Genomic DNA, 68,679 nt, shown 5'->3' with positions numbered 1-68,679 from the left:
CACATGCATACATCACTCCTACAGTGGGAGGCACAAACAATCCACTTGCATACATCACTACTACAGTGGGAGACACAACAATCCACATGCATACATCACTCCTACAGTGGGAGACACAACAATCCACTTGCATACATCACTCCTACAGTGGGAGACAGAACCATCCACTTGCATACATCACTCCTACAATGGGAGACACAAACAATCCCCTTGCATGCAGCAATATTACAGTGGGAGACACAAACAATCCACTTGCATACATCACTCCTACAGTGGGAGACACAAACAATCCACATGCATACATCACTCCTACAGTGGGAGACACAAGCAATCCCCTTGCATGCAGCAATATTACAGTGGGAGACACCAACAATCCCCTTGCATACATCACTCCTACAGTGGGAGAAACAAACAATCCACTTGCATACATCACTCCTACAGTGGGAGAAACAACAATCCACGTGCATACATCACTCCTACAATGGGAGATACCAACAATCCCCTTGCATACATCACTCCTACAGTGGGAGAAACAACAATCCACGTGCATACATCACTCCTACAGTGGGAGACACAAACCATCCCCTTGCATGCAGCAATATTACAGTGGGAGATACAACAATCCCCTTGCATGCAGCAATATTACAGTGGGAGATACAACAATCCCCTTGCAAGCAGCAATATTACAGTGGGAGACACCAACAATCCCCTTGCATACATCACTCCTACAGTGGGAGAAACAACAATCCACGTGCATACATCACTCCTACAATGGGATACACAACAATCCCCTTGCATACATCACTCCTACAGTGGGAGACACAACAATCCCCTTGCATACATCACTCCTACAGTGGGATACACAACAATCCACTTGCATACATCACTCCTACAGTGGGAGACACAAACAATCCCCTTGCATACATCACTCCTACAGTGGGAGACACAACAATCCACGTGCATACATCACTCCTACAGTGGGAGACACAACAATCCCCTTGCATACATCACTCCTACAGTGGGAGACACAACAATCCACTTGCATACATCACTACTACAGTGGGAGACACAACAATCCCCTTGCATACATCACTCCTACAGTGGGAGACACAACAATCCACTTGCATACATCACTCCTACAGTGGGAGACACAACAATCCCCTTGCATACATCACTCCTACAGTGGGAGACACAACAATCCCCTTGCATACATCACTCCTACAATGGGATACACAACAATCCACTTGCATACATCACTCCTACAGTGGGAGACACAAACAATCCACTTGCATACATCACTCCTACAGTGGGAGACACAACATTCCACCTGCATACATCACTCCTACAGTGGGAGACACAACAATCCACTTGCATACATCACTCCTACAGTGGGAGACACAAACAATCCCCTTGCATGCAGCAATATTACAGTGGGAGACACAACAATCCCCTTGCATACATCACTCCTACAATGGGATACACAACAATCCCCTTGCATACATCACTCCTACAGTGGGAGACACAACAATCCCCTTGCATACATCACTCCTACAATTGGATACACAACAATCCACTTGCATACATCACTCCTACAGTGGGAGACACAAACAATCCCCTTGCATACATCACTCCTACAGTGGGAGACACAACAATCCACGTGCATACATCACTCCTACAGTGGGAGACACAACAATCCACTTGCATACATCACTCCTACAGTGGGAGACACAAACAATCCCCTTGCATGCAGCAATATTACAGTGGGAGATACAACAATCCCCTTGCATACATCACTCCTACAATGGGATACACAACAATCCACTTGCATACATCACTCCTACAGTGGGAGACACAAACAATCCCCTTGCATACATCACTCCTACAGTGGGAGACACAAACAATCCACATGCATACATCACTACTACAGTGGGAGACACAACAATCCACTTGCATACATCACTCCTACAATGGGATACACAACAATCCCCTTGCATACATCACTCCTACAATGGGATACACAACAATCCACTTGCATACATCACTCCTACAGCGGGAGACACAACAATCCACATGCATACATCACTCCTACAGTGGGAGACACAACCATCCACTTGCATACATCACTCCTACAGTGGGAGACACAAACAATCAACTTGCATACATCACTCCTACAGTGGGAGACACAACCATCCACTTGCATACATCACTCCTACAGTGGGAGACACAAACAATCCCCTTGCATACATCACTACTACAGTGGGAGACAGAACAATCCACCTGCATACATCACTCCTACAGTGGGAGACAGAACAATCCACATGCATACATCACTACTACAGTGGGAGACACAAACAATCCACTTGCATACATCACTCCTACAGTGGGAGACACAACCATTCACTTGCATACATCACTCCTACAGTGGGAGACACAACAATCCACTTGCATACATCACTCCTACAGTGGGAGACACAACAATCCCCTTGCATACATCACTCCTACAGTGGGAGACACAACAATCGACTTGCATACATCACTCCTACAGTGGGAGACACAAACAATCCCCTTGCATACATCACTCCTACAGTGGGAGACACAACAATCCACTTGCATACATCACTCCTACAGCGGGAGACAGAACAATCCACTTGCATACATCACTCCTACAGTGGGAGACACAAACAATCCACTTGAATACATCACTCCTACAGTGGGAGACACAAACAATCCACTTGCATACATCACTCCTACAGTGGGAGACACAAACAATCCACCTGCATACATCACTCCTACAGCGGGAGACACAACAATCCACTTGCATACATCACTACTACAGTGAGAGACACAAACAATCCACCTGCATACATCACTCCTACAGTGGGAGACACAAACAATCCACCTGCATACATCACTCCTACAGTGGGAGACACAAACAATCCACCTGCATACATCACTCCTACAGCGGGAGACACAACAATCCACTTGCATACATCACTCCTACAGTGGGAGACACAAACAATCCCCTTGCATGCAGCAATATTACAGTGGGAGACACAACTATCCACTTGCATGCAGCAATATTACAGTGGGAGACACAAACAATCCACTTGCATACATCACTACTACAGTGGGAGACAGAACAATCCACCTGCATACATCACTACTACAGCGGGAGACAGAACAATCCACCTGCATACATCACTCCTACAGTGGGAGAAACAACCATCCACTTGCATACATCACTCCTACAGCGGGAGACAGAACAATCCACTTGCATACATCACTACTACAGTGGGAGACACAAACAGTCCCCTTGCATACAGCAATATTACAGTGGGAGACACAGAATCCACTTGCACACATCAATATTACAATGGAAGACACACAGAATCCACTTGCATGCAGCAATATCACAGTGGAAGACACTACGATCCCCTTGCATGCAGCAATATTACAGTGGGATACACAAACAATCCCCTTGCATGCAGCAATATTACAGTGGAAGACTCACAGAATCTGCATGCAGCAATATTACAGTGGGAGACACAAGAAAATCCACTTGCATGCAGCAATATTACAGTGGAAGACTCACAGAATCTGCATGCAGCATTTTTACAGTGAAATGCCCACCGCTGGTAATATGCCGACGGCCGCTCAGCCAAGGACGACACTGACGGATACAGAGATGGTTGGCAGATCTACCCACATTCACGCTACCCTACCCCCAAACTAAAACTATTTTATGATAAAATAAATATCCGCGCCCGCAAGGTTAAATAAATCGTTATAATGACGTTAAACAATACACCATATGAAAAAGGCTCTGTTCTACTTGGTTAACATGACCAGGTGTCACCAACGAACGTCATCAATTAACATACTCATATTCATCCAGCGTCTCTGTATCAGATATACAGAGGATCTGTCGTAAACGGTATCTGTCTCATTCTCAGAAAAACTCACGCACGACTATTCATATGTTAAATAGCGACATCTGGACGCACGAAGTGTGAAGGATTCTTTTGGAAATGAGGGACATTTCATTGCCAGCACTAGAATTCACATATTTCCTCATTCATATTGGTCACATTGTCCATTAGTATGTTGGTCCAAATGGAGATTTCATATAGATTGCACACGTGTAGTGTTGACCATAAATGGGTGATTCCTTTCGCTGTGTTCTGTTCAGTGAGTCTGTGATCAGCATTCAGAAGTAACGCATCAATATCACATCGACATGAAGATTGGGCTTCACCGTTGTGACCCCGTGGGGAGTGGAACCTGGGTATTCTACCATGAGGATTCCTTTCCCCGCAGGGAATGAGGTCCATTATTGGTGTCTCTGACTATAAAACTGCTGCATTCAAGGGGATTGTTTGTGTCTCTGACTATAAAACTGCTGCATGCAAGGGGATTATTTGTGTCTCTGACTATAAAACTGCTGGGTGCAAGGGGATTGTTTGTGTCTCTGACTATAAAACTGCTGGGTGCAAGGGGATTGTTTGTGTCTCTGACTATAAAACTGCTGTGTGCAAGGGGATTGTTTGTGTCTCTGACTATAAAACTGCTGTGTGCAAGGGGATTGTTGTCTCCCCCACTGTAATATTGCTGCATGCAAGTGGATTGTTTGCGTCTCCCACTGTAATATTGCTGCATTCAAGTGGATTGTTTGTGCTTCCCACTGTAATATTGCTGCATGCAAGTGGATTGTTTGCGTCTCCCACTGTAATATTGCTGCATTCAAGTGGATTGTTTGTGCTTCCCACTGTAATATTGCTGCATGCAAGTGGATTGTTTGTGTCCCCCACTGTAATATTGCTGCATGCAAGTGGATTGTTTGTGTCACCCACTGTAATATTGCTGCATGCAAGTGGATTGTTGTGTCTCCCACAGTAATAGTGTTGCATACAAGGGGATTGTTTGCGTCTCCCACTGTAATATTGCTGCATTCAAGTGGATTGTTTGTGCTTCCCACTGTAATATTGCTGCATGCAAGGGGATTGTTGTGTCACCCACTGTAACATTGCTGTATTTCTTGGTTGGCAGGTTACTTTCACCGCTGTATCCATACATACATAATGCATGCGGCTATACGTGCATTACAGCACATGTTTATTCATTAGTGTATGTATTTTATATACATCGCGCATATATACAGGATGCCGACTAGTTTAACAACATGTCACCATGGAACGTTTCAGCATTCCAAGAATCCAACATACATTATATACTATTCCTTAGACAACAGATCCAGAAGTAGCCAAGATAATGTCAACCGGAACATGAACTACTTCTGACATCCCTTAGCACTCATAAATGTAGAAGGTTCGCATGTGAAGCAGATGTAATTACTCAGATGTATTGCACTTGTGTGTAAAAAACAATTTGATTGTAGATATTCTAGACGATTTCATACACAGTTGAGTACATTGTCAGTGAGTGAGTGGATGGGTGGGTGGAGAGAGAGAGAGGATGGGGGGGGGGGGGGGGATCTTTCCAATTTGATATTGATATTGAAGAATATGTCCTCTCAGAATCGTAAACATGTCCTGATACACTTTGTTTCGTGCACAATCGTTGTTAATATGATCAATGAGGACAATATCAGCTCAGAGGCGAGTAGGATGGAACATACACCTGTATTTATCTACAGTGCCACGACTCCTAGCCAAGGAGGGTGTACAGTGTCACGACTTCTAGTCACGGAGGGTGTACAGTGTCACGACTCCTAGCCACGGAGGGTGTCAGTATTGTGTTGTTGAGGAGCTGCTTCCAGTTCTGTAACGCCGCTGTGATGGCGGGTATCTCTGTTCCTAGATGGAGAGAGTGAGTGGGTGAATGAATGACTATTGATTGCCTGTCATCGTATTTAAACCGACTGCTTGGGACTTTGCTCTCATACCAGTGACGATCCGGATTGGAATTTGCCTACAGCAACACATGCATGTCGTACTGTGTTTGTCGAATGAGGCCACTAACGGGATCGGGTGGTCAGGCTGGCTGACTTGGTTGATGCATGTCATTCCATCCCAATTCCATGGATCGATGCTCATGATGTCAATCACTGGATTGTCTGGTCCAGATTCGATTATTTACAGACCGCCGTCAAATAGCTGGAATATTGCAGAGTGCGGCGTTAAACAACAACAGACAAATCTTACACCAGTCAAGAATGGTTGGAATTGGTCTACAGCAACCCATGCTTGTCGTAAGAAGGCGACTAACGGAATCGATGATCATGCGTGCAATTGATGTCAATCATTGGATTGTCCGGTCTAGACTGATATATATAGTATAGCTGCAGTATAGCTGACTGCCGAGGTCAACCAATAACAAACAACAAATTTCGGCGCCTTAGAATAGCGGACGCCCGGTTCCCTCGCAAAGGTATACGTTATCTTTCACGAGCATATTTCACATCAATGTTCCTACTATTAGTTTCACCCGCAAATCTGAAACACGTCATGTTTGTCGAAATCTTAAAATATAAAAGTGATCCGTAATTTCTCTCTCGTTTCTTGTTTAACGCCACACTCGGCAATATTCCAACACTATGAAGATTCACTCGTAGTTGTGAAACGTCCGAAAACAGTTCCGACATCCAGTCCCATTTTATTTTTAAATTGTATATGAAGAAAAACAACACAGCTCAGACGTTTTCTTAAATGAAAAAAACTCAGTCTCCAACTGCTTGCAAAATAAATAACATCCCCAATAAAACGTCTCGGCCGCAATATGGTCATCCCCATCAATACAGAGTATCTCGTGAGCAAAGCCATAATCTTTGACAGGAGCATGATGTACAGTGTGTCTGTAACGCTTATTTATATGAATCATTTCAAATCAAGATGCCATATCATGCAAGACACAGTGTCGTATCCTTGGACAAGGTCATATTGATTCCTCTTGTCCCGCTGTGATTTGACTGTTCAAAACAGATGTTAGCTGTAAATCCCCATTAAGCAACATTTACCCTTTGGAACAAAATTACAACATAAACTCACTTGAATTGATAGACAGGACATGAATCATATATAACATCATTACAAGTTATGCTGTGAATGAGAACATAAAAGAAGGTAATGTGTCCACAGTTTGGAGGATGGTATCAGTTGTTCAGTATTCGATCAACCTTCAAGACTGAAATCAGCACATCAAACTCCCTTCATGTCGCAATTGTCTGTCAGTATTGTGTATGCCCACCATGGTAATCAACACACGCCCAAAACTCGACGACGAGAAGAAGATGTGACTGAGGGCTTGTGCTATAAATTGATCTTTGCTCTAATTTGACGGTGAGGTGAAATGGGGTTTAACGTTTAACGTCGCGTCCAAGATTATTGCACTTATATAGCGACGTGCATGCACGTGTGTGTGTGTGTGTGTGTGTATGTGTATGTGTGTTTGTGTGTGGCTGCTTGTACTAGTCCGGACTGATGCCGATTTATAGTGCTAGCTCACTGAGATACCATGCGCAGTTTAACATGAATACCCCACTCAGACACAGTATACTGACTCCGAGCCGACCTGTCCTTGTTTTAGCCTCTTAATGCCGAGCGCCAGACAGGGTAACAACATCTTTTAACGTCGTCTTATTACCTTAATCAGGTTATTCATTTCTTATTCGTTAACTTTCACAAGGAAAAATTATTTCTATAAAAAATCCAGGGGGGGGGGGGGGGGGGGGGGGCAACTGCCTCCCTATAAATGGTGTTGTAAAAAATGGTCATTAGCATACTGCTAATTTCATTGATCTGTTTTACAATCACCTGTACTGTTTTCGTGAACAGTGACAATTTTTTAAGATTCTTTCCATAAGTTGAATTTGAAAGTGACACGTACACACACCTTTCATCAGTACTACCAACATCAGTATCAGAAACAACACAGTTCTAAATAGCCACCAGGCCAGGTGCCCGTTCGACACAATTTATTATAACCATGATAACGGCATTGTGACTATCTGCTCCAGAATATGAATAAACAACTTATATTAAACATCAATATATAATCTGCATCTTAAGTATTAAAAGTACTATAATACAGATTTGCTGGGTTCCTTGGAGTTGTCCTCCCTGCAATCAACATAGATGGCACTATACTTTGTGTACGCGTCACGGGGTCATGTGATCTCTGAAAGCGGAAGCCATGTTGGATGAGACTGTCGACTTTATCGCCGATGCATCCTAATCAGGGATGGATACTTATAAATCAGTGACATTCTTGAGCAAAATGAGGATTTTGTCACATCAAATCTAATTCAAGATGGCGCTCAAAAAAGTGAAAGGGACCCTAGAACGGGTCCTGGACAAGAATTTGCAAGATCTTGTACGAGGCATAAGAAATCACAAGGAAAATGAGGTGGGCAGGTTTCGCTTGCCACAATATGTCATGTCACCTGATGTGTCCTATGTCATAATTACCTATTGAATCTTAGATCTAAATCAGGATAAATGTATTGATAATTTTAGTTAGTTATCTGAGAGACGTTAGTTCCGTCTTCGCTTGATCTGCGCAGAAGCCGGTAGCCGGTAAACTGCCGATGTGGAACCCGTCATTATCAGTGTAATTTAGACCTAAAAGTGGGAGGGACGAACGATATACTGTTTACGGATAAGCACTGTAAGTCCGTATTTTCAGCTTAAAGGATGCATTTGTTTTGGAAAGTTATTGTATTTTGGTTATCATAAATTATTTGTTGCATGATGTCATTTATGAATTATACATCAATTTTGAAATAATCATCCAACTTAACAGTTTGAGACGATAAGGCAGGGTAGGCTGTCACATGAACGGTGTTGCAATAAGATAGTTGATCACATGCCTTTTCATAACCAGCGAAGCATGTTTTGTTTTTACATTTTTGAATAGCCTGCTTATATGACAGGTCAAGGAATACTCTTGCATGTCACATAACAAAACAACTTGGAGATAACCTGCTCAGTACAGTACTTGAGCATAATATTGACGTTCGTCATTGTGAGTTATCTTTGAGTTCAGATAAGGTGTATAAAGGTCTGTTTGATTTACATGATTTAGTCTGATCTGCTATTGTCTCCCTGATCATTGTTTACATCAGTTGTACTTGTTAACAATACACTAGTACCATAGTTATTGATTGGAAACGAAAAAAGAATTTATTTTTACCATAATCCTTGGCATGGTACCTTGTTATTTTTTTATATTAAGGGTCATATAAGCCTCATGTTTTCATGCTGTTACATTTAGTATGTTTGACTTATGCTGGTGATGAATTAGACATAATACATTTGATAGGTGAAGGAATATTAAGCCCTTATGAACAAGTCTTGATATGATCTTCCATTTATGCTACAGCATGAGAGAAAATACCTTTCTCGGGTATAAGCATTAGGGGAAAAGATCTGATTTTAATTGTGTTACTTATATCTTTCATCCATTTTATTTGCTGTAAAACCTATCATGGCTTTCATCACAATTGCCAAAACAGTTTTAGTCCATTTGTAAAAAATTCTTCTATCTGTCACAAATCTTATTTTCACTGTAACAATAATCAATAAAAAACAGAATTATCATGATCAGAGTCGAGATAACTGAACTGCTTGGCCTTGGTCAGTTAAAATTACAAAAGACATGTTGAAATGTAAGGTAGATGGCCTGTCTGCCTAGTCAAAATTTCAACCCTTCTCCATCATTTGTCCATGTAGCTTTAATTTTATTAATTGGACACTATTCTTGAATCATGTAATTTTGATGAGAAAGTATTTAGGGGGATAGGGTCTTGTAAATGATTAACTCAAAGAAAGATATATGTCCATCATTTCGGTAGAATGACAACCGTCTGCCATTTTGCAAAGTGTACAACAACATCTTTATTTGCTCATATATATCATCAGAAAATGAGGCAGCTGGAGGCCAAGATTTATTCTCAGAGTGCAGAAAAAGGAGAAAGCCCAGTAGCTTTTAAAAGGATCAAGCCCTCCTGGCTAGATACAAATTTGTTGTTAAGTCTACCCCTGACATTTCTGTAAAACTTCCACAAGTTCAAGATGCCTGTCTGTTATATGTTCAAAGCTTGTTTATGAGACTAATGTAGATGTTGAATTGATTTTATGACAAGAGTGATGTGTGGGTGAGTTTATGACATAAAGAAATCACTTGTTTTCCGTGCTGCATTACAAGTTAGCAAGATCAATATATGACACTGTGAAGGTGGAAGGACAGTGTAGGGAGTTGTAGCAATATTAATTAGCAATTGTATGGTCACCCTGTTTATTATAATGTGTGGTACATTTGGAGCAGTTTTTATTCATTTTATGGCCAGTAAATCAACCAGTTTGATATGCTATTGACAATTGGCATGAAACTGCCTTTTGATAAATATTGTAAACAAATGTCCACGTGAGTACTACATTCTGACTTACGCCATTTTTGCCAGTGTCTACTGATCATTGGTTTATATATCAGAATTGCTTTGTCGTGATTATGGGAGTCTGTGATGTGAGCCTGATGCTTGTAAAATACCTCCCCGGTGACATTTCGTTAAACAATAGTAAAGAGCTATGAGTGGGAAATTTATGCAGTCCTTGTATTGTTTTAAGTCTAATCAGTCAATACCTTTTGTATTATGTTAAAATAGGTTGCAGTCTGAAGCGTTAGAAATTGTCACTAGTCCTGTAGTCATGGTAGTCCCTGCCAAACTCCTCAATAGTTAAGGTATCATAAGTAGAAATTTGCTATTTTAAGGGGTTTTGCTATATGTTATCATTATAATGACTAGTAGACTAAAAGTGTTAGTTTCCAATGCTGAGTCGGTGTCTAAATTCATTTAGTTTCTTTTTTAGAAATAAAATCTCAGTCAATTTTCTGATTGCTTGTGTCACTCAGTTTTTGACTTCTTTGACAGATCGACAGATTCTGCTACAAAGTACGACACTGTCACAAACTGCGATTAAATGCTCTTTATTTGATTCCTGTACTTGTACTTCCTGTAGTTGACCCAAATATGTTGTAAATAGGGTAACGCTAGTAAGTACCTGTACGTTCAAAGATAGCACAACGTAAAAGCTTTCATCAGCCAGTCAATAAAATAAATCAATAAAGTTATCGGATTGTATTGTGACCTAGTTATGCTTTCAGTCATTAAGATTTTTCTCCAATTTCTCTAACTCTAATATAGACATTGACTAACATGCTCATAATAGCAAATCAGGTGGTGTAATAAGAGTAATAATGCATAAAATAAAATTTGTCTCCGTTTATGAGTATATTGAAGGAATATTGAACAGTTTCAAAATGTCAGTGATTTATGTCATGCAAGTGTGTATGATTGTTTTCATACGATAACAATGATTAATTTCTTAAGTCTGATAACATCTGAGTGCTGATAACATCAGAGTGCTGATAACATCTGAGTGCTCATTACATCAGAGTGCTAAGTAATGTTCTTAATTTGTTTGATTGCCTTGTCATTATATGGCTGAAATAATGCTGATGCAAAAAATTCAGTTTTAGCTCAAACACTCATGTTTGATTGCATATTTTAGAATTATTGTCAGCTGGGTTTTAATACTGATGAGATGTTGATTAATTTGTTGTGCTGTAGGCCAAGTACATAGCAGAATGCATCGACGAGATCAAACAGGAATTGAAGCAGGAGAATCTGGCCATCAAGTCCAATGCTGTCAACAAGCTCACATATGTAAGTCATCACCTTGTCAGGCTAATTACCATAGCCTTATCATCATTGGGATGTGGTAACACATGTTTATTGGCAGCTGTTGGCGGTATGAGAAAGTAACAGTTACTGTAGCCAATGATGTAACATGGTTGATGGTTAGGGTCAAGTGGAAGGTACGATGTCAGTCAGTTTTACTAGTAACACCATTAGTGTGGCCAAGCCTTTATATTGTCAATAAAATGCTAATTTTAGCCATATAAGCAGGTATTTTGTTTTAAGGTTTTTGAAAGAAATGGGTTTTACCTTGTATATTAATTATTTACTTTAATATAATATCTGATGTAAACCTCACTGTTTCTTACTTTCTTTGAGATGTCTTTTACTCCCATTGCTATGTGGCTCCAGCATATTTAATTTACCCCGCCATGAAGTGGAAGGGGTACAGTATATACAAATGGGTGTACTCTGTCCGTCCGTCATGTTTCGTTGCTGGAGCAGAACTCGAAAACCATGAGAGCTATCTTAACCAAACTTGGCACATAGATAGGTCTAGTGGTAAACTGGTGCCTTTTGATAGTTTTGGATTTTTGAAAAATTAATTTTTTTGAGTTGCCATAGCAACGACTTTGACTTTGACTGAAAATGGCGATAGTGCTCGTTTCCGGAGGGTTAATTCCTTGCACACAACTTGACATATCATATTGCCTCGGGATGTGAGTATTTCGTGCTTATTTTTCTTCTGTTTTTGCTGCTAGTGTTAGTCCACTTTTTAAAAATCAGTGTGAAAACTTTATGGCCCAGTAGTATTATACCAAAGTGTACATGGTGTAGTTATGTTACACAACAACACAACAAGATTATTGGTTGACAAGATGGATTTAACACATGTAGGTACCACATGGATTTATCTCCTCTGAGACTGACAATGTAATATCTTGGGTTGTGTTTTGTCTTCAGCTCCAGATGCTGGGCTACGACATCAGTTGGGCAGCTTTCAACATCATCGAGGTCATGAGCTCCACCAAGTTCACTATAAAAGTCAGTATAATAAATGATCTACTTTCACAATAAAGACTGTCCTAAATATGTGAACTGAGATGTGTACTTAATATATGTACATTCTTTCTAACATGTCTAAGTTTGAGGGAGAAATTGACAGGATCTTGTCACAAGTCTAATAAATGTTTGCAAATTTAAGTACTTTTGCAGAGGACACACTGTTAACTTTGTACATTGAATAGCACATGGTGGTATGCGGTCCTGTGTTCAGCGCACACGTCACAAATCAGGTGAAGTGAGGCTATGTTGGTCATTGTGGATAGTTGGATGTGTGACTGCAATAGCCAGCTTAACTCTTGAGAGTGTCTTGGGCTTTGGTCCTGCCCCTCACTGAAGCACATGTAGCACATGTGGTGTCTCCTTCAGCAAGTGACTTTGTCCGAATGTGCCTCTGTTCACCCAGCAGTGAATGGATACCTGGTAGGATGAGATGATAATGTGGCTGATAACCTTCTAGCACCGCACAGGCAACTTGGGTTGCATACTCCCCGGGGAGCTGAGAATGAAAATCGAGTGCACACTGATCCCATTGATTAGGGTATTAATGCTGCATTTTGAGAATGGTTTAGGGTTTGGATTTGGTGCATTAAGAATATGCACAATGTATAATATGACATAAAATACATTTTGAATATGGACACTATGATGTGAAATTTAACCACATGTTTGTTTTTTCAGCGGATTGGATATTTGTCGGCTTCGCAGTGTTTTCATGATGAAACAGATGTCCTGATGTTAACAACCAACATGATCAGAAAGGTAAATACAACCTCTTACCACTGAATGCTTATTGGAGAATACTCCATTATCATACAATGTTACGTGGTCAGTTTTCTATCTGCTTGTCCTTTCATTATCATTTATTTGTGAAATATAGATACATTCAGAACCGTACGGTCATCACAAACTGCATGTTGACACATGATATTGACTTGTGCCTGTAGGATCTCAGCAGTCAGCACATCTATGATGCTGGTGTGGCTCTCAGCGGGCTGTCATGCTTCATCACTGCAGACTTGGCCAGGGATCTCGCTAATGACATCATGACACTGGTGAGTTGTAGTTGTACATGTAGCAGCAGTACTTCATGATGCTAGAGGCCTGGGTCATTGAACATTAGAAGAAAAGACTGTCCATTCGTGAACAATCTTGAACACTGCAAAGATTCGGGTAAGGAATGCATCCCCAGTATCCAACTCTTGTTATGTTGGCAGAGGATTGGTTTGTCAGACTTGTGGACTTGTTATCCCCCTGGTTTGAAGAACGGGGGGATACAGAGATCACTTTGTCCGTCTGTCCTTTTTCTGTTTCGTGAGCAGAATTCCAAAACCGTTAAATAGTTCTTGTTGAAACTTTCTATGTTGATCAGTCTAGTGGGGAACTGGTGTCTTTTGATGACAAGTTGGACTTATGCAAAACTCCAAACCGTTGAATATTTTTAGACGAAACTTGCTATACAGATCAGTCTCGTGGTGAACTAGTGCTTCTTGATGATTTTGGATGTTTATTTATTATATTTTTAATGTTTTCATGACACTAAGACTTTCCAAAAGATGAGGGTAGTGCTTGTTTCTGGAGCAGAATTCCTAAACCGTTAAATATTTCCGGATGAAGCTTGCCATACGGATTAAACTATTGGTGAACTGGTGCCTTGGGATTTTGAAAAATATTGAACAGCATTATATTTCTCTTCACCGAACTGAAGGTATCCAGTGGCAATGAACCAAAAGTAGGATATAAGTCACCAAGCTCCATATCCGAATTGCACGAGACCGGATGACTCTTGTCTAATTGTGCATCATTATGCCTTGGTGCCACGGATTACTACTCTTGTTGTCTGTCACCGGATTGTTTGGTTGATTACATACAGGCTGCCATGATTTGTCGGGACTATTTTTGATTGCAGCTCAAAACAAGTCAGTCACACACTCTAGGTCTTATATTGCCACAACAAAGCAGCATGTTTTAATGGGTAATGAGTCGTGTGACCCAAGTATTCACATCAGTCTTAGCTCTGTGTCAGTGTAACAAATTAAAGTGTACATGTTGACCTATTGTCAAATAAGGAGGTACTGTTCACATTTGGCGTTCAACTCTGTTAACAAGCAAGTATTGTATGCAGATGACCTCATCTCGGCCATATCTGCGGAAGAAGGCGGTGTTGATCATGTACAAGGTTTTCCTCCAGTTCCCCGAGGCACTCCGCCCTGCCTTCCCCAGGCTGAAGGAGAAACTAGAAGATGCTGACCCTGGTGAGTAGTGGTAGTGTTGGTTGTTGGTCATAGTCAGTGTGTTACATCTGATGTCTCGTTTTGTCTCTATATACCGGACATGTTCGTTTGAAATTTTAGAAAATCTTTCCATTAGTGAAACTGCTTGAAAGGTTGTGTATTGATGATGAATGTGTTTATGTGTAATTAGTTACAAATTAAGGAATTTTTGAAAATTTTGAATGTCACTAAGCTATCAGATTTCAGTTCTCTCTAAGTTCTTCAGTTCTCTTTTATTGGTCAATCAATGATAATAATATGTCCCTGAAATATTTAAATCACTACTCGTCAGAGCCAGCTGATCTCACTGATGGATTGCTATAGCTCAGATTGCAGACAGAGAGAAGCTCTTTATCAAATGATTGAAAGATGTTTTTAAAATGCCACAGCATCTTTGATGCAGAACACAACATTGCAACTCAACACAGAACACTACTGAAGGTTATGGTACATTTCTATGGCACTATGACCTTATATGGGCATGCCACTTGGCTCAAAAAATGGATAACTAGATATATTTGTGACGGCCCCCATTATGAGCTGATGTGGTTTTACTGTATATATACTACTCAAAGTTTGCTAAGGATCAGTTTTGATGATATTAAAAAAATCATCCTATAAATAAAGATTGAAATATCCTGGTAGCTCTAGCACCTCAATTTCATGATGAACGGACAGAGACATGCCGTCAAAGGACAAGATGTGCACAATGTACTTGGGAATCAGTGTTTTGTCTTGGATGTATTGTTTCAGAATCATTGCACATCAACAATGCTTCTGAGGATTGCAACAACTGAATGCACTTATATCTCCTCGGCATCAAAGACATCTTGTTTGACATGCTTGAAACTGGCTTAACTCTTTCATCACTGGCTGCCCCAGAGTTATGTCCCTTGAAACCCTGCAGTCCCTGACACTGACAAGGCCTGTACACTGGCCTCCCTGGCAGTATTATTAGAAAATCACACCATCATTTTTGATGCACTTTTTCTACCAGAAACTTGCTTTTAATATACATTGATCATATACCATTGTAAAGAGGATTAAGTATACTTTAATATTCTTTGTTGTTATTGTCTCTAACCTTTGTCATTATCTAATTACAGGTGTTTACAAGTGAAATAAAACTTGAAAACACTGAAAAAATGAAAACAGACAATGAATTTTGGCTCAAATTGTATTAAAAATCACAAAACTAAATCACAGATACAAGGTAAACATAACACAGTGGTCTTGTCATCTTGGACGGCACAGGTAATCGCAGGTGTTACAGGTAAATTCTCTTCATGCACATCTGTAAACAAATAAACAAGTTTACAACTCTTGGTACTGACTTTGTTTTCTATACTGATGTCACATATTACTTATGATACACCTACAGCCTCTTAGGTAAACTCGTTAACACAGGTAAACTTGTTAACGCAGGTAAACTCGTTAACACAGGTAAAAACAAATATTTGATTTATTTTGTTCTTTTTCAGGATTTGAAACAAAAATTAAGTATTTAAGTTTTTAAAAAGTAATTTATCACATTACATGAACATTGAACCACAGCTACTATAAGAATGACATCACAGGGAAGATATCACAGATTGATCTGAAGAGGGAAAGATTGTAAAAGGACAGAAAGATCGTAAATTCAAGTTCTGCAAATATAAAAGTTGTGATAACATATTTACAATACACTGCTATTTACAACTGCATAATAAATTAAATCAGTACTTTATTAAATCAATTAATAAATAAATAATTTATACAGTTACTAAAATTTAAATTAAGATGTAAAAAACAAGAGAACAAACATGATTATAGAAATAAATTTTATTCAAATTGAGCGAAATATAAGGACATACGACAAACCGGCAAACTACAATTCGGATTGCGATCAGAAAAATAATTTAAAAAAAAAAGAAACAAATACGTCATGCCACTCACCTTTGTTGTTGTTGTGATCGCTCGTTCACGTGTAGGCTGCATTCTCATTCGTCGCACTGATAATCCGTTCAAACACAGAATCGTTGTAAAACAGTTGGAAAAAATCAATAGCATGACTCTTCACTCACCGTAGGTGTCAATATATATATATTCTTGAGTCCTGTCGCCTCTTCAAAATCCCTCATGTCTCCACTGTTGTGGTCCCTCTGCCACTCCCATTCTTGAAAGTTGGCGGGGGGGACACCTCGTCGAAACCGTCAAAATCTTCACCAAAATATTCGCGAAATTCCCTCTCCCCTTCGCTTGAATTATTCAATTCAAACACATTATTATTCCCGATAGAGTCGTTGTTAATCATCTGATCGCTATCCGAATCGTAGTTGGCCGCCATTACGCTTGATTTACGATTCAAGCGAGAAAAATACCTGTCGCGAAAACAGGTGACATCCGCGATTTTCGCGCCAAAAAGACGGGGAAATTCCATAGAATGACGTGTCAATCACGTGTATATCTCGTTTCCATATTTAGAACGAGATTACACACGAGAAAGGAAGTAGAAAGAGCGATTTTGTAAACACGCTCGCGCCGCCCGATTTATCGGGCAGCCGGGTGTGGGGCTTGGACAGTTCTCGCCCGATTTTTCGGGCAGCCGGGTTCTGGGACACGGTTTATGCTGCCCGATAAATCGGGCAGTCGGGGCGAAAGGGTTAACACAATGTAACGTTACAATCGTCTTTGGCGTCAGACAAAGTGGAATAGGCATGGCATGGAGTAGATACAGGTGTTTGGATCAGCGACATGCAGGTGGTTGACAGCGTTCCACCACACAGCGGGAAAGTATGGGGTTTTGCCTGATTGCAGCGAGACGTCATCTAGTGGTGTAACAATATGGTGATACAGTATTGTAGGTCCACGATGCAATACATCGAATTATGACCCCTAATGTAAGTTATTTTGGTGTAAAAACATGTGAATAAAAACAGAAACTGTCTAACCACCAGGTAATACAGATTTTCTAGTATTTCATGGTTGAACTTTCATAGCATAACATTCACAGTGCCCTCTACCATGTTTTTGCCCTTCCCTATCCCGTCTTTGATCTCTGAAATTTCATAAAAAAAAATAATCACAGGGTTGTGGTTCACCTGCAAAATGAAAGATTATCAACTTGTGAAATAAAAGTACTGTATCAGGATATGAATCACTTCGCACATAGTATCCGGATACGTATCATATCGTGACCCCACCGTATTGTTACACCTCTAATGTCATCTAATGACTGCCACAAGACTCAGAAATGACCTGCTGAACGCCAGTTCTGGCAGGTGTCAGGTAACGTGGGCATTTGCATCCCACTGACAGACAGGCCCAGTTAGATTTGGCTGAAGATCATATCGATTGGACTGATTTATCTAGATACTGTCTAGACTTCACAGATCGTCGTGCAGGATCGTTGCATTAGACAAGGAGAAAGTTTTCAGGTTTCTGAAAATCAATCATGATTTGGGATGGGGTCAGTAGATCTGGAAGAACTGAGCTCCATGTCCTACAGCTCGTTGACTGGTTTGTGCGCTACAGGGATGATATTCTGAATATGTACATGAGTCCATATGCTGGTGCAATCAGACTGGACTTGATCCTCTTGGACGATAACACATGACCTCATTGTGCTAGGGTTGCTGATGCCTACTGAAAGCATTAGACCATTGTCCACATGGAGAGGCCGGCCTGGTCACCAGACCACAGCCCTATCCAACACATGCAGAACGAGCTCAGATTGCCCTCTCACGACACCCTGTCCTTCCGGGGACTCTACTGGAACCGTGCAACACTCTTTCTGAAGAGGGGAACAATGTTCGCTTTGCAACCACCCAGACACCTATTTGGAGCACGAGAAGACAGTGCCAGGATATGATCACATCCAGAGATTGCTTACACTTTACTGGAGTTGTTTATTTTGCAATAAATTTGTTTTCATGATTTTTGTTTCAGTTTTGATCAGATACACTCATTTTGACGGGTGATCTGACTGGTCATTGGTCACATGTTTGTAAGCGTTGTGTTGCACATGACAAGAGACTTTTGCTCGGTGAACATGTTTACATGCAATATGTTCTTTGGCTATTTAAACAGAGGCACATAATTTGACATATTACGTTTATGGTGGTGATGTTTAGCAAACTTTGAGTAGTATTTTTCAAGAATCGTGTAGAAGTGCTGTATCAGCTGTTGACCGACCACTTTGTCCTGCAGGGGTCCAGTCTGCAGCCGTCAATGTCATCTGTGAGCTGGCCAGGAAGAACCCCAAGAACTATTTGTCTCTAGCCCCACTCTTCTTCAAACTGATGACCAGCTCCACCAACAACTGGGTCCTCATCAAGATCATCAAACTGGTATGTCTGCCTGCAGCATGCTGTAGCTGTGACATCCAAACCTATACACACAACCCTGCCCGACACATTATGTTCTTTCCACTGCTGACCTATTGAAGTATTGTACATGGTTGTGTGATCTTATCATTCATGATAACTCTCTTGAAAAAATTGGACTGTTACTGAGAAATAACCCATTACACAGTGGTTATCACACGACTACTCCACTTTTGTCACGGCTATTGAGATGTCACAGCCTCACTGTGGCTTTAACTTCGAAATTAGGATTGTTTCATGAAACAATAGGATTATCCTTATCAAATCATGTGTTGTATATCATGGTTGTTTTTCCTTTCCAGTTCAGTGCTCTAACACCTCTTGAACCTCGACTTGGGAAGAAGCTGATTGAGCCTCTCACCAACTTGATTCATAGGTATTTAACAGTTACTTGGAACTTGGCTATGACTAGTATGAGTAGATTCAGTACTAGTAGAAACTAGTTTCAGTCAAAACTAGTCCACAGTTCACATCTAGAAAGTGACTAAACGCCAACTTCTCACTATAAACATGATAAAGGCTATATGTCTCAGAATAGCGGACAAGTTTCTTTTGTCAAATTTTCATTGAAGGTATTCAGCATTATTTGTTTCGTATTGATGAACATTTTTTGCTGGTATTATGTTTTTGTTTTTACAAAAATATATTCATTAAGTAATCATAATTACAGAGCTACAGATAAGCTGCGTATTTATGTAAAATACCCTCCCAAAAAATATATTCAAAACCCAATTACATTCAATTAACTTGCGTACAGAAATGCATGCATTAAATGAAAAACTCAATTGTATAAAAACAGCTTGTGTAAATACCCAATGAAGCTTTTTACCATGTGTACAATGGACACATGATGGAGGTAATTTCCGAAACACAATTATGAGCTAATTTACTTTCTGGGTCAAGCCTATAGTTAGAACCCTTATATATACACATCTAAAACATTAATTTTTTTTCAAATCTCAAAATGTTTACTGATTTGGGGAAAAACCCAATAGAGTGATGAATAGATGAGTGAAAAAATATTGTTTACCCAATGAAAAATGTAATAACCCGATTAAAATAGAAACCTGTGAGTAGAAACTCAATTGCTCAAAAGTTATCTGGGGCTCTGTAATTAGTCATTGGAATAAGGTAGATTTTCAGAAAATATACTAGTCCTCTGACTCTTACCTGGGTTATTGAACTGGAGATGTGGTGCAATTTCTGACAGTGATTCTGCCTCTATTAAATTCCCTGCATGATAGGAATAGTCCGATCTTATTGTATGTTCAGTTATTGTAGTAGTATTCATGTTACTTTCAGCACATCGGCCATGTCGCTGTTATACGAATGTATTAACACGGTGATAGCTGGTGAGTAAGACCTACATCCTTTACTTAGTTCACGAGACAATGACTGAAGTCCTGCCCTTGCCAGTTTGTAGCTAGTTGCTATTATTATTGGAATTGTATCGGAAGTTCCAGTACTTGGTTTCAGACATATTCGGAAGATTTAGTTCTAATTTGGTAATGATATCAAAGAATGTACTATCAAAAGTTGATAAAATTCTGAAAATGTTCGCTCGTCCCGACATGGGTACAATGTGTGAAGCCCATTTCTGGTGTCCCCCGCCATGATATTGCTGGAATATTGCTAAAAGCGGCGTAAATCCATACTCATTCATTCATTCATTCATTCATTCTGAAAATGTCCTTACCGGTATGTTATTTGTCTACAACAAACACACTGGTATACCTTAGGCCCTCTCGGTCATTTACCCAGTGTGAAATAATCACTTCCTGGTTGTAACATCTGACACACTTTATTTGTGCGACATGGATGCACCATTACCTATTAATGGACATGATTGTGATTTCTATTAGATTGTTGATCTTTCTGGTTTGGTTGGAAATAATCAAAGTTTTAGGTGACTGCATTTAGGTACTAAACATAATTGCTAAGGCCCAGAGAGTTGAAACTGGCAAGATGGCTTCTATCATTCTACTGACATTTTCCTGAGATCTTGTCTGACATGGAACTGCTATGGTGGCGATCACATCTTGAGGTACACAGATGTGCTTGTGAAATTGTAAAAATATATTTAGGAATGAAATCAATGACTGTATCTCAAATGAATATATATCAACAGTCTTTGTATGTGAACATCAAGTGTTTAGCACCATGCACACTGTAAGGGTTCCATGTCTTTGCTGTGCGATCTGTGTACTAACATCACAGTGAATAGTTTAAGACAAAATGACACTTTTATCAGAAGGGAGTGGAGAAACAGTGAATCAGTGGTCCAAAGCCTGTATCTTGTAAACTTGCTTTCATTCTCGGAAGCTGGTCTACGACATTCCACTGAAGTATGTTAAGAAAATCAAAAAAATCTGCACTTTATGCTTCCAGTCTTCAACTTTAAAACATTAGGTCAACTTAAAGATGAATTAATCGTGTCACTCAAGCGGGAATTGGGATAGGCCTGACTGGCGTTAAACAACATTCATTCATTCAGTATATGTTTATTTTAATTTTGTCAGTCGTGATAAGGTACTGTTTCAAGTAACTGTCTGTTGATATAAATTTCTGTTTAAAAGATTGTGTGAAAAATAATGTTGACATTGAAACATTTGAAATAAGTTAGACATGTTAGACATACATATTGTCAATTGTCATTTGACAAACTAATGATGAATTCTCCTTCTGTTTGATTGTTAATATTATGTGACCTGCTGGTTTTACTTGTGTCATTCTGCTTATCTGCAGGAGGAACATGCTTGATATTTGCGATGTTAGATAGTGACACGTTTCATGGTCAAAACGCCATGTTATTGTTTGCATATTGCTAAAAGTGACGTAAAACCAGTGGCGTCACTCACTGACTCACTATTGAAAGTGACAGATGGGGTCCATTGGATTTTCTGAAAAAATAAATTGGGTTAGAAAAGCAGAAGTTTGACAGCAAATCTGTCAAACATGTTAACTGTTCTAGTTCTAAATGATTCCTGCAGATGACCAGAGTGAAATGTTTAAAGTAATTATTATCTTTGTCTTTACATTGTTGAGAGTGTTTACCTGCATAGAAGTTGGTATAATTATGATATGGAATATACAACATCTTTATTATACATACACATTCAGGGCTGAAGGGGCAAGGAGTAGCCCCTGAAATGTGTATTTATAATAATTAATAAAGACTTTGTTATCCATAATATTCCTTGTCATAACTTTGCGTTGTTATTTTGATGTCAATTGAAATTTGATTGTTGATGAAATAATGAATGATATTTTGATTGTGCACAAAACAAATAATTCTATGTCTTATTTTCCATTATGTTTTGTGTCTGCAGTGACGATTTGTGCAAAACATTCCAGAGTCTATTAATTATTATTTCCAAATTTTTAATCAGTAAAATAATTTCTCATTTTTATCTTGCAAATTGTTATCAGATTCATTAGCACGGACTTGTTTTCTTATTAGTAAAAAATACAAAATGTATGATATAGACGCTGGTACTTGAGTCTAGTATTCAACAACTGTATATTTTTGATGCACTGACATTTTGGTTTGCCATTTCTAACGCCAATTCTCCCTATCAATGCTGCTTGTTTCTTTCTCCATCCTGTCGTTCTGTTTCCCACTTTGTTTACATTTACATTTTGCATTCTCCTTCTTGCATTATATGACCTTCATTACTGATATAATTATGTAATTGACATTGACCCAACCCTCATTACCTCCTCTGCTGGGTGTACACCCACACAGTCTCACTGAATATCAGCAGTACAGTAACACTGTTGTAACACGCCGTACTGGGACTATAGTCACCAGTTGGTATTGCTAGATAGCCTTGCTCAATGTTAACCTCTCTTATATTTGATACGATATTGATGGATACGAATCCAATCACAAACTTCGGAAGGGGTATGGTATTAATCGTAAAGAAATGAGAATTTGTTCTGTTGATGTTTCAGCGCTAGAAATTGGCACTAGTCCTGTAGTCCTTACCAAACTGCCCAATAGTAAAGGTATCCTAAGGACTAGTAGAAATTGGCCCATTTTAAGGCTTTTGCTATATGTTATCACTATAAGGACTAGAGGACAAAAACTGTTAGTTTCTAACCCTGTGTTTTAATTTCAACATGAAGCATGATGGGATAATATTCCCAGTGATTCTGCTGCAATTTGGAAAGAGAAGAATTTGAATTAAGAATTATAAGACTTGTTAGTATTCTATCGTTACCTGGTACTATGTGAGCTAAGACGCTCACAAATCTATGAATCTCGAACAATAGATAATAATATTTATCTAGGTTTTTTTTTTCATTCAAGAATATATAAACATGATCATTGTCTCCATGCATTGCATGCAATCTGTCTCTCTCTATATATATATCTGTGTATACAGTGTTAGAAATTTGAAGTCAAGGGGTCTTTATCTTTTATGTTAAGATTTAGGTGTTTCACACCAGCTGTTTCAAACACACAGCAGAAAATCTGAAGGACTCCATGAGCCCCCTACTTTCTGACTCGGATATGGTGTCCACATTATGTGTCGGGGCACCTGTGCATGCTAGCTAGATGTCTGTCTGTCTTGTGGAACTATCAATCATCATGTCAGTGTTGATACCATCATTGTATAACTATCACTCACTTGTTGTCATGGAGATGTTAAACACTTATATTGAGTGTGTTCTTGCACACCAATTCCCTTCAGTGTCTTCACATATGCAGTCATATGAATGATTTTTTCAGTTGGAAATGAATATGAATAACAATTTTACTCAAAAAATTACTTTTTTTTTACACAGTATATCATCTCTGATTATCAGTGCATAGTGTTTCCAGGCGGCTAATCACTGAAGTTTGAAGTTTTTCGAACAATTGTGATTTGATCTTCAAACATGTCAGAAAGAACTAAACGTCAACAGTATTCTCCTTTGGGGTCTGATGACGGGTTTTGTTGAATTACAGCCCTTTTGGGAAAAGCAATTTATGAATTTTGACCGGATAAATGGCCTGTTATGAATGATCCATAATGCAGCTATGAAAGGAGTTTATGCAGTAGATGTGCCTCAGCTTTTGTAACTATGCCTACTGTCACAGACACTGACAGTGATAACTGCATAGAGAATAGAATACCTGTGTAATAGGAGACACATAGTGTCGGGAATATTTGGTTGAATTGATGAGACATTAAAGCTCGGTATATGTTATTAACATCTCCATGAAAGTGAAGCTGTGTATGTAGTAACAGATGTTGTAAGGTTGACCAAGGGGTCAACTCTGTGACGTGCTGGAAGCACAAGTAACCATGGTAACTGACGTTGCCCCAGACAGTAGCCTGGGCTATAGGTTCACTGCGGACACATACTGACGATGTTCTCTCTCCTCTTACAGTCCTCCTTTCTATATCTTCAGGCATCCCCAACCACACCGCCTCAATTCAGGTACATTTACTACCTCATGTCCTTCCTACTGCCCCTCCGTCCATCTACCTGCCGACTGACCACCTCGCGCACCACCAGATAGATCTCACCTAGTGACGATCATTACGTGCATGATCTAAGTTCATCTTTCTGTCTACAAATTCTGATAATATTTCTGTGATTGATTTCTAAATAATTTTTCTGTCGTATGTTAATTATAAAATATAATGAAAATACTCAGACAACTTTTCATTGGAAAACAAGAAGAAAATAAACAAACAAACAAGTAATAAGTACAAACATACATATTAACCATCATTAAGCATACTAGAGTAAGGCAAATAGATTTTGTAAAGGTGATCGATCTGGTGTCCGAAACAAGCCATTCTTGCTGAGTTGGGTTGTCTCCCTTTGACTACAGCTGCATGGGTAATTAAAAAGGTTCTTTTAAAACATACTGTTACAAATTTTGCTGGTCTGCAATTTGATATTCTTCTCTTGTTAATGTGGGAACATGGAATAAATTGTAATACAGTGTGGTCCATGGACTAACATCACCTGATCTGTTGACAAATGTGTAAGCAATGCATGTGGGTTGTGGGTGGAGAAGATACATTGATACTTTACACACATAAGTATCTTCATGAGCACAGCCAAGTATTCAGTCATTACACTTACCCGAACTGCACTTTAATTAACAATTTCTGAAGTTTGGCAGCGTTGCCTCAATGGTGATATCGGTTGAAGCTCTTTGCAGGAATGGCTTGAGGTGTTCACCAGTGACTGGTTGTCATGGTAACCTGATGGCCAAATGGTGTGTTGGTAGTTTTAGTTGGTGGGAGTGTGGTATGTTTATTTTGTTCTCTGTATCAAGTGACATGTGTATATTTGCTTTAAATGGTGTTGTTGATATGAGTTTATAAGAACCTATAAATGAAACACCATCAGAATATTAACTGTAATGTTCTTAAACATATTTGTTTTTTCAGAAATTGGAAATTAACATTTTTAAAGATTTTCGTAAAATTGTAAAAAAAATGTGATTTATTACTAGTATGTGTATATTTCATTTGTAATTAAATGTATGGTTTAACTGTAACTGTATAGTAAATGAGAGTTTCCAATTATGGTTAGGGTAGGATGTGGTAGGAGTTTGGTATTGCACCAGTGCTGCCATGTTTCTGTCTACAGAATGGTAATTGTTGTCTTCACCTATGTGGCTAGACTGTTGCTAGGGTAACTTAGCCTTAATGGTTTGTTTCTTTCACCCTCAGCTTTGTGTTCAGAAACTTCGCATCTTAATTGAGGATTCCGATCAAAACTGTAAGTATATTATTTCAGTGCTGCTACTCAGGTCCAGGGCTAACTTGCACAAAGTGATGTTAGTGCTACAACTATTGTAAGCCTATGTTAAAGTATGGGAGTTACGATCATCTTAGTGCTAAGATCGCATTGTGCAAGTGGGCCCAGGTTTTTAATGAAATTTGAAGTGTATTTAATTACATATTGTGCCCAAAGAATTTGATTGAAAAATACTAAATTGTGAGCGTGATGAATGAAATGTTGAAATTGCGTGTCAATGTTGAAATATTTGTGTCTTAGATTTGGTAATAAGGTATGGTGAAGGTAATATTATTTGGAGACTGGTATGTCATGGTGTTTGAGATATGGAATAAGCCAATGTAATAAACTCAACATAAAGAATAAGTCAGTCCTTGACACTGTTAAAAAATCCGGGGTAGACTAGGTCTTCGGCAAACCGTGCTTGCCGTAAAAGGCGACTATGCTTGTCGTAGGCGGTGACTAACGGGATTGGGTTGTCAGGCTCGCTGACTTGGTTGATGCATGTCATTGTATCCCAATTGCGTGGATCGATGCTCATGATGTCAATCACTGGATTGTCTGGTCCGGACTTGATTACCTACTGACAGCTGTCATATAGCTGAAATATTGCTGAGTGGGATGTTAAACAACAAACAAACCATTCAGATAAGTAATATGCAGGGGTTTGTTAAGGCCCGCTCAGAGGACGATAATCGACCCCAGGTCTTCAGCAAAGCTCAGGAAATGTCTCCATATTAGAATTACAAATATCCAATTTAATGTTATATGGTAATAACTGATTCATGTTATTGTTTTGTAGAAGGGCTTGTACTTAATTGACCTATATGAGCAATTTGACAATTTCCCCAAATGTCCCGACAAGGCCACTTAGTTTGGAATCCTGGGTAAATCACTTATGTGTGTGCTGTAGCAAGCAATGTCTATGACGGGTATGTTGTGTGTGACAGTGAAGTACCTTGGCCTGCTTGCGATGTCCCGGATCTTGGCCACACACCCCAAGAGTGTTCAGATGCACAAGGACCTCATCTTGCAGTGTCTGGATGACAAGGATGAGTCAATACGGCTGCGGGCACTGGACCTCCTCTACGGCATGGTGAGACACTGAAACTCTATACTGTGATAACCACTATATTGAAATGTCTACTAAGACTTGATAACAATGGGACAACACATGCTGGTCATAAGAGGCCACTAACAGGATCGGGTGGTCAGACTCGCAGACTTGGTGAATGTCATTATATCCCAAGGGGCGGTCGGGTAGCCTAGTGGTTAAAGCGTCTGCTCATCACGCCGAAGACCCGGGTTCGATTCCCGACATGGGTACAATGTGTGAAGCCCATTTTTGGTGTCCCCCGCCGTGATATTGCTGGAATATTGCTAAAAGCGGCATAAAACCATCCTTACCCGCTCACTCCCATTATATCCCAATTATGTAGATCGATGCTTCATTCACTGGATTTTCTGGTCCATACTTGCTTATTTACTGATCAATATCATAAAGCTGGAATATTGCTGAGTGTCATGTTAAACAATAAACATCAAACTGAAACAGAAACTTAATTCTACAATATTTCAAGACGTTGATTCCCTGTATAGAATAGAGGTGTCATTTTGTAAATGTGTTCAAATATTTTCTGTTTATATTTGTTCTGCTTACATTATGTGAAGCTTTGGTATGTTGCTGACAAATATGTTACCTATTCAGGTGTCGAAAAAGAACTTGATGGAGATCGTGAAGAAGCTGATGATCCACATGGACAAGGCGGAGGGGTCACACTATCGGGATGAACTCCTGTCTAAGATCATCCTCATCAGCAGCCAGTCCAACTACCAGTTTGTCACCAACTTTGAGTGGTAAGTAGAACTGTCTCATTACAATAATCTGTAAAAGCCAGTCTGTCCATGGCTAATATAGCAGAGCTCCAGATAAGCTTTTGGTGTTGTGGGTATTTTACCCATGCATTTTAAAATCATTGGGTATCAGTAATTCTGTCTGCGTATTCAAATTTCTGTTACCCACTAGTTTTTACACATGTGGGTATTTAAGTTAAATATTTTAAAACACTATTCATCTAGTCCCTGCAAACTGGTGTCGTGTGGGTTCGAGAGCTTTATAGGACTCAAAAATACCAGGATACTTCCACAAGAAAGTGTGATGGCAAATGATCATGATGTAACTGTCATCGTGGAGTTTGGCAAGGTTGAGGGAATGCCCGTTTTTTTCAAAATAGGTTGCTGATTTGCTAATCGAATACGCAGGGTTACTTCACAATATTTTGATGATACGCACAAGTTTTATTTTTGTAGCGTATCTGTAATGTTCGTTGCGTATTTGATACGCTTGGATTATATTTTACTGTGTATTTCTGCATTTCTGATGCGTATTTTACGCAGTTACGCAGCTTATCTGGAGCTCTGTAATATAGTCATGATAGTATGGTTGAAAAGTATGTCATGGGCGTCTTCTGAAACAGTATGGCTGCTGTATATTTCTGAAGATTTGAAACTGTCCTCAGTCTCCAGGGGTGAGAATCTTTGCGGATCAGCAAATTTCCACAAATTTTAGTGACCACAAATTTGTTAAAATCTGATGGCTTCAGGGGGGCCAAGCCACCCCCCCCCCCCCCCCCCCCCCATAAACAATAAACAGCCAAAAATTATGGACCTCGCTCTATTGAAAAGAAGTTTCAGCTGAAATGAAAATATCCATTCTCATCCCTGAGTCACTGAGACTGCCATTCAGCTGAGGCATCAAGGATTGCTGAGATTGCCCTCTTATGACACTTGGTCTCTCGCCACCATACCAGTGTTCAAAGGTTTAACCTTGTGTGTTAACATCCACTGTCATGCTTGATGCTCTGATGAAAGCGAAACGGCGTTAATACCAAGTCGTGAATAGCTGCAAGATTGCTGATGCAGCATTAAGCAATAATTACACTCAATTCAGAGTGAGAAATTTATCAATGTATGATAATGTCTTGTAGGTATGTGAGTATCTTGGTGGAGCTTACACGGATGGAGGGTACGCGACACGGCAAGATGATCGCTAGTCAAATGCTGGATGTGGCCATCAGAGTGCAGGCCATCAGGCAGTTTGCTGTGGATCAGATGGTAAGACACCTTGAAGGTCTCACTGTTTTGTAAACAAATTTTTGTCAACAGCTCAGTAAAATGTGAAAGTTATGAAGTTCTAACTTATTGGCAGGTGAATGTAAATGCTTTCAGTCTTAGTCTGTCGCTGTACATGCCTGACTTGATGTAACTTTGTGTGTAGAGAAGATTGTGTGTATTTATTCTCCGTCTGTGACACTTAATGTCTTTCCCTCCAGGCGATCCTGCTGGAGAACTCCCACGTGCTGGCCAACAACTCCCAGCGTAACGGCATCTGTGAGGTCCTGTATGCAGCAGCATGGATATGTGGAGAATTTTCAGAGTGAGTAGGATGTTTCTAAAAATGTGATATCAGTGGAAGTAGTACCAAAATCTTTTACCAAATCAATGTTCGGAAGTAATGATACTGCGATCGTAAGTATCACTACTAATGCTATATCACCATCTCGTTTGTTTGGATCAGACTCTATTATTTGCTAGTGGACATGAAATAGTTGTAATTTTGCTGACAGTGGTGAAAAGGAATAAACAATTACTCGCTCATTTTATGAAATGAAAATATTTCTTGGAACATGATATGAATTTCAGAATATTTGTTGGGGCCAATGCCAACATTAGTCCTCACTCTCCATCGCGAGCACAAGTTATCATGTACACTGTGTTCTTGTTAAGATGTCTGAAGGACCCTAAGTCCACGCTGGAGGCCATGCTTCGTCCCAAGATCACCATCCTGCCGGGCCACATACAGAGTGTGTATGTTCAGAACATCCTGAAGCTGTACGGGAAGGTGGTGCGGCAGGCGGAGGAGGACGGAGAGGAGGACCTGCTCCGGGAGGTCAACCAGCTCATGTCCGAGAAGCTGCCCATCTTTGTCTCCAGCGCTGACCTGGAGGTGCAAGAGAGAGTGAGTACTCTGCAGCCTTGGAATATCGGTTTTTTCCAGGGGCCTTGTTTAAAACTTCTCACTTGTCCACCGAATTTGTAGCTACTCCAGCGTTGAGAACTGGTGAAGTGTTACATCCATCAAAGGTTACTGGTCATTTATTTAAAGGACTACCATCATGAGATTTTTACTTGTCCTCAGCATAATTGAGCAGTCTCGGGCAAGAGGACCAGAATGAAAATCAAAGGCTGATAATAACCATGATAATGAACACAATATAATGAGCATGATATGAGTACGATATATGAACACGGTATATGAACATGGTATATGAATACAATATGTGAACACGGTATATGAACACGATATGTGACCACGATATATGAACATGGTATATGAACACGGTATATGAACATGGTATATGAATACAATATGTGACCACGGTATATGAACACGACATATGAACACAGTATATGAACACGATATGTGACCACGATATATGAACATGGTATATGAATACAATATGTGAACACCATATATGACCACGGTATATGAACACGATATATGAATACAATATGTGACCACGATATATGAACATGGTATATGATGTGCTGTTATGTTGAGTGTATGTCTTCTTGCAGGCTTGCTGTATCTTACAACTGGTGAAGTATGTCGGCAAGCTATTAGACAAAGGTGCTAAAATTGGAGATGACATAGAGCTGTTATATGCAGGAGAGCTCAACCCCGTCGCTCCTAAGGCTCAGAGAAAAGTGCCAGTGCCAGAGGGGTAAGTTGGAGGTGGTTACATTGCTTGGGTATCTGTGTATCAGAAGCCTCCCCCCAGGTTCATGGTATCTTTGCACTTGTGTGATGTCATTTGCACTTGTGTGATATCATTTGCACTTGTGTGATATCATTTGTACCTACAGTTCACTACACTCAAGACCCGTGAAGATATGCGTAGAGATTTGGTCTTTAGGACCATGCTTGCCGTAACAGGCAACTATGCTTGTCGTAAGAGGCGACTAACAGGATCAGGTGACATGGTTGATGCATGTCATCGTATCCCAATTGCGTAAATTGATGATCATGATATCAATCACTGGATTGTCTAGTCCAGACTCGATTACTTACAGACCGCCGTCATCATATAGGTGGAATATTGCTGAGTGTGGTGTTACACAACGAACAAATAAACAGATCACTGCACTCAAAATAGTAGTGAATGGTATAGCTATTGTACAAATTGACATCTATTTTCATACTTATCAGCTTATGGAGAGTGAGTGAGTTGGGTTTAGTGCTGCTTTTAACAATATTCCAGTTATGCCACAGCATGTCAGCTTAATGTGGGAGGCAAGCCAAAAGTGATGCAGGTCTCTGATGTTTGGTAGCAGGTAATATTGATGCAATGTTACTTTTTAGATTGGATCTAGACAAGTGGATAAATCATCCGCCTCCTGAAAGTTCAGATGAGGAAATTGGAGGCCCAGCCTTCTTCACTTCAGGTTCAGAACACAGGTGAGTGCTGGATGTATACAGGAGAGAACTCACATTAATCAAGTTGTAGTTGAAACACGGGGTAAAACCTGCATAAATCAAGATGAAGGTGAAACACGGGGTAGAACCTGCATAAATCAAGATGGAGGTGAAACACGGGGTAGAACCTGCATAAATCAAGATGAAGGTGAAACACGGGGTAGAACCTGCATAAATCAAGTTGAAGGTGAAACACAGGGTAAAACCTGCATAAATCAAGTTGAAGGTGAAACACAGGGTAAAACCTGCATAAATTAAGTTGAAGGTGAAACACAGGGTAGAACCTGCATAAATCAAGTTGAAGGTGAAACACAGGGTAGAACCTGCATAAATCAAGTTGAAGGTGAAACACAGGGTAAAACCTGCATTAATCAAGTTGAAGGTGAAACACAGGGTAAAACCACAATAATTCATGTAGGTGAAACTCAGGGTAAAACCTGCATAAATCAAGTTGAAGATGAAACACAGGGTAAAACCTGCAGAAATCAAGTTGAAGTTGAAACACAGGGTAAAACCTGCATAAATCAAGTTGAAGATGAAACACAGGGTAAAACCTGCATAAATCAAGTTGAAGATGAAACACAGGGTAAAACCTGCATAAATCAAGTTGAAGGTGAAACACAGGGTAAAACCTGCATAAATCAAGTTGAAGATGAAACACAGGGTAGAACCTGCATAAATCAAGTTGAAGGTGAGACACAGGGTAGAACCACAATAATACAAGTAGGTGAAACACAGGATAACGCCTGCATAAATCAAGTTGAAGGTGAGACACAGGGTAGAACCTGCATTGAGTCATTGCCAGCTGTTCTCATTATCCATGGTGTGTTACTTTCAGGGATACCTACCAGTATGAAAGTGAAAGGAAAGCCTATGAGCCTACAGCAGAAGAGTTAGAGAAGGTGAGGTGTTATTTACAACATTCAGAAGCCTGTGCCCCCATGAAGATCCCAGTTAGAATTGGTCTCCAGCAACCCAGCATGTTGTAAGAGGCTACTAACGGGTTCAGATGGTCAAGATCATATCCCAAGTGCTTAGATCGATTCTCATTGTGCCAACCTATGGATTGTCTGATCCAGACTTGATTATTTACAGACCTCCATCATATAGCTGGAATATTGCTGAGAGCAGCATTTAACAACAAATAAACAAGAAACTTCTTATGTTTTCTTTTAAGTCTGAACCTTAAACGTTACTTGTATTTGGAAGATTAAGAAGGACTAATATTTGTACACATACACAATATTGATTCTATATTTCTCTTTAGATTATATTTTTTTTAAGGTTTATGTGGATATATTGTACAGATAGTGTTTTAAGTCTACGTAGACAAACAACTCAAAACAAAGGGTATCAAAAACCGACACAATATATTTTAAGTTACACCATCTACAAATATTTAGCTTGCTGATATTACTGGGATATTGCTTGTCGTAAGAGGCGACTAACGGGATCAGACTCGCTGACTTGGTTGATGCATGTCATCGTATCCTAATTGCATAGATCGATGCTCATGATGTTAGTCACTGGATTGTCTTGTCCAGACTTGATTATTTACAGACCGCTGTCATATAGGTGGAATATTGCTGAGTGTGGCGTTAAACAACAAACAAACAAAATTCATTAGTTTTGTGATGGAGTAATCTCATAGGTGTATATATTACAGAGGCGGGAGGCCAGGAAGGTCGAGATGGAACACAATCCCCACTACCTGAAAGGAGATATCAAAAAGAAGGTTGGTTGTAAAATACATTGATGAACAGAAGTAGATCAGGCTGAAGTAGGAGGGCAGACAAATGGTTCAGGATTGATCCAGACACACGGGAATAGAAGATAACCTTATCATGATGGCGTTGAACTAAAAAATAATAAATGACAGGAGTAATAACAATAACTGTTACCGTATTCGACCCAATAAGCGCCCATTTCCCAATAAGCACACACACCCGGTTCCGGAAATTTATATAGTAATTATTTCGTTTTAAATTAAAATTGTCCGGGAACCGAGGTTTCCGGATATTGGAAGTCTGTAAAAGCGGGGCATGACTGTATTCTGTTTATTTTAGATATTTGTGACTTAAGGCTTACTGATGAATTTACACCAATTTGACTCTGAATTGGTCCCAATAAGCGCCCACCCCTTCTGTCTTTGGATCAAATACGGTACAGAGGACTAAGTTGTACGGTGCTTATGTATTCTTCATAATCAATGTCTGTCCTGTAATCATAATCACAAGCCCAATTGGGTGTGGAGGGGTAGCCTAGTGGTTAAAGCGTTGGCTCGCCATGCCGAAGACCGGTTCGATTCCCCACATGGGTACAATGTGTGAAGCCCATTTTCCGGTGTCCCCCGCCGTGATATTGCTGGAATATTGCTAAAATCGGCGTGAAACCATACTCACTCAAACGCCCAATTGAGACTTTGTCCATCAAAGCAAACAAAGATATTGATAAAGGAAGCTATTTGTGTGTTGTTTTTTTCCTCCAGAGCAAGAAGTATGATACCAGCCACATTGATGACATCCCAGTTGCCACATTAGACTTGTCTGTGCCACTCCATGTGCCAGGTGTGTACACTTCTCTACCTGCATGCCCTGACTATGTATAACTGACTCTCTGGTGATTTGGTTTCCTCATTTACTATTAACTATGCATGTTTGTAAATACAGAGAGAATTTGCCTGCAGATGGTATTATGTTGCCACATTAGATATGAGACATATTGACCTATTTGATATTGGAAATATTTCTATTAGGTACATCATCTTTTGATGATTTTTGGGCTGTCATTTAACTGATTGAGACTTGTCTGTGTAAATCAAGATGAAGACAAGCTTGGAAAGCTTTGCCAGAAGTGACATTTGAATAAATTAATATTAACTTGATTTGAAAAATTCACAAAATGTTTAAATTGGACAGCTGGACTTGAAATGTAAATTGGTTACGTGTAACAGTAATTGAAACTAACGTCCACAAAGTCCTCTGCTGTAGTGCATGATATGTCTTACTGGGATAGCGGCAACTGCTGTATCTCTGGGCTTTTTTCTCTCTGCAGGTCTGTCTGCCTCAGATAAATATTTAAATATGTATTCAAATGTAGACACGCGGGACAAGTCCAGAAAAGGGAAGAAAGGCAAGAAGAAGAAGAGGAGGAAGGGAAAAGAATCGGATTCGGAGGAGGACCTCCCTGCAATGCACGCTGTCAGCACTGTAGAGGAAATGCCTGAGGTATTGACTCATTCAGAACGATTTGATAAGTCTTGAGATGGTAGCAGTTTCAGATGAAGCTATTAAAGATGTTTTAACCTGCACTAACATTTGTTTTGAAGGTGTTATAGATCATTTTGTTTCAAATCCGATTAGTTGTCATTCTGTAAGGTTTGTGTTCTGTTTCAGGGTGCTCACCTCTCGGACAATGAAAATGTTGATGAATTTTCATCAGATCCTTTCAAGAAGTTGGATGTTAATCTGGATGAGTGAGTTTTTTTAGAGAAATGATGAAAGTACTTGTGGTAAATGTAAAAGCTAGAAGCATGTATTTCACACAGACTCTGACTTTCAAATTATGTACATGAAGAATATACAACTCGTAGCTAAGCTTTGTACTTGGACAACGATAATTATTTTGTGATGCTGTAACATAGACTGACCAAAGTTCTTATGATGGGAAATATTTTGAAGCCATTCATTGCGTACCCCGCGCGGTCGTAGCCTTGTGGTTAAAGCGTTCGCTCGTCACGCTGAAGACCCGAGTTTGATTCCTGACATGGGTACAATGTGTGAAGCCCATTTCTGGTGTCCCCCCGCCATGATATTGCTAGAATATTGCCAAAAGCGGCGTAAAACCATACTCACTCACTCATTGCGAACCCCAGTTGTGTTCAAGAAAGTATTGCCCCCCCTGATTCCATGCTTGTCTGTGTGTTGTAGACCACTGCGGGATGACGAGAAGCTGCCTGTGAGGCAACACAGACTGGTGCTGGAGGCGTCGCTGGACAAGGAGCTGGACGGAGACACGGAAAAGACCAAGAGAAAACACAGGAAGGAGAAAGAAAAGAAGAAAGACAAGAAGGAAAAGGTAAGAAAGTTACATCAAGATGTGTCAAATAGCTTACATTTACTGTAACAGTGTGCCCTGATCTCTATTAAAGCCACATTGCTTACATTCTTGGTGACTGGTAGATCTATCTAAGCAGTAAGTGTACAGTAAGCATCGACATGTGCTTATCATGGATAGAAATGTAGTTTACAGGGCCTCATAGTGTATTCTTTATTATCCGTCCGTCCGTCCGTCACGTTTCGTTTTGTTTCCGGAGCATAACTCATAAACCGTTCAATATTTTTTCATCAAACTCTGAAAGTCTGTCAGGTACATGCTGAACTGGTGCCTTTTGCTATTTAGAAATTTTTATTTTTTACGTTTCCATGGCAACAAGATGGATTTAGGTTCTGTGAGGGTAGGGTTCGTTTCCAGAGCATAACTCATAAACCGTTCAATATTTTTTCATGAACCTTTGCAGGTTTGTCAGGTACATGCTAAACTGGTGCCTTTTGCTATTTAGAAATTTTAGAAATTTTTATTTTTTTACGTTTCCATGGCAGCAAGATGGACTTAGGTTCCAAACTTTTCCACCTCGGTTAAAAAAGGTTAAGGTTTGTTTAGATTTAATTATGTCATAAATTCTGCAACAGGGGCGGGGGATATAGCCACGTTAGTGGCAAACTCTTGTTTAGGTGATGTTTTGGATTAGATCCTCATGCCATAGTTCAGCACACAGTAAAATATAGGAGTTATCGTTCCATTGTGTCCGCGTTGTTATTTGACCCACAAGTATTAATTTAACTGTCATTGGCACGCAAATTTCAACTAAGGTTCTTGTAACAGTGGAAGTATGATGTGTCATGTCATGTCAACAAAGTGTGTTTTAAGGTTTTTGCACAATGCAAATAGCAATAGAGCCTTCCTTTTCAATGTTTTATCTGTGTTATAGAAGGAGAAGAAAGAGAAGAGAGACAAGAAGAAATCAAAGTCAGAGCATAAGGACAAGGATGGCCCAACTTTGCTTCTAACGGCAGCTGAGGAGGAAACGGCATCAGAAGCCAACATCGTCAACAACGTGGACAATACAGCCACCAGCATTAGTCCCCCTGAAGAACAGTCAGATAAGGTCAGCGTCTTGCAGGGACTGAAACATGGCACTCGTTGTCCCCACCACTGTGAATGTCTTTGATCTCCGGCATCCAAACCAACCCATCGTGACATCATTCTCAGGGCGACTTTGCTGGTTGTCATAAGCGACTAATGGGATCCGGTGGTCAGGCTCGCTGACCTGGTTGATACAGGTCATCGTATCCCATTTGCATTGATCGATGCTCATGATGTCAATCACTGGATTGTCTGGTTCAGACTTGATTATTTACAGACCGCCGTCATATAGCTGGAATATTGCTGAGTGCGGCGTTAAACAACAAACAAACATTCTCAGGGATGGAAGTTAGGACTTGCCCCATTGTAGATCTGGGGCGGTCGGGTAGCCTAGTGGTTAAAGCGTTCGCTTGTCACGCCGAAGACCCAGGTTCGATTCCCGACATGGGTACAATGTGTGAAGCCCATTTCTGGTGTCCCCCGCCATGATATTGCTGGGATATTGCTAAAAGCTGCCAGCACTATTTCATACCTGCTTCAAAGCGAGCTGTTGTATCCAACAGAACATATTTCTTTTGACATACTCGTAAAATATACAAGTGCATTGGACATGATCGTCTAGGATCTTTTTGGAATTTCTGTTTTTCATTGTTAAAATATTTTTGGTTAATGAGTGACTTTGATAATGAAAGCAACTCTGTTCATGACAGACCAACGACATAGAGTTCTGGCTGTCAGGGAGTGATGCTGCCACAACCCCCTCCCCAGTTAAAGATTCAAGGCCAGTGGTGAACAATGTAGATCGAACAAAGTCACCCAAACTCACGGTCAATGATGTTCTGTCATCCGAGGAAGAAGATAGCGCTAAAGTGAACGAGGAGGTGGGTACTCTGGCCTGCAGTTGGTGGAGATACACGTTTGAAGTGTGTTTTCTTTTATGTTCGGTTATTTCTTCCCTTTATTGAATGTTTGAAAGTGGGGGTGATCCTGTCATGGTGATGCAGTGTGAATGTGTGGTACAGTGTGAATGTGTGGTACAGTGTGAATGTGTGGTACAGTGTGAATGTGTGGTACAGGTAGATCTCACAGGGACACTGGGATCTTCCCGAGGCAAGAGATTTAACTGACTTTAAAAGTCCAGTTTCCACCCTTCCCGAACTAGGCTGGAATTCCTGGGCTCGGTCGTAGAGCCACCAGTGGTTATTACAAGTTATGTCCCTTCTATGTCCCTCCTATCGACCAATCAGATTCCACTTCTCGTATCAGTTGCATTGGCTTCAAACAAAATGGTGGCGCCTGGTCAAGACGATCTGACCGATAATCAAGATCAATATTGTGATAAAACGGGTCTTACATCGCGAAGTGCATCAAATCACATGAGCACCTTCATTAAAAACCGTTAAAAGATTTGGAAAATATCTGTTGACGTGTTGGCGGTGCACATGTTTTGCAAATTGGACCATGCATAGACTCGTAAGTCCAGCCAAAATGTAACTCTATAATACCAGCCTAGTTCGGCAAGTGTGGAAACTGGAATTTTATAATCAGTTAACTCCCTTACCTCAGGAAGATGGGACATGTTGCTCAGTTTTCTGGGTGCAGGGCTTGGTATGCAGAGTTGATCTCGGGCTCAGAGCCCACATTCTCCCTGTGCTTTGGGGTTTCACCCAATTAGTATGAAATTAGGTCATGCACAACTTGAGTCTTTCCTCCAGCATGAATGTGACATGCAGTGATATAACTGAAATAAACACTCCCTCAGACAGTAGGACAGAAGTTGCAGTGGTAAGGTGTGATTGTGATCAGTTGCCTGGACTGGACTGATGTGAGTTTTGCTTTTAGGCAGACTATTGACATGTAGATCATTGCCTACTCCATAAGGCTCCACCAAGAGTAATAACTTTCCATGGCAACGGTGCCAAATGTTTTCTGCCTCAAATTACGGCATTTGTAGCCCTTAAAAATGACTGTTTCTCAAGTTATTACAGTTGATGGCCATTGCTTAAGAGAGAACTGTACTTCATCCCAAAACAAATTTTGAGACATATTTAAATATTTCCAGAAACCAAAGAAGAAGAAAGAGAAACGTGGGAGTAAGAAGGAGAAGAAAGAGAAGAAAGACAAGAAGAAGAAAGACAAGCTGCGGCGGCATGAGTACGAGGAGGCTGAGGGGATAACCACCCCGTCGAAGGAGAACATCTCCATGTCCCAGCAAGGCACCCCCATGGAGATACAGCTGCCGGTATGTGCTGACCACTCTCTGTGCATAGACTAGTGGCCAATACATGGTTATAATCATTTATCTTCAGTATGTCTGTCATCAAGATGTGACTGTAGTGAGTTATTCTCTTTCAGATTAAATCCTCCTTGGGGCACTTATTGCATTTTCCTTGCTCAAGAAAATCTACATGACATAGTTGTAACCATTTTTCCTTAATAAAAAATGTTACCACACAAAAAACTTCGTTTTTGTATGATATACGACCACCTTTACAGTGCCTCACCCTCCACGTGATTTGGATGAGAGTTACTCCCCCTGGCGCGGGGTTAGGAGGGTGAGGCACTGTAAAGGTGGTCGTATATATATATCATACAAAAACAAAGTTTTTTGTGTGGTAACATTTTTTATTAAAGAAAAATGGTTACAACTATGTCATGTAGATTTTCTTGAGCAAGGAAAATGCAATAAGTGCCCCAAGGAGGATTTCATCAGAGAATTCATAACCTCTACAGGTTTGTAAAAATTTTGTGCATGGGAATTTGGAGTACACATTGATTGATTAGTTGATGTAATAACAGTTTACTATGCTAATACTGACTTCTTCTCTCTTTTTGTAGCCAATGTCCAGTTATAAACTCCTTGCTGAAAATGCCACTTTGAGGATGGTAAGTAATTCTTCTATCATCATGATAATACTGTGTAGGTATTGGTGAAGCAATGATAGCTTGTACATTAGGGCCAATATGAAATGATGTCGTGACATGTTCATTGGAAAAAGTCTGTGGCCCAGTTGTCTAAGGCATGGCAATTAGCTCTGCAGAGTTGCATCCCTTGGGAACGCCAGAAGCTGATGATCATGGGTTTGAATCCTGGTTTGCCCGAATTGTTTTTCGAAGTTTGTCAGAACCAGACAAGTGCCTCAAGGGTTTCACAAAAGTGGTATACATCTAAGACCTTAATCAATTCAGGCTTCCATTACACAGTTGACATGACGATTATGTTCAAAGTGCCATCTAACCCAACTTACTCACTGATGTGAATGTCTCTTTACAGACATACGAGACACGAGTATCACCACAGCGTAGTGACCAGATCATCATTTCGGTAGTCTTCAATAATCAGACCAAGAACCACTTGAAGGACCTGGAATTCAATGTCCTGGACACACTCAACACCAAGCTGATCAGAGGGGTATGTACTCAAACTTCATCACTGTTTACTATCTCTAGGTTTTCTCTTAGCATCTTTTAGGAGTTTTGAATCGGGTAGAATAGGCCTTCAGCAATCCGCTCTTGCCATAAAAGGGGACTATGCTTGTCGTAAGAGGCAAAGGGGATCGGGTGGTGAGGCTCACTGACTTGGTTCATGCATGTCATCATATTCGAATTGCGTGGATCGATGCTCATGATGTCATTGTATTCCAATTGCGTGGATCGATGCTCATGATGTCAATCACTGGATTGTCTGGCCCAGAGTTGATTTTTTTTCAGACCTATTCACTTTATTATAACAAATGTTATATCGGTGATAACACTTTCTTAGTAAAATATGAGGCGGTTGGGTAGCCTTGTGGTTAAAGCCTTCGCTCGTCACACCGAAGAGCCAGGTTCGATTCCTGACATGGGTACATTGTGTGAAGCCCGAGGCTTCCACCAGTGAAAACCTTGCAATTTGTCTTTATTTGCAAACTCTTCTTTGATTTCAGATGGGCAAATCCCACCATGATGCTGTCAGGGTTCCCTTCATCTTGCTGCCTGAGTCCCAGAACGAGGGACAGTTTGCCTTCAGCATTGAAAGTATTTCTATGTCTCAGAGGATGAGGGGAACACTCACGTACATTATCAAGGTAATATGAAGGTCATTGTGAACCTAATAAGGCTAAAAAAAACCAATAGTCTTGGTTCTATGTACCGGCCGCATCGTCATAAAGTTTGCCGCACGTTTCATTTGTAGTTCCGTTTTAAAATCCCCCAATAAAATCCTTATATTTTCCAAGTCCAACTTTGGTCAATTACTGTATTGCAGTATTTTAATCATCAAGGAATACATACTAGTTTGAACAACTTAGAAGTAAAAAACCAAAACACGCCGCCTTCCCGCACTATATTCTCAAAAGCCATTGTCGCAGAACCATTTCTTCCCAGGCATTCATTTTGTCAGTTTGAAAATAAGTTGTATGTGTGTTTTGGTTACGATGTTAGGTAATTGGGGTGAAACGATACATCAGTGCATCGTCAGTTTTCTTGTGACGTTATGATACACGATGCGTTTTTTGAGATGATACACTTGCTGAAATAAATTACTTACTACTCGTTCAATGACCCCAAGCATTTTTTGTCTGTCAAATATCGCAAAAAGTGTTGTAAGTAGTGTTTCAAGTATACTACTTAAATAGCCGCTACAAACATGTCTACATAAAGCTTTTCCTTTTGAACCTGCTCTGAAATATTTCAGTCAAGATGTTTCCATGCGATTTGAGGTAAACATGAGTATCGTGATATGTATTGTATCGTGACCCATGTAATGGATCTTGCTGTATCATTTCACCCCTGTAGGAATATTACCGAGACAATGGTGCCTTAGAAGAAGACATTTCTTCTATTTTGGGCTTGCCTTTTGTTTGATTGTGCAAACCTTGTAAGCAATGAAGAACTTTCATTCAGTTGAATAACAAAGATGGGAAATTATGATTATGAAGAATACTTGTTGAACATTGATACGGAAAGGTACACATACTTGCTTCTGACAGTCTGCCTTGAGTTATCTCCCCTGACAGTACCTGTGTTTGTTTCAGTCGGATGATGGTTCAACACATGAAAAACTAGACTTTAAGCTTCAGCTTCCGTGTAGCTCTTACCTTGTCACAACACCATGCAAGAGGTAGGTACAGACATCCTTCAGTTACGTCTCCATCACTAATCACAATCCCCGTGGGACCGCCTCCGTGGTCTAATGGTAGAGCGTCTGCCCGGAGAGCGGAAGGTCCGGGGTTTGATCCCCTACCGCGTCATACCAAAAGACGTTAAAAGATGTACTTGTTGTTACCCTGTCTGGCGCTCGACATTAAGGGGCTAAAACAAGGACTGGTCGGCTCAGTCAGTATACTGTGTCTGATTGGGGTATTCATGATAAACTGTGGCATGTTATCTTAGTGGGCTAGCACTATAAATTGGCATCAGTCCGGACTAGTACAAGCAGCCACACACATACATACACGTGCATGCACATCGCTATATAAGTGTAATAATCTTGGACGTGACATTAAACCCCATTTCACCTCACCTCACAATCCCCGTGGGGATTCTGGGTTAGAATTGATCCCCAGCTACCATTGCTGGTCATAAGAGGGGACAAAATGGATCCTGTGGTCAGGCTCGGTGCCTTGGTTGAAAGTGTGTCCTTGTACACTGGTGTGGATCGTTGCTCACAGTATCGATCACTGGATTATCTTGTCCAGACTCAATTATTTACAGGCTTCCTTCATATTGCTGAGTGTAGATTGAAGATTTGTAGAAAGATGATCCTTTTCAACAAGAATATGTAGATGTAGATACTTAACCATAACTGTTCCAACAAAAATAAAACTTGTGCGTATCATCAAAATATTGTGAAGTAACCCTGCGTATTCGATAAGCAAATCAGCAACTTATTTTCAAATTATAAACGGGCATTCTGTCAACCTTGCCAAACTCTACGATGACAGTTACATCTTGATCATTTGCCATCACACTTTCTTGTGGAAGTATCGTGGTATTTTTGAGTCATTTAAAGATCTCGAACCCACACGACACCAGTTTGCAGGGACTAGATGAATAGTGTTTTTAAATATTTAACTTAAATACCCACATGTGTAAAAACTAGTGGGTAACAGAAATTTGAATACCCAGATAGAATTACTGAAATCCAATGATTTTAAAATGCATGGGTAAAATACTCACAACACCAAAAGCTTATCTGGAGCTCTGCAGTATGTTTCTTGTTTACCAGTGTGGTACACATCTGTCTTGTTTATTTGTTTGTTGTTTAACGCTGCACTCAGCATTATTCCAGCAATATGACAGACCTCTGTAAATATTCATGCCTGGTACAGACAAACCAGTGATTGACGTCATGAGCATTGATCTAAACAACCAAGTCAGTGAGCCTTAACAGACGATCCCATTAGTCGCCTCCAGCCACAAGATCTTACCCAGATCGTCATGGGGGGTTTGACATCTTTGACCCCGCTCATGAAGTTGACATGTATGTTACTGAAAAAGTGGCGTTTAGACCAACTCACTTCCTTGTGTTTCAGTGATGAATTTGCTGAGTTACTAGCCAGTGGAGACCTGCCGGAGAAGGGCTCCTGTAAGCTGACTCCAGTAGACACCGAGTTCCCTCATGTCCTCGCCAAAATGTGCTTTTACCTGCATTTCAGATGTAAGTCAGAGAGAATGTATAGTCTGGAAAGTAATTTAAGGTACCGACGTTTACTACAATACCTGAAAAACTATCGGACCTACTCCAGTCAAAGTTGGTATGAGATTATTAAACAGTCATACATAACTGGATATTACATTTAAAGACAATCAGCATGATCGGTGCAGGAATAAAAAATCTGTCTATTTAGCTATCACTATATTTCATCAACAACCAGACCTGTTCGTCACGGGTGGAACGAGCATTCATTGAAACAGCCATCTGCATAATGCTACCCCTGCGTCACAGGGCCATATGACACAGTTGAACCAATCAATTTAACTCGAAAGGGTGCACGGGAATTACGCACGTTGAGACGCCCAACGCTAACACCGTATTCGTGCTATAATCTCATACCAACTTTGACTGGAGTAGGTCCGATAGTTTTTCAGATATTGTGGTAAACGTTGGTACCTTAAATTACCTTCCAGACAATAGTAACAGAGGTCATTGGTTTCTGGTGGACATACCTGTTTTTTTGTTGCAATAATATTGTTGAGCATTTGTGTTTGATGAAATAATTATTTGTAAGGACACATGTATTTACTTTGTCATTGTTTCATCTGTTTCATCCGTCATGAAATAATTATTTGGGAAGACACATATATTTACTGTGTTATTGTGCTTTGTCAATAGTTTCATGTATTTCATCTGGACTGAATTGCCAGAACTGCTTCATCAATAGACTAATTCATCTTTCATATTCAATTTCAGTAATAGAACAAGTAGATAAAAGTGCTTCATTATTCAGCAAGTCTATTCAAGGTCACCCAATCTGCTTACTGGTCAAAATGGTGAGTATTTCTGAACAACTACTTAACATATTTTTCTCTCTCTATCATGTCTATATCAGTTTCCTATAAATGTCAAAGTTTTTAAGAATCCAATTTATCATCCCAAACTGGCTTCCACAGGAGATATTACTTGGATGAGATCAAGCAATGTCTCCTAGGAGATATTCGCTTCAATGAAATTGCATCACAATACTTTGCAGACCATTGTGATGTCATTGGTTACCGTCATTTCACAGTCAAATAATATCGCTCCTCTCTGCCACTGAGGCTGGTTATCCGTACAATCAAGACACTGGTAATTACTGTTTCCCAAATAAAAGGTTGGACTGATTTTGGGTGATAAATAGAATCTCGACCCGTGAAGATCCGGGGTAGAATAGGTCTTCAGCAACCAATGCTTGCCGTAAAAGGCAACAATGCTTGTCGTAAAAGGCGACTAACGGTATCGGGTGGTCAGGTTCGCTGACTTGGTTTGATGCATGTCATCGATCCCAATTGCGTGGATCGATGCTCATGATATCAATCACTGGATTGTCTGGTCCAGACTTGATTATTTACAGATCGACGTCATATAGGTGGAATATTGCTGAGTGTGGGGTTAAATACAAACCAACCAACCAACCAACCAACCAAATAGAATCTCACTGTCTTTGTAAAATCTATCAACACTCGTTGAAGTTTCTAACGTTTATTCGCCCGTGTTGATATATGTCAGTATGTGAGCGAGATGTACAGATTTTACAACATGCTGATTTTATTTGCATCAATCATTATTTGTACATATTTAATGTTTGTGCTGATGACATTATTTCCTATTGCAGGTAAATGGTAGTCTGAATGTGGATGGGAAGAGTTCGGAGAGCAAGTTGTTGTCAGGATTGTTGGACGATATCAAATCTTTGTTGACGGAGGAGTCTTAACACTGAGTCAGCACATAATTTATTGTGATTCCAGACATTGTGATGAATACTACAAATACATATTTCATTCTATGGTATTTCTCTGCTTATTATGGACCACAATGTGTGATGTGTCACCCCCGGGCAGGGACACGCCCACCTGGGGAACGTGACTGTGTATGTGACCAAGGTGGATGATTCCGTATGTTCAAGATTCAGCTAATTCTACTGTGATTACAGGGATACAGGCAGTGTTTGGAAACTATGAGAGCTTTTCATTTGTAAATTTAGCTTGAGCTCAAATATTCAGAGGCATCAGTGATCGTCATGATATTGTTACGGAAACATGAAGAATCTGAAGATGTAACATTGCATCGGAATGATGTCCTGTTCATTGTGATGGTTGGGACAAAACTAGGATCATGTGTTGATCAGTGATGCAAACTGATGAAATTGTTTGATAGAAAAGCATTCTGGTGCATGCCATATTTATCAGTTACAGGAAGAAAATGAATGATCAGTTTTCTTTGAAATATAATCAGATATTGTGAAATAATATAAATGAAACACATGCATGGACAAATTATTTTAATGAGTATTATGTGATTTGTCAGACAAGTTGACTGCCTTCTGTATTAAATTCTTATCTTATTCCTCCTGTTTCGACATATTACTGTGCAACATTTTTATGAACAATGCTGTACATCAGCCATCATTAGTAGTATATATTGCAAACACGTTGGAGACTGCCATTCTTAATATCATGCAATTTGGTGCAGCAAATATTTGTCTGTAGGCTGTGCTGGTTCTACATTAGACAATCGTGAACTGTGTAGATTACCATTCATTGGGAACTTCCATGTCCGGTATTGTCAGTCCAGTGTGGAGCAGATGTAGACTCTCATCATCCTTTGTTGGAAACTGAAGAGTTTTTAGTTAGATGTGCTCTGGCTCAAAAAAACGTAGTTTTCATGTCCCAACCCTGTGACTTCATGAAGGAAGGACTGTTTCCTCTTGTGTAAGTGTGTCATACCACACTGGTTAGACATTGCTTCCAATGTGTTCTACCTGAATAGATGTATTTATTCTCAACTCATGTTTCACCTCTGCTTATTGCACACTAGCCATCACATCGGTATGTACAGTAATCAAATGTTTATTTCAATATGGTAGTCAAAACAATTGATACTAGACTTGTAGAACAAATGTTTGGTGACGAGTCAGTGCATGTGGTTTATTCTTCTATGTCACTGTTAGATGAAAAGATTGTGTGTGATGTAAATGCACGGGGCATGGTTACTATGTTGTAGAACTAGACTATTGTCAAACTGACCGCCAGTGATACAGAGAAGGCTGCTCACCGCAATGGTTTCAAGCTGATTTAGTACCGACAGTCCTCCGATATCAGAACTGTAAGAATAAAGACAGCTCATGGTCAGTGTTTGACTCCTGTAAAATCTCTAATGTTGGGGGGGTGTCTTTAAGTTTATTATGCCATTTCCTTTTCATGGCATCAACGTGAGTAAGTGAGTATGGTTTAACGCCGCTTTTAGCAATATTCAAGCAATATCACGGCGGGGGACACCAGAAATGGGCTTCACATATTGTACCCATGTCGGGAATCGAACCCGGGTCTTCGGCGTGATGAGCAGATGCTTTAACCACTAGGCTACCCGACCGCCCCTTGGCATCAACATGAAACCACTTTCTTGTCTCACTATAATGTCCAACCAAGAAAAGCTTGGCTTTCTCATGAATGTTCTCTATATAGAGAGCTTTCTCCTAAAGGTACTCTATATAGAAGGCTTTCTCCTGAATGTACTGTATATTGGGGAAGCCCTCCTTAAGGTACTCTGTATAGAAGGCTTTCTCCTGAAGGTACTCTGTATAGAGGGCTTTCTCCTGAAGGTACTCTGATATAAGGCTTTCTCCTGAAGGTACTCTGTATAGATGGCTTTCTCCTGAAGATACTCTGTATAGAGGGCTTTCTCCTGAATGTACCCTGTATAGAGAGCTTTCTCCTGAAGGTACTCTGTATAGGGGACTTTCTCCTGAAGGTACTCTGTATAGGGGGCTTTCTCCTGAATGAACTCTGTGTAGAGGGTCATGATGATGTTGCTGTATGTATCCACGGACGCACATGCTTGTTGATGTGATCAGAGTATATATTTGTAATTTGCAGCATCTGTGTTTGTGGTAAATGGACGCACCAGATGGAACTGTCTTGTACTGTCTTCTGTCCCTTTCTGTCATCACTGTGACATCTAAGTTAGGATCAGTAAATACTTGGTACAACCACATCAATTCTGCTTGAAGACAAAGCACCCGGATGCTTACATCCCTGGCACATAAGGATTGTATTCCTTTTCCTATTGTTTTTATCTTTATCCAGGAATTCAAATGTTCATGAACTCTTGAGACTTATCATTCCAATACATCCATTTCTATAAACTGAGACATTGATGAAGCCTCAATGTGTGTGCTGAGAACACAGCATGCCATGCATTTCCTTAAATCAGTACAAAGACCAGTGGAGCCCTGAACATGATGGCAATAGCTGACATTTGTGGAAATAATGTGTTATACCTTGACAATGTATTTATTTTTAGAGAAAGTGTTTCGTCAAATACAGAAACTATTGAGCAATTCCTGCCTATGTTATACCAAAGTTGAAGCTTGTTTTGTCTTGTTTATGTTGTTGGTTTGTTACACATCTGTGAGACTGTTTTGACTTTGTCCAGTCAGTTCTGTTAAGGCACTGTAGTTGCACACGTCACTGTATATAGTGGCTGGAGATGGGGGTTGTCTGTACATACATTATACACTTGTCTGTATGCATATAACCATGGGAGACTCGGGGCATGGGAATGATCTACAATAGTACGTACAGCGGCGGTGGTTGCAGGACAGGTGGTTGCGGAGACAGGTGCCTGGTGATGATGACGAGTTACCGGTTGCAGAGTACTACACAGCCTGGGGGTCCTGGCAGACTAGGATACTTTAAGATTTGACCACCAAATCCCATTCTGGTTATTTCTTTCACTTTTATGAAATGCATTTCTCCAAAGCAGAGTAGAGTCAGTATCTACCGGTAACAAAATTGACAGGTAACTAACTTATTTTGCAATTATGCAGGTCAAATACAAACAGGTATTATAGTTGCAGATAAGGGTACCATCTTCATTGAAAAAAACAATGGTAGGAGTTTCTTTGATGTGTTCTTTGTTTACCCTGATAGTACCTCCAGTCCTGCCCCAGGCAATGTCTGTGGGAGATCTATGCACCTTAGTTAGAATGGGGTGATCAAATAAATTTTCTTTCTAGTCGATTGGGACATTTGCAGTGCTACCTGGTGCTGTATGTTCGACCTGCTATCAGCATATTGTCTTCAGTGCTATTTATGTTGGTTGTATGATCTCGGTGACACCACATTGTCTGAAGTGCTATTTATTTTGGTTGTACGACCTCAATGACAGCACTTCATCTGAAGTGCTTCCCATTTGGTTGTACGACCTCAATGACAGCACATCTGAAGTGCTACACATTATGGTTGTACGACCTCAATGACAGCACATCTGAAGTGCTACACATTATGGTTGTACGACCTCAATGACAGCACATCTGAAGTGCTACACATTATGGTTGTACGACCTCAATGACAGCACATCTGAAGTGCTACACATTATGGTTGTATGACCTCAATGACAGCACATCTGAAGTGCTACACATTATGGTTGTACGACCTCAGTGACAGCACATCATCTGAAGCGCTACACATTATGGTTGTACGACCTCAATTACAGCACATCTCAGTGCTGCACATTATGGTTGTACGACCTCAGAAACACAGCACATTGTCTTGGTTTCGGCTGCATCTGACTAGATGTTAATAGTCACTGTAGAAACTGTATATAAGAGTACTTGTAAATGATTAGCATGCATTGTCTGGATTTACTTGATTTTACGTGATTAACCAAACTATTCAAATATTTACCTCTTCTTTTCAGAAGCTCTTGCTCAATATAATTGGTTAATGATAAGACATCTTATAATCAAAGATTTTTCTTAGATTCTGTGAGTATATATACATGTACCCTTGCACTCATTGTGACAATTTTCTTCTCTGTTCCTCTACCCATGTGCTTACAGACATCTTTCAAGTTGGAATTGCCAGTATTTGTCCGAAAAATGTTTCCCCCTATCATTAAGTCTACAATATCAGCTCTGTTCAAGTGTATGTGCATACTTTCAGTTATGGAAGAAAATATGTAACATATTTAATTGTATGGAAAAATTGATCATGGAAATGTACATTGAGATGTATTTTAAAAATAAAACCCTCAAAGTAGATGGATTCATGTGGTCATTGTAAAACATTGCGTGAAGAGCTTAAGATGGATTGCATACCAGTTGAAAACATGAAGTTGATTATTCCAAGAGAACCGATACCAGAGGAGGGACGGGGAGTGAAAGACAGAAGGCTATTTCTCCACCTCTACTGAATCCCAACACATTTAGGTGATGTGGCTGCTCACTGCGAGCCATCAAGTTAAGCTTGGAGGACAAGCATGCATGTTTGAGACCTATTAGCCCTGGAATCCTGAAGTAGTCTGACAAAAGTGAGTGAATGTTTAATGCTGCAATATCAGGGCAGCCCTATCAAGTCTAGGGCAGACCAACAAGTGGTTGATATAGAGATCCACAGCCTCTGGGTATGATGAAACGCAGTCAACCAAGTCACTGGCCTGATCATTGGATTTAACAGAACCTCCACAGGGTTGACAAGAACTGATTGGTACATAGTCTAGACAAAACAAACCAGTCATTCATATTGTGAGTAATACTCCATACTGTAGGCACAATAATCAACGTAACGATACAGAATCAACCAAGTCTAACAGTTTTAGTAGACTAGTCCTTATAATGATAACATATAGCAAACCCCTTTAAAATAGCAAATTTCTACTTGTCCTTATGATACCTTAACTATTTGGCAGTTTGGCAAGGACTATGGGACTAGTGCCAATTTCTAAAATCAGTAATTTCCATCAGCCTATGCTTGTAATGCAAGGGAACATAATGTATCAGTGGTTATAGGGGACCACTGATACATTATGTTGCCTCGCATTACAAGCACAGGTTGCTGGAAATAACTGATTTTATCTCGGAATCCCCACAGGAATGAATGGCACTGGTACCCGTGTGGTCAGATGACTCAAACCTCTTCCTAAGAGGCACAAAGAAACAACAGAAAACCATGTACAATATCCATCATATTTATTTCCAGCATTTTCATAAAATGACTGGTTTATACCAGTGCTAGATCTAGTGCCACCATCTCAGTCTGAGAATGTTCACTTTTCAAGTTGAGTGACATTTTTCCTTGAAATTAAACTTTTGTTAGTGACTAAGCTGTCAATTTTAAGTCTAGTGTCATTCAGAGAAGAGGTGTTAACACTGGTACATTGATAGCACATCCAGGTCTGTGCTGAGGTGATCTGTTACATGTATCAATGACAAAAGTACTACATCATCAACAAAGCACAGGTAGGGTATCTTTCACACACCATTCAGAAGTACTTGTGTAGCTCCACAACATGACAACACCACCTAAATCACCATCATTGATTATCCAGTGTATAATATCTGTTATCAACAGTCTACTAGGATAAATAACCGGGACCTGTCTTTGTTTTGAACTGACGTCTTCCCCTTCTCTCTTAACACTATCTCTGAAATACTTCTCACCCATACTTGAAATCAACAACCAATCCAAATCACTCCTTAACAGAGTTCAGCAAAGACCTACATTGAGAATGATGGCTCTCACAGAGCAAGCCCATGATACAAGGAGTTCACAATGAACCATCACAAATCAGTTCGATACATTTTGAGTGTTGTGTCATTTGAAGCAGACCCAACACAAAACTATGAGAGAGCGAGTGAGTTGGGTTTTACGCTGCTTTTAACAGTATTCCAGTTATATCACAGCGTGTCAGCTTCATGTGGGAGGAAAGCCCAAAGTGATGCAGGTCTCAGACGTTTACGACTTCGGTAAAACCCACGAGCACGGGTATGGTGCTGACAAACCTAGAAACATAATCGGGGCGAACCGGGATTCTAACCCACAATCATAGGTTTCTGGCGTGCCCAAGGGACGCAACTCTGCACAGCGAATCGTGGCGCCTTAGACGACTGGGCCACCCGTGACCCCCTGAAGCAGACTGAACACAAAACTATGAATGGGCTTAGAGTAATAATAACATAAAGAACATCTGATTTCTGTCATACGACTAGATCATCTATCTGGGAGGATGGTACTGGATCATACTGCCTTCAAACTGTGGTTGTTCTTTAAATTCTTTTTATCATATAATACACTGGATAATTAAGGATAACTACCAAGAACACAAACTTCAGTAGCAACGTTTTTCTTCGTCAGCATGTTGATACCAGTAAGAAAAATAATACATTTCTAATTAATAAGTTTTTATAGAACTGTGCATGTGAAATAGCATAGACACATTTCTATGTTCTGTCTGGGTGAATAGCAGTGATGGTGTTTCAGAAGACACGACAATCACAATCTCATTAAAATCAGATCTTAGTTCTCGCTATCGCTAAACAAAGATCTGAGCACATTCCATTACGGGTCACGTCAGACCGACCTTGCGCGAATTTTAACCGACCAATGGAAGGACTGACAAGAAGTCGATGTTAGCCAATCAGAAGGCAGCTTTCTCGCGCTTTATGGCACTAAATTCAAATTGGCGACTACACTTCGAAACATATTTTGACAAATTCTCGAATAAAAATTTGAAACCTGAACAAAAGAACATTCTGGAATGGCAAATATATGGTCTAGATTATATGCATTCAGTCGTTAAACACGTAACTCTTACGGAATACCCCATGTTAAAGTTTTCAAGGTTGCATGATTAGAAATCACATTCCGACTGTCACTTTCATGATCTGGTAAGCAACGTTCTGATTGGTCGGATGAAAGGTCGTTCCGATGTGACCCCTAATGGGATGTCTTCAGATCTTTGTTTAGCGGTAGCGAGAACTAAGATCTGATTTTAATGAGATTGCAACAATCAACACACTCAGTGGGATACAGCGACCATAGCATCCTGCAGCGACAGTCCAAGTTGGAAATGTATAATCAGGAACAAGGATTATACATATCAACTTCTATCTTTACTCACAGCAACTTTTCAAAGTAATTTTCACATTGCTTCATTTACTTGAAAATGGACAACAATTTCCAAAGTTGATGATTACATTTTAGTATCATTTGCAGGTCAAGTTTAAGAATAATCCCTGAAACTTTATTTTAAGTACAGCACCGAGCTGAGGAATAGCTAAAGTGGGAATTGAAAGGAATGCCCCGTGGACGTGACGATGCCACGATGAGGTAGATAGTGTAGCTGTCTGAGTACATGTCAACAATCAAACATCTGACTGAAAGACAAATATTTCATAATAGAAAATAGGATGAATACATTCAGGTTCTGGGCCCGCTTGCACAAAATGATCTTAGCGCTAAGACTATCATACCTGTGTTAAAGTATGGGAGTTAAGATCATCTTAGCGCTAAGATCACTTTGTGCAAGTGGGCCCACGAGTGAATTTGACTTCAGTAATAGCGTATGTGGAATTCTCATGTAAATAACTCAGCCAAACCGATTTGTCAGCAGCATACAAAATCTATTGACACAAAAACCACACATCAACATAAATCACATATAAATTACCACATGTATATTTGCTAAGTCATTCATATATATAATTAAACCTAATTCATTTCGGCCTGCTTCTAATCCACATTCAATAACTGAGCAACAACTATACAACATGACTCAGCCTATTTTCTTCACATTACACCAGCATAAACTACGCTTGCCAAACATACCAAATGATTCTGTGAAAATATATTTGGTCCACAACTACACAATGGCAAAATAATCTTTTAAGAAAAACAGCTATATATTTTATTCGGGCACCATTTACTGTAGAGCTTTGTGTAAATACAATGACTGCTAATAGTTGAAAGATACTACACTGGACTCTTTGGGGAGACTAGCTGCCAAAATTACGAACTGATTTTGTTTGAGGACTTTGTTATTTTCAATGCTTTGAACCAGCATAACGGGGATCTACAAACTTGATAAAAAACTAATTATTAGAAGCAATGCACTGATTGTTATTATCCAATGCAATGTTTTATCCCAGAGAGCAGACCTTGGTCATAATAGGCTAAAAAAAAATAATCTTGGTTCTCAGGCACTGTCTGCATCATCACAAAGTGTGCCGCATGTTTTGTTTTAATTTCCATTTCCAAAAAATAATTAAAAAAGCTTAAATATTCCAGGTCCAACAGTAGTCAAATACTGTATTCCAGTATTTTACTCATCAAGGAATACATTTATGTATGGAGGCACTTTCCCAGGTTAATTGTACACAATTGTTTATTTGGTTACAAAAAGAAAAAAAAGACACCACCCACCTGCACTATAGTTTCAAAAATCATTGCCTGAGAACCAATTCTTTTATTTTGTTAAGTCTAAGTGTTCTCTACTCACTTGTCTCCTATAAGCAAGGGAATACACCTTCACATCCATTGTCATGGACTGAAACTGTTCACAGAATGTAATGATGAAACACCACCCACCCTCCTCATCAGGAATGTGCTTAAGCATGTGCTGTATTAAATAACATCATATCTGATTCTCATGATAGCCCGAGTGACCTGTAGGTGATTGCAAAACCTCAAAACCGTTGAGAAAAAAATATATAACCCTTACTGAAAAGAAAATAGGTTAACTTGTTAAAGAAGAAAAGAAACTGAGAGCCATTATCCATCGCTACAAAGTCAGGCAAACTTCACAATTAACAATGAGATGCAAGTATTATTTGACTAGTGGTCGTGTTTTATCCTCATCCGTGCACATCTGTGATTTGTATTTATTGACTTCAGCTAGATACTTGGACCATCCATCTTTATTCTCACCACTGTCCTCCTGAAAATAAGTGTAAAATAAATATATTACCATCATGGTATTTCACAAGGTGTTAATGAAACAGTCCTACATGGCTTAGCTTTATAAACAACAGATTTAGATCCTAGTCTCATCCCTTCAGTACCATCATTACCCATACTGATCATTTCGAAAACCAACGAAATCAAATATGTCAAGTTCATTATGCCAAAACATGCTGGTTTTCTTATGCAAGATAACTGATCAAAGAAACGCCCAACATAAAAAGCGTTGATGTAAAGGAAGTTCTAAGCAGAGCTAGTAGCCATGAACATGATGAACAGGTGATGAACATAAGAAAGTGTAAGGCTGTTACAGTTCTCCTGAGACAAATACATACATCCTCTTCTTGTTTTGGCTTCTTTACCATACCCGTCTTGAGGACCTTGGCGCTGCCGCCGCGCCGTTTCCCGACCTGGGGAGACAGAACCACTAACAACATGAGACAATGGCTTTACAGCTGAGACGATGATGGACGCCACAGTATTCCAGCTCCCAGGGACAAAAATGGGTACAATTCCTTTCAGATACCTTTGTACATGATATAGCATAGATACCAGTTACTTATTTGTTAATTGACATGTTCCTAGATTCTCCCTTTCCTATGTTGTATATTCATGCAAACAGATAATAGATTTATAATGCTTTTACGTTACAACTAATTGTACATAGCACTTGCACAAATATGCCTCAGTTATCTATTTGTGATTTGTTGTCAGTCCATATTCATTACTGTATTTGACGTAATAAGCGCCCAGGGCGCTCTCAAAATTAGAAATAGGGGGCTCTGAATAGAATATAATTTTGGTGACAAAAAAACAGAGTTGAAAGATCGTAAATTTCTAGGTTTATGTACCTGAAATGATACAAAAGAAAAGTCTGTGCATATTACACACGATAGATATATTTTTCAAGAATTAGATTGCCCATAAGTAAGGGTGCATAAGACATGAGTGCATACTATACACGAATAAATAAGTCTTGTGCGTACATTGATCATTTGGAAGGGGTGCTAGTTCGGATTGTTTACTAGCCAATATATTAGCAAATATCCACATGGCGCTTATTACGTCAAATACGGTAATCTGCACTCCCAGTCATGTCAAACATGTACCAATAAGGTACCAATATGTACTAATCAGAGCCCCCTATTTCTAAGTTTGAGAGCGTCCAGGGCGCTTATTACGTCGAATACTGTAGGTCAGAAACATAAAGAAGGGTTAATCTGTTCTTATCATAAGGCCAATACTTTTCTATGTAAAATGTGCCAACAAGGAAACTGCTTAACATCAAAATAACCACACAGGTCCAGATGATGACAACACCAGGAACAGAAAGGCAACAAATCAAAATAACAACGTGTCCTTTAATCCAAAGGATACCTTCCACACGTAATCTTAGATGTGAATAATAATTTAAAACTTCACTAATACATTTAATAAGAGAAAAAAACATGTTGAGCAGATGTAGTTCAACAGGATTAAAAGTAAAAAATTATTTGGGGAAAAGGGTTGGCAAAGATTTATCCAATCACACTGTTCGGGTATGAAATTATTACAATACTTCAGAACCTTTTCGTTTTGCGCATGAGTGATTTATACACTTTGAACAATATTTCATTTAAATCAAGGCCTGTCAGCCTCATATAGGAAGAAAGCGCAAACTGATGCAGATTATAGACTTATCCACTTGAAACCAACGTGTATGAGGCTGGCAAATCTAGGTACTTCATCAGGATAATCTGGAGTTTGAAGCCCAAATTCACAGATTCAACACAACTAAATGATGCAACTCTTCACTGCAAAATGCAGCATCTTGGCTACATGTGTCCCCACATTCGGGGGTACAAAATTACACAATCCATAACTACAATAAATTTTCCTAAAAATCCCACCATAAAGTAAAGGATTCCTAACAATTTTGGTACACATGCTTTTTACTGGACACCTGTCCCCTTTTTTTGTTTGATGCTACTAATATACATGCATGCGATGTACAGCCTTATCATGTTAACTATTTGCAAAATAGGGCGATAAAGCACAAACCAATTAAAAAAATGACTTTGCTTGCATTAGTATGGTTTAATATGTTTAAACCCTGAAATGGATCAAAGTAATTCACATTGGTATAAATCGAAAATTGGACATTAACATCGAAGATTTCTCGAAAACAGAAGTTCCATACTGGTAACCTCATCAGTGACACCAATCGGGGCAACATTTCAACCCTCTACTATTTCAGAATGGCATCGAAAAATGGCATCTGAAAAATGAAGAAACTTACCAAGGAAGGAGCCCATGCACATCCCTTACCAAACTGGCAGAAAGTGTCCAGTAAAATGCATTCATGTCCAACTTTCATTGGTGTGTATTACCTTTAGTCTATTTCAGACTGTCAGTTAACCATTGGGCAGGATTGAAATTAACCGAATGAGTGAGTGAGTAAAGTTTTACGCCACTTTTAGCAATATTCCAACAATATCACGGCAGGGGACACTAGAAATGGGCTTCACACATTGACCCATGTGGGAAATCGAACCCGGATCTTCGGCGAAACACCTAACCACTACGCTACCCCCAATGCCCCAAAATTAACCAAGAACATCTACTCTCCCAAATAGTCATAACATACAACAATAACCCGCAAATGTTTGAAATTCTAGCCTCCTGGCCTTAAGTATACCAACAAAAACAAAACTGGTCTGGGGTAGTAGGCTAGTGTTAATTTCCATCCCTGTTAGATGTGTTGATCTTTCATGATCATAATTATTCAGTGACGTAGATGTATAGTCTATCCAATAACCACAGATATGTATTACCGTATTTGACGTAATAAGCGCACAGGGCGCTCTCAAAATTAGAAATAGGGGGCTCTTATTAGAATAATATTTTGGTGAAAAAAAAGAGTTGAAAGATCATAAATTTCATGGTTTATGCTGACAGCTTGAAATGATACAAAAGAAAAGTCTGTGCGTATTATACACGACAGATATATTTTTCAAGAATTTAATTGGCCATAATTAAGGGTACACATAACACTAGAGTGCATATAATACACGAATAAATAGGTCTTGTGTACATTGATCAATCGGAAGGGGCACTTATTGGGATTGTTCAGTAGCCAATATATTATCAAATATCGCTGTGGGCGCTTATTAAAGAGGGGCGCTTATTACGTCGAATACGGTATATATAGCGATCGTAGCGCAAAACTACAACTGTCGTAAGAATATGTTTACTGTATTTTTAATTGTCACACATCTTTGACATTAAATAGACTTGAACAGTTAAGTGAATAACATAAATTTAATGAAAAATCGAGCAATCGTCCAATCAATATTTTAGGCTATGCACAACCCACAAATTTCTGAAATCTTACAATAGACAAAATGTTCGTTTTGCTGAGTTTTCCACTGTCCGTTTCAGATGATTGTGCCGGAGAATCGTCTTTATCGGGAACAGTCACTGGCTTGTCACTAAGACCCGCCTTTTGCTCTTCCATTTTCTTCTTAAACATTTCCAAGAAACTGCCATCATTCGCAAATTTATTCACAGTTTGTCTTTCTTTCGATGCAGAACCACAGTGTTTGCCTCTCCTGTCCGCCATCTTGGCTCAACAAGCATCACATCGGCGACAGGATATTTGATTGGTGTATTCAACAATAACATGGCCAATCAAAAGAACTGTTACTTCAGCTACGGAATACCCTTCGAGACAGGCCCCGGATGTTAAAAGACAGGACGTGAAATATTCTACCCAAACAAATGTCACGCCGGGGAGGAATTATTGCCACCATCATACAAAATTTTAGAAATTCTCTCAGTGCACCAAAACTTACTACTAAGTTGGTAGGGGCTGATCGCAGTGGAAATAAATATTTTGAGAAGGAAGACGGTAAGACCTTTGAATAACCTAGCAGAAAGAGAAAAACGGGACTAAAAAACCCCAAAACAAACGTCAAATTCAAGTAGTGCTTGAATTAGACCACAAGTTGTTGGTTATTGGTTTGTTGTTTTACACCGCACTCAGCAATATTCCAGCTATATGACGGCGGACAGTAAATAATCGAGTCTGGACCAGACAATCCACTGGTTGATATCATGGGCATCGATCCACGCAATTGGGATCGATGACATGCTTCAACATGTAATAACAATCTGGTGACGCGGGTTTTTCGAAAAACCAAGAAGACAGCTTATTTCAATTTTGGGATTTATCACTTCACCTCCAACAATTTGTTTGCGTGTCCTTTAGCATGTTTAGTTAATGGTTAAGGACAATGATATGTTGAAACACAGGACCATGTAACTAGATCTAATAATAATAATAAAACTAATAACAAAACAAACTCGACTACGAGTGGATGTATGTGTGTGTGTGCGATTGTTGGTGGATGGATTGGATGTTACAAAACCCTTTTGTATATATATGTTTAATTGCATACTTGCAAAATAATGTACCATCCTAAAAAAATACATCATACATTATCATCTTGTTTGATTTGATTTGCAGATAAATCTCACAACCTCCGAGGAAGTCGTTGGGTGGAACCGCCAGATGGTGACCAGTGGTCAGTGCCAGATGTGCCCACAGAGTGGAACGGTAGTGTAGTTCCTTATCATGTTTTTACAACTCTACGAAAACCTCTTGTTTTTCAACTATAAGGGGTACCAGGGTGTAGAGTTCATGTGCTTTTGAATTAGGGCTGGCTATCGATATAGATCCTAGAGATTGATAATCGCTAACTAAATATTGATCAATTAACGATAAATATTGGAGAAGGAACTTTATGCAGGAAAGTCCCGAAAGAAATCAACATATTTCCGGCCACTGGTGAGCAGTGACACATTTATGCATAGATTACTTTGTGGACATTTGAGCTATAACAAGAAAAGGTTCTTTTCCATCTTTGACAATTTACAATAACGAGTCTGTTTCGGTAAAACTTAACTTTATTTCATCACAATAGTTTATGTGAGTTATTATCGATGACAACAGTTTCATATCGATAATCGTTAATATTTCTTCCCATCAAGAAATGATGCAGATTATCGATCTTTTTAGCCAGCCCTATTTTAAACACTGGCCCAAGTCTTAGTTGTTGAATGCAATTAGGAGTGTACACAAGTAATCAATTCAACAACAAGCTTGTAGCATTGCCCTGTCAATCAAATGTCAGGTTATAGCACCACCGCTGAGGATGACACCGCTCTTTCTTGAGTTGCACGGACGATACGGACGACACCTAGGGACTCGCCGTTACCACATGTCATGTTGTTGAGGGATGATGGGATGACTTGTTGCTGGCATCAGTGATGTAAAATCTCCACCCACCATGTACAAATCCTTTTTTAAATATGGAAACATTTTTATGCAGGCATAAGTTAACCTTTCTTCCGTATTTCTTGAACATAATGGTACCTGGTCTTCGTGGGTAGTCTGCATTGGGCCTTAAACCGACGTAACGGTTAGGATAAAAACAATAATACACTTCGTTCTCAGGCACCACCCGCATCATCAGAAAGTTTGCCGCACGTTTCGTTTTTATTTCCATTTTTAAAAAAAACCACCCCAAAATCCTTAAATATTCCAGGTCCAACGGTAGTCAAATACTGTATTCCAGTATTTTACTCATCAAGGAATACATTTATGTATGGAGGCCCTTTCCCAGGTTAATTGTACATAATTGTTTATTTGGTTACACAAATGTTTATTTGTTTACATCCCCAGTTTGAACTGTAGCAGGATATATACAGCAGTGTTGGTTTTGAAATTTGCAGAAAGAGAGTTTAGTTTGAATATATGTAGTTAGATGAGTATTTAAATGTTGTTTCTGGTGTACATTGTATTATAAGGTATTTCGAGGTGCGTTGACAAGCGTGTTTAGGTAGAGTCTGCCAGAGGATATCAAGTAATACACCCGAAACCCATTTAACAAAGAATTTATATCATGGTTCTGTGATTTGTTTTGATCATTTGTTGTTTAATGCTGCACTCCGCAATATACCAGCTATATGACAGCGGTCTGTAAATAAATTCAAGTAGTGCTTGAACTAGACCACAAGTTGTTGTTTGTTGATTTACGCCGCACTCAGCAATATTCCAGCTCTATGACAGCGGTCTGTAAATATACTAGTCTGGACCAGACAGTCCAGTGATTGAAGTCATGAGCATCAATCCACAAAATTGGGATTTCAGGACATGCATCAACCAAGTCAGCGATCTTGACCATCTGATCTAGTTAGTCACCACTTACGACAAGTATGGGTTGCTGAAGACCAATTCCCCCCTCACATCTTCATGGGGAGCTGGTGTCGGAATGCATATTCCTGTATATGAGATGATATCATTTTGTGATTCCAGTTTCAACTTGTTGTGTGTCAAGATGTAACCCTCATGGAGTTAATGAATTGTTCATGTTGCAGCCTGGTTGAGGGGGAGGAGGAAGCGGCCGCCCACACAGGAGGTACTGCAGAACTGTAGGACATCTTGGAAAACATTGGGCTAAAAAAGGGGGGCACGGATGGCCCAGTCGTCTAAGGCGCCGCCATTCGCTGTGCAGAGTTGCGTCCCTTGGGCACGCCAGAAACCTATGATTATGGGTTCGAATCCTGGTTCGCCCCAATTATGTTTCTAGGTTTGTCAGCACCATACCCGTGCTCGTGGGTTTCACCGAAGTGGTAAATGTCTGAGACCTGCATCACTTGGGGCTTTCCTCCCACATTAAGCTGACACACCGCGATATAACTGGAATACTGTTAAAAGCGGCGTTAAACCCAACTCACTCACTCACTAAGGCTGAAAAAATGTAATAGTCTTGGTTCTCAGGCACCGCCTGTATCCTCACAAAGTCTGCCTCATGTTTCGTTTTTATTTCCATTTTACTTTAAAACAGTGAGAGTCAAAATAGCACACAGTTACTTCCCTTTACATGCTTTAATGTGTATTTCTTGTGATGGGCATGGCCGCAATAGGAGTTTGTATGCTTGTTTATGTTGGGAGGCCCTTTCCCAGGTTGATGGTACACAACTGTTTATTTGGTTACATAATACAGTAAACTTCGTTTATAATGACCATGTACTGACGGATATAACAAACTTATTTTTTGTCCCGACTTTTGTTGTATATATGCTGTATATATGCTTATAATGAACTACAAACTAATATTAGTGGTCCCTTTGAGTTTGTTATAACCGTAGATTACTGTAGTTTGAACAAGCGAAAAAACAAAAAAAACATCGCCCTCCCGCAAAATATTTACAAAAGTCATTGCCTGAGGACCAATTCTTTTATTTTGATTAAGCCTTAGCTCAGGATTATAAAACATTATATCAAGTCTATACAAAGTTTGCAAAGTTTATTGCAATAATAGTAATGTGGATGTTGAACAAATGTTTTGAGAATGAATGTTTTGTAGTTGTATTGAATTTATGATGTTTAAAACTTGTGGTGATGAATACCTGTGTGTGATACGCAATGTAAGTAAATGTTTGAAGGGTTGAACCTACCTTTTTGTAATTATATGTTTGATGTGATATGAGTGTTGTGTGTTGCAGGAGATAGATCGTAACTATGCGTTGATGATGAGGACGATACATCGAGCCAAGGAGCTGGAGGAGAAGGAGGTGAGTGTTTGAAGGAACAAGAAACACTGATATATTTCCAGACTTCAGCACCGTCTTCCTGGTCTAGTGGATAGAGTGTCTGCCCTGAGAGCAGAAGGCTGGTGGTTCAGTCCTGGCTGCAGGAAACCAAAAGACGTTAAGGATGGTACTAAACATTAAAGGGTTGGTTGGTTGGTTTGTTGTTTAACGCCGCACTCAGCAATATTCCAGCTATATGACGGCGGTCTGTAAATAATCAAATCTGGACCAGTCAATCCAGTGATTGATATCATGAGCATCGATCCACGTAATTGGGATCGATGACATTCATCAACCAAGTCAGCGAGCCTGACCTCCCGATCCCGTTAGTCGCCTTTTACGACAAGCATTGTCACCTTTTACGGCAAGCATGGGTTGCTGAAGACCTATTCTACCCTGGAATCTTCACGGGCCCAACATTAAAGGGATGAAACAAGGATTTAGTCAGATAGTGTTAGTTACATCAATACAAGTCTAATGAAACCATCCTCCTGTGTACAGGGACAGGATACTGGGAAAAGATGTCACTGAAAATGCATAAATACATACCTTCCACGACTGCCTCAGTGTTCTGATTGATAGAGGGTCTGCCCGGAGAGCAGGAGGTTGGTGGTTCTATCGCCATCCACGTCTTATGAAGTGACTCTGCCTGATGCTTGGCATTAAGGGCATAAAACAAGGACTGGTCAGCTCTGAGTCTGAGTGGGTTATTCATGTTAAACTCCTGTATCTCAGTGGGCAAGCTCTATTAAACCGGCATTAGTCCAGACTAGTTCAATCAGCCACTCACACACATGATTTCATTTAGCAGGAACATATTATTGTAGTCATTGTTTTATTTAGGACTGTGACAAGTAATGTTTATGAACCTGTTTCTGTTTCCTCAAAGGAGGGTGGCTCGTCCTCCAAGAGAGTGGAAGGAGGAGCATCCTACACATCTGATGTGGCCCCGGATGAAGACAGCAGCAAGAGTGAGTGCAACTTGTAGCATGCAGTGTTTATGCAATAAGAAATTAATTGTTTGTTGTTTAATGCTGCACTCAGCAATATTCCAGCTATATGATGGCAGTCTGTAAACAATCAAGTCTGGAGCAGCCAATCCAGTGATTGACACCACGAGCATCGATCTATGCACTTGGGATACGATAACATGCATCAACCAAGTCAGTGTCTGACCACCTGATTCTGTTAGTCACCTCTTCATGGTGTATTCTTGCAACAACAATTTGGATATTTGTGTGATGGAAACACAGCCTTCAAACTAATGTTAGTAATATCTCTCAGAAGTTGACTAGGCTGACAATAAACTGTCTAAATAAACTGCCTCCGTGGTTTAGTGGTAGAGGGTCCACCCGGAGAGTGGAAGGTCCAAATTTCGATCCCAGGCAGCGTCACTCCGAAAGACGTTAAAAAATGGTACTCGTTATAACCCTGTCTGCTGCTCGGCATTAAGGGGCTAAAACAAGGACTGGTCCGCTCAGAGTCAGTATACTGTGTCTGAGTGGGGTATTCATGTTAAACTGCAGCATGGTATCTCAGTGGGCTAGCACTATAAATCGGCATCAATCTGGACTTGTACAAGCAGACACACACACGCACACGCTATATAAGTGCAATAATCTTGGACCCGATGTAAAACCCCATTACACCTCACCTCTAAACATCAGACATGATGACAAATTCACAATACCTTGAACTAGATAAAGTAGAAGCTAATTAGCCTCTAATTTTCAAGTATTGGAAATTAATTTTATCATTATTATTTTTTTAAATCTGTGCATAAAATATATAGCTCTTAAAGCAGTTCCTTAAAAGTATTGTTTCTCTTGGGAAATAAAGAAACTAAAAGTTGTGGGGAAATGTCAAGTCAAAGGGTTAATTGATTTCCCCAATTGTCCAACTTTGAAGTTTTCATTCCTGAATTTACCAGAAAAGTTTTCTTGACAGGGAAAAAAGACAAAATCGCTTGTTTTTTAAAAATTTTATTCTCTTTTCGTGAAACTTGTGGATGTATGTGAACTGGGTAATGGAAGGATGTGCTGCTCTTGTGTCTGATGAAGTTGTTTCTGTTTTCAGAGAAGTTTCCAGTATTCCCAGAATATGAAATCACACCTGGTGACCTGGATAAGAGAAGAGAGAAGAAGTGACACTTCGCGCTATAGAACCTCGGGACTTGCCATTATAATACACCGACACTGTGATGAGCATGTTGTAAATACCGTGTGACTGAGTCGTGTGGAGAGTGAAAATAATACAAAATGGAAAAACTCTTTTTGTCCTTCATTTGTTTCATGTATAGTCAGTAGATATATACCAAACAACCTTGTATACTTGTTTTACAACTTGCTGAATGATGTCTTCGTATGGGTCATCAAGTTTAGACAAATGCTATGATGATGTGAGTGCTGTTGATCCATCACTGGACCGCCTCCGTGGTCTAATGGTAGAGCGTCCGCCCGGAGAGCGGAAGGTCCGGGGTTCGATCCCCAGCCGCATCATACCAAAAGACGTTAAAAGATGGTACTTGTTGTTACCCTGTCTGGCGCTCGGCATTAAGGGGCCAAAAGAAGGACTGGTCGTCTCAGAGTCAGTATACTGTGTCTGAGTGGGGTATTCATGTTAAACTGCGGCATGGTATCTCAGTGTGCTAGCACTATAAATCGGCATCAGTCTGGACTAGTACAAGCAGCCACACATACACACATACACGTGCATGCACGTCGCTATATAAGTGCAATAATCTTGGACGCGACGTTTAACCCCATTTCACCTCACCTGATCCATCAAGGTCCTATTGCTTTGCTTCTTGAAAGTTATTGTATGATATATTGCATTGATGTTCAGTATCGTTACAAAATATTATTTTGAACGTGTCCATTATTTAACAAGGCTCTCAAAAGAATAGATGGAGAATGTTGTGTCAAGCAACAAGCAAACACATACCAGTTTATGCAGTCTGTGTGGTGCTTCTGTTAAGGCGGACATGTTTACTTGTTTCGTGAACAGCTGGTGTCATTACTGATCAGTGTTCCAGACATATAATCTTCAAGGCTATTTTGCCTTTTACACTAAATGGAATCTGTTTTGGGAGATTATTGAGACTGATTCTTCTCTGGTGTTGATGTGTCATATGTACTGTATTTGTGTAGTGACATCTCAAAGTGAAGACATAGGGTATATATCAGCAAGCAGGTATATCCTGTATATAAGTCGGCGGCTATGATGACATTTAGTGAGGATCACATTTACGCAACTCTGTATCTGTTTCAAGACTGTTCGGCACGGGTGGCAGTAATTCACTGTGCAGAGTTTCCTCCCTTGCGTACACCAGAAACCTATGATTGTGGGTTCGCCCTAGTTATGTTTCTTGGTTTGTCAGCACTATACTGTGCTGGTGGGTTTCACCAGATTGGTAAACGTATGAGAGCTCCATCACCTCGGGCTTTCCTCTCCCATATGCTATGGAAACAGGGTAAAGGTTTTGCTCAAAAGTGAGCAGGCTGGTTTTCTTTGAACTCTGCAGTAGGGTATTTCATTTTCCAGGCCAGTGGGTCATTGACAGCTGGTGATTATGAAATAATTATCTATCATATATATCTAATGTTCTGAAGATCAACCGCATGGGGAAGTACAGCTCAAGGTGTCCTAGTCGGGAGCTGTATATATATATTTTCTGTTCACATATCAAAGTTTGCTTAATTGTTAAAAAAAACCCATTTATATCTCCACAGCAAGACTACTCATCCTCAACATGTTAGGCACAGGTGGAAAGAGGGGACCTTCCCTTCGATCATCAATTATTCACCAGTCGTGAAGATTCCGGGGTAGAATAGGTGTTCAGCAACCCATGCTTGCTGTAAAAGGTGACTATGCTTGTCTTAAAGGCAACTAACAAGATTGGGTGGTCAGGTTCGCTGACTTGATTGATGCATGTCATCAATCCCAATTGTATGGATCGATGCTCATGATATTAATCAATGGATTGTCTGGTCAAAACTCGATTTTTTACAGACCGCAATCATATAGCTGCAATGTTTCTGAGTGCGGTGTAAAACAACAAACCAACCATATGGCGAAATTTACATACTGGCATGTCAGGGATGGTTGGAGAGATGCTGGGGCTAAGGGCAGTTGAGGGTACACACAGATAAGAGAGATTATTTTATTACTGCGAAACCTTATACCCCAAAGAACAATAAGCTGACACACGTGATATAACCACAAGACTGTACAAAGCTGTGCTTAACCCATCTCACTCACTCACTCAAGACTGTGCACAAGTATACTTCGATAATGTAATTGGTGTTTGGACCTTTGGCACCCTGCGAGACTATGAAGGACCAGACTGTCAGACTCTAGGACTTGGTTGATAGTGCCATGGTAGTCCATCGTCTTGGGACGTTGGTCATATTTATCATCATTTGGCCCAGATTTGGTAACTTCCACACGGACATGGAATATTCCAGAGAGTGTATTAACAGTATTGCTCCACTCACTTGTCAGAACCCGATAAGATCCGCGGTAGAATAGGTCTTCAGCAACCCATGATTGTCGGAAGCGGCGACCATGTTTGTCGTAAGAGGCGACTAACTTGGTTGATGCATGTCATCGTATACCAATTGCTAAGATCGATGTTCATGATGCCAATCACTGGATTGTCTGGTCCAGCCTCGATTATTTACAGACCGCCGTCATATAGCGTGCGGATTTTAACAATAAACAAACAATACAAAGCATCAATTTTCGAGCTTTCCTCACACATCAAACTTACACGCAGTGATGTAACAGGAATAGTGTTAGAAGCGGCGTTAAACCTAATTCACTCACTCACTAATCAACTGTCCCAAACTATCAATAGATTATCCACATATTGTTACACACTAATCAACACAGGACGGGATAATTTTCTGATTAAGGATGCTTTTTGTTTGCTTTCGCCGAAGATATATGTGCTTTGACCTGCTACTTTTATTTGAAACCATATGCTGTAGGGTCTATTCGAGGACTATTACGCACATTCTGACAAATGAACCTACTAAAACCAATCTATATTACAGTGGACGTTAAATGCGAATGACCTTTCTGAACAATTTCTTCCGACGAGGTCCGCGTATTTCATCATGTCTACAAGGTGTCATTAACCTTTAACTTTTTGGAGCTGTCTCAGGAGATTGTCGAGTAATACTGAAAATTGTAAGCACTCAAAGCCGTGTGTGTCTGGATACTCAAACTGGATGTCATGTTCCTCATTTGTCGGTCTATTAATTTAACACATAATTAACAGACGAGAACAATTCAAAATGTAAATGGTTTTCCCCGGTCTTATTATCAGATGTTGTGTCTATTAAGCCGTAAGAGCTGAAAATAATTAAGTAAGGCTCAGACACTGTTCAGTCATCTAAGCCGCCGAAGTTCGCTGTCCACAGTTGCGTCCCTTATCCGTGGCAGAATCCTAAGAATCCCAGATTTCTTCAGATTATGATCCTTTGTTTTCGATGCCATGCCCTTTGGATTCACCAAACTTGCAAACTTCAACGACCTGCATCACGTCAGATTTAGCTACCGTAAACATCTAACTTCTGGAAAAAACGAAATATTGTTCAAAGCGATGTTTACGTTCAACCCGCAGACGTCGAGTAAATAACTCTCCAATGTCTGATTGTCTGCATCTTTGCGATGATACGTCATCAATTATTTACGAAGTCAACATTTGGTATCCTTTAGAGAACCAGTTTAATGTCAATGAAGTTTGTTGGTGATTATTCCTGTACACATTTCTGCATTTTGTTTCTTACAATGAAATTAAATTATTTCATTAAAAACGTTAAACATTGAGACGTAAATTCTCCCTACCTAACACACAGGTACGGTTGACCACCCCTTGCATTTGCGACTTAAAAAGTAGTTTCGTGTTTGCAAAATCTAAACAATATAAACAAAAGTATCAAAAAATTTATAGGGTCACGAAAATTCTTTATCATATATTTAGATATGATTACATACAAAACCAACTTTAAAAAAATAATAATCTTGAAACCTAGAAGGAGACCGCAGTTGGAAGCGAAAGAATACACGCTGGTCAAGTAACAAAAATGGGGCTTTGCGAAACGAACATTCGCGTTTATCGAGTTAAATGAGAAAACATTTTCGAGAGAATAACAAACGGCAAGAAGTGATATTAACGCCATAAACGACCATTTGTCATTATTTTGCCTTGTCAATGTGGAACTAACGTAAAAAGGACGACAAAAGTTTGTGTACGGGCTAGGCACACTTACGATGAAGGGGGACAGTTTAAGGGGAGGTTACTCTTTTATGACAATAGATCCGTCAAGTGTTATGTTCACTGCAATGAAAATATCACTTTTCTCAACTTCGGAAAACTCAGTCTTTTACACTAAAGTATATAATAAATGTAATAAATACATATTATATTAACAATCAGTTGGTGCCTCGAGGAACCACAGCACCACCTAATCACAACATTGACCATGTTTTGTAGAAGAACTCTCACACTCATATCCTCAAATTCCTCTAAGCTTGTTAGTTATTCTGTAACTCATTCAAGCGTCACTTCAACTGAAACAAATGTCGAAGGTGTCAATTATTACCAAAGCCTCAAGTATGTCCAATTTCCCCAAAGTGTCAAGCTGGCACTAACGATTATGTTTGAGGAGAGACAAGTGCTTGCATGTCCGCCCCATGATCTTGTTGATTTCCCATCAGATTTCAATATGAAGTGATAGCACTCTCCATCATCAGCACAATCCTTGTCAATCTGAGCGGAGCGATATATTGCTCATGTACTGGCAGGTTGCTCCGTTTCTCTGGAGGCCATCA

General features: G+C 39.8%; 3 protein-coding genes across 5 annotated transcripts; 2 read left to right on the top strand and 1 right to left on the bottom strand.

Annotated features, from left to right (window-relative positions):
• Positions 1–8,133: 8,133 nt before the first annotated feature.
• LOC139480429 (AP-3 complex subunit delta-1-like) lies at positions 8,134–45,248 on the top strand. Of its 3 annotated transcripts, none has more exons than XM_071263501.1 (34): positions 8,134–8,361; positions 11,585–11,680; positions 12,617–12,697; positions 13,397–13,477; positions 13,663–13,770; positions 14,841–14,970; positions 19,177–19,316; positions 19,655–19,728; positions 20,655–20,704; positions 24,754–24,782; positions 26,036–26,084; positions 27,053–27,198; positions 27,811–27,959; positions 29,090–29,216; positions 29,435–29,538; positions 29,889–30,120; positions 30,741–30,886; positions 31,525–31,620; positions 32,477–32,540; positions 33,305–33,373; positions 34,127–34,205; positions 34,693–34,865; positions 35,034–35,113; positions 35,568–35,715; positions 36,629–36,805; positions 37,494–37,664; positions 38,846–39,025; positions 39,622–39,669; positions 40,058–40,195; positions 40,710–40,850; positions 41,799–41,884; positions 43,299–43,423; positions 44,177–44,256; positions 45,078–45,248. In XM_071263501.1, exons 1-34 carry the CDS (start codon positions 8,266–8,268, stop codon positions 45,174–45,176), a joined length of 3,792 nt encoding a protein of 1,263 aa, XP_071119602.1. In that variant the 5' UTR covers positions 8,134–8,265; the 3' UTR covers positions 45,177–45,248. The 3 variants fall into 3 exon arrangements, with proteins under 3 accessions (XP_071119602.1, XP_071119603.1, XP_071119601.1); XM_071263502.1 differs by having other exon boundaries at positions 24,733–24,782; positions 34,738–34,865; XM_071263500.1 differs by having other exon boundaries at positions 24,733–24,782.
• A 6,981-nt stretch (positions 45,249–52,229) lies between these two features.
• On the bottom strand, positions 52,230–57,802 carry LOC139480071 (telomerase RNA component interacting RNase-like). The gene is made up of 3 exons (XM_071263052.1): positions 57,575–57,802; positions 54,537–54,611; positions 52,230–54,178 (listed from the first exon to the last, which is right to left on the bottom strand). Exons 1-3 carry the CDS (start codon positions 57,800–57,802, stop codon positions 54,068–54,070), a joined length of 414 nt encoding a protein of 137 aa, XP_071119153.1. The 3' UTR covers positions 52,230–54,067.
• A 113-nt stretch (positions 57,803–57,915) lies between these two features.
• Positions 57,916–64,095, top strand: LOC139480210 (NADH dehydrogenase [ubiquinone] 1 alpha subcomplex assembly factor 2-like). Its single transcript, XM_071263242.1, has 6 exons — positions 57,916–58,090; positions 58,709–58,798; positions 60,622–60,662; positions 61,753–61,821; positions 62,729–62,810; positions 63,916–64,095. The coding sequence occupies exons 1-6, from the start codon at positions 57,961–57,963 to the stop codon at positions 63,984–63,986; spliced, it is 483 nt and encodes a 160-aa protein (XP_071119343.1). The 5' UTR covers positions 57,916–57,960; the 3' UTR covers positions 63,987–64,095.
• The last annotated feature ends 4,584 nt before the right edge of the window (positions 64,096–68,679 follow it).

The sequence above is a fragment of the Haliotis cracherodii genome, unplaced genomic scaffold, assembly GCF_022045235.1.
Source record: "Haliotis cracherodii isolate W230 unplaced genomic scaffold, xgHalCrac1.p SCAF_4, whole genome shotgun sequence".
NCBI lineage: Eukaryota > Metazoa > Mollusca > Gastropoda > Lepetellida > Haliotidae > Haliotis > Haliotis cracherodii.
The sequence above is the reverse complement of the archived record's forward strand: the minus strand, read 5'-3'. Positions and strand labels throughout refer to the sequence as shown.

Excerpts from the sequence above, each read along its gene's own strand:
- LOC139480429 (XM_071263500.1), top strand. The coding sequence starts at position 8,266 with ATGGCGCTCAAAAAAGTGAAAGGGACCCTAGAACGGGTCCTGGACAAG. Across the intron at positions 35,114-35,567 it reads TTGGATGTTAATCTGGATGA|ACCACTGCGGGATGACGAGA; the intron begins GTGAGTTTTTTT and ends TGTGTGTTGTAG. Across the intron at positions 43,424-44,176 it reads CTTTTACCTGCATTTCAGAT|TAATAGAACAAGTAGATAAA; the intron begins GTAAGTCAGAGA and ends ATTCAATTTCAG.
- LOC139480071 (XM_071263052.1), bottom strand. The coding sequence starts at position 57,802 with ATGGCGGACAGGAGAGGCAAACACTGTGGTTCTGCATCGAAAGAAAGA. Across the intron at positions 54,612-57,574 it reads AAACGAACATTTTGTCTATT|GTCGGGAAACGGCGCGGCGG; the intron begins GTAAGATTTCAG and ends CTGTCTCCCCAG. Across the intron at positions 54,179-54,536 it reads AGCCAAAACAAGAAGAGGAT|GAGGACAGTGGTGAGAATAA; the intron begins GTATGTATTTGT and ends ACTTATTTTCAG.
- LOC139480210 (XM_071263242.1), top strand. The coding sequence starts at position 57,961 with ATGTCACGCCGGGGAGGAATTATTGCCACCATCATACAAAATTTTAGA. Across the intron at positions 58,799-60,621 it reads TGTGCCCACAGAGTGGAACG|CCTGGTTGAGGGGGAGGAGG; the intron begins GTAGTGTAGTTC and ends TTCATGTTGCAG. Across the intron at positions 62,811-63,915 it reads GGATGAAGACAGCAGCAAGA|AGAAGTTTCCAGTATTCCCA; the intron begins GTGAGTGCAACT and ends TTCTGTTTTCAG.